Genomic DNA, 72,089 nt, shown 5'->3' on the forward strand with positions numbered 1-72,089 from the left:
TCTTTATCCGAGCTTGAAGATGACATGTATAGCGACCTAGTTGTGGTGAAGAAGGAAAAGATCCCTCCATCTCTTCTTCCTAAGAAGACTCAGCTTGATCTTGTTGTGAAGACCCCAATAGCTCGCAAGAGGAAATCGTCCGATGTCTAACATCTTTAGAATGTTGGAACAAATGTGGAACTGACGAAGTTGATCTACTTCGCCCGATTTATAAGCATTCTCATGTTCTTTTTGTTTACCTTTATTTTTCACTTATAGTTGCCCTTCTTAAGTCACTAAACACGTCTTTCGCTCCCATGAGGCTCTCATGGCTAAGATGGCTCAAACTGAGCAGGCGTTGAGTGAGAAGGAGGGAATTAACATGGAGCTCTTATAAAGGGTGGAGAAGTTGTCCATGGAAAAAGATGAGAAGGAAAAGGAGCATGTGGCTAAAATAGAGGAGGTTATTGCAAAAGTTAGGATGAGCACCGTTGTTGCTGTCTGGGAGGCGAAGATCAAGCTTGCAGAGGATATTGAGAATGCGGGATCCTGGAATGTGGCCGAATGGCGTGAGGACCTGGGCAAATTAACTGGCGAGCCTGTCGTTGCTAGTCAGGATCTTGGATTGCGGCCAAAGGAAGGATGAGATAGGATGGAGGTGGCTTAAGGACGTGTGATCATTCTACAACTTAGATTTAATTTCGTTAAACATAAATTTTAATATTTTAAGTATGTAAGACAATATTTCACTTTTTGTGGGGTTGGTGGGCAAACCCTTTCCACATTATTTGCTTTAGTAGTTGATGTTGGTATCTTTTTTGCTTGTGTGGTTGATTTGTGTGGTTGTAGCGACAAGATTGTTGATGATCCTTACATAATCAAGATCCTAACAAGTTCACACCTTATAGGAACTCTGAACAACCTGATAACAGTTAATAATCAATTTATGATCTTAAAGTAGCAAAGATCTTTTAAGATAATAAATCTTTAGATATTACGTAGGAAAAATATTTTTAAAGGATAAATAGAACCTGATGCTCTCTAAGGATCATATACTTATGAGAAATTTGAAGTTGTGATTCTTTTAGTATGATCTCGAAGGTTACGTATGAAAGGATCCTTGATTTAGGAGTTCATCATAGAAGATCCTTATTAGATTAATACTTAGTAAACCGAGGAGGATCCCTGTTTGTAACATGATAATGCTACAAGCCTTATACATTTCTTTCGGAAAATCCCATATTATGAAAACACGACAAGGTTTCTGTATCTTAGCAAACCACTGAGGAAAATCCCAAATTAATACAACGTGTTAGTGTTGTAAATCTTATGAAATTAATGGGGAATATCCCAACTTAAGATAACACGTTAGTGTTATAAACATTAGGAAATTACTGGGGAATAGATAAAACGTTAGTGTTATAAACCTTAGGAAATTATTGGGGAAAATCCCAACTTAAGATAACACGTCGGTGTTATAAACCTTAGGAAATTACTGGAGAAAATCTCAACTTAAGATAACACATTAGTGTTATAAGCCTTAGGTTTAAACATCCAGATCTTAACATATGTTAAAAAATAATAGGGTTTCCAAGTCACTGAAGCATGAAATGATCCCATTATTCACATCCCAAAGTAAGATTTCGTGCGTCCAAGCGAGGTGTAGAAACCTTAATTTGTATGAAAGAGGTAATTAACTCTTTAAAATTTAAAAGGGATTAAGTACCCTTAATCGTAGGAGAGATGATCAGTCTCTATTAATAGTTACTAGGATACTTGCGTATTAGAATCATTAAGATCATAGAACAATGTATCTATTGGGATCCCTGAGTGTTAGGATCCTCAAATCTCAGGATCCTTGTGTGTTAGGATCCTTGTTCCTGCGCATAACAAACACTAGCTTTGGGTGGGGGTTAGGATGGCTAATGGCCCTCTAATGCTTAAGTTAGTAATGGTTTTTAGAAGAGTAAAAAAAGAATCAGATAAAAGTATAGGGTAGAGAGAATGTACCTTGAGTTTTTTAGAACTTATTTATGCAACTTACATAAAATATGTCTTCAGATGAATGACATTCTAGGATCTTAGAAAAATTCCCTCTTCAAGGGTAGCTAGCCAATACGCCCCGTTTCCTTGTAGCACCGTAAATTTTCAGACAAAATTTTCATTTTTAAATTACAAAAATTCTCATAAGACATTCCACAAAAATCCCAATAATCAATTAACAAAACACAATTCCATAATAGTTAAATTAATAATCCAGGATCCTCGAAATGATAACTCTTTATCTCATGTGTACAATCAAACCATTGCCTTCCAGTGATCCTGAGAAACACCTGAAACACATAACACACAACACGGTAAGCACGAATTTTAGCGAGTTCCCCAAAATACCACAAATACACATTAGCCACTCTAGGCTATAACTCTGTAAGACCCTCCAGTCAATGTGTCTCAGTGGGACCCTCCAGTCCCACAACTCTAATGGACCCTTCGGTCCTAACTCTGTAAGCTCATAATAAATACACAACATAATTCACATAGACATAATGTAGGATATCACAGTACTCTAATAAACACAAGATCAATATATACATATATTACCATAACAACATAAGTCACAAAGACAGTATGCACAATAACATATAACACATAATAAACAAATAAGATCCTCCGGTCGATAGTGTACTAAGACCCTCCGGTATATATGTACTGAAACCCTCTGGTCAATAATATACTAAGACCCTCTGGTCACACACAAATTATAACACATATAAGTATAGTGACAAGACTCACCTCTTGTGGCGAACAGATCCTATAAATGTTGCTGCTACATTCTGGCTTCTATCACTAAGCCAAACCAACAAATAACCGCATTAGGATCTAAGACCATCCTTCACATTATTAGGTCTAAACATGGTCCACCAACCTTGTCCATATATTACTCGAGTCCATTGGACCCACCATGGCCTAATTTTACAAATTGGGCCTAAACCCTTATATGGGCCTTACCCTAAAGCCCATTTAAATATTCTAGTCCACATGACTGCTCTTGTATGGCCCATCAATGGCCCAAATACTAAAACCCAATAGGAAGGCCCAATCACAAGGCCGAAGTAAAAAGTAGGAATTTCACAAAAAATGTCGATTATGGTTAAGTATTTCTCATTTAACCCTTTAAGGTCTTATAACCCATTAAGTCCATTATTCCACTAATAGATCATATAATAAAATTGTCATGGGTTTTATCTTCAGTCCACTAGTCCAAACGCGGGTCCCAATAGGCCCAAATCAACAAACCCAAAATTAGGGTTTTCTAAACCCTAATTAGGGTTTCTAGCCCAATAGCCATCCAACAAGCCCAGATCAAGCATTTGGGCCGGTTAGGGTTCACTGTGCCAAGAACCACCCACTACCACCCCAGGTAGTGGTGGTCATTGGCGGCTCATGGCGGTGGCCACCACCTCGCGGTGGTGGTGGTGGTTTTTCCCTCAATTCCTCCACCAAAAATGCTAACACAAGACTCGTTTCAAAAGGCATACTCATACTCATCACAACAAATACCCATAACCACCACCATATGGTGGTTGGTGGTGGTGACACGACGACAGGAGGCGGCAGTCACCACCTCATGGCGGTGGCAATGGATTTTCAGCCACATAAACATTCATCCCACACCTCAAATACCTAAAGCAACCCCCCACACACTAGCATGCGCCCAAACAGCCAACTCTTAGGCAGCTGGAATCGCCGTAAAATCACAAACAACAACACTTATCGCCACCGATGGCAGCAGTGGTGATTACGGCGTCACACCCACAAAATAACGAGGCAAGAAGGGGTAGGAAGCATTGCGGGTGACTTACAGAGCATCGCCGATGGCTCATGACTCTCCCACGACAGCACAGTGGCGAACACGACTTCTTTTCTTTCTTTTTTTTTTTCTGATCTCGGCGGTTCTCCGACTGCCACGATGTCTCCGGCGTTAAGGTTTTGTTCTCGGCGGCAAAATGGCTGCTGACGGAGGGTGGTGGTTGATCACGACAAGGGCTGCGGCTGGAGGTGCTACAAGTCGATAACTGATGGTGGCGGTCGATCTCATAATCGTTTAGGGTTACATTATCCAACGGATGGGAAGGAAAAGGAGGATACAGGGTTAAACCGTGTCCAATTCAAACTATGCTGCCAAATATACGCTTTTGGTCCCTCCCCATAGCTTCTCTTTCAATTTAAATCCAATAAATACCATACATCCCTCCACTTTGAGATATTTTTGCAAGGCAGATCCGAAAATTACCGTTTAACCCTCATTATCTCAATTTAACACATTCAGTCTTTCCCTCTCACAATTCCCTTCATAATAAGCCCTAATAATTACCAAACACACCTTGAGTTCTAAAATCTTTACGAGATAAATCCTGAAATTACACTTTAGTCCTCGTAGGTCTAAATTATATTATTTGGCTACCCGAAACCAACACCCCGCTAATTATTAGTATTTTAGGTCACTATTTGTATTAACCCTAATTAGGGTTTCTAGCCCTATAGCCATCCAACAAGCCCAAATCAAGCATTTGGGCCGGTTAGGGTTCAGTGTGGCAAGCACCACCCACTACCACCCCAGGTAGTGGTGGTCATTGGCGGCTCATGGCGGTGGCCACCACCTCGCGGTGGTGGTGGTGGTGGTTTTTCCCTCAATTCCTCCACAAAAAATGCTAACACAAGACTCATTTCACAAGGCATACTCATACTCATCACAACAAATACCCACAGCCACCACCATATGGTGGTTGGTGGTGGTGACGTGACGGAAGGAGGCGGCAGTCACCACCTCATGGCGGTGGCAATGGATTTTCAGCCACATAAACATTCATCCCACACCTCAAATACCTAAAGCACCCCCCACACACTAGCATGCGCCCAAACAGCCAACTCTTAGTCAGCAAGAATCACCGTAAAATCACAAACAACAGCCCTTATCGCCACCGATGGCGGCAGTGGCGATTATGGCGTCACACCCACAAAATAACATGGCAAGAAGGGGTAGGAAGCATTACGGGTGACTTACAGAGCATCGCCGATGGCTCATGACTCTCCCACGATAGCACAATGGCGAACACGACTTCTTTTCTTTCTTTTTTATTCCGATCTCGGTGGTTCTCCGACTGCCACGATGTCTCCGGCGTTAAGGTTTTGTTCTCGGCGGCAAAATGGCTGCTGACGGAGGGTGGTGATTGATCACGACAAGGGCTGCGGCTGGAGGTGCTACAAGTCGATAACTGATAGTGGCGGCCGATCTCATAATCGTTTAGGGTTACATTATCCAACGGATGGGAAGGAAAAGGAGGATACAGGGTTAAACCGTGTCCAATTCAAACTATGCTGCCAAATATACGCTTTTGGTCCCTCCCCGTAGCTTCTCTTTCAATTTAAATCCAATAAATACCATACATCCCTCCACTTTGAGATATTTTTGCAAGGCAGATCCGAAAATTACCGTTTAACCCTCATTATCTCAATTTAACACATTCAGTCTTTCCTTCTTGCAATTCCCTTCATAATAAGCCCTAATAATTACCAAACACACCTTGAGTTCTAAAATATTTACGAGATAAATCCTGAAGTTACACTTTAGTCCTCGTAGGTCCAAATTATATTATTTAGCTCCCCGAAACCAACACCCCGCTAATTATTAGTATTTTAGGTCACTATTCGTATTAACTCTTATCTGTTTATTTATTTGTTTAATATTCGGGATGTTACAATTCTCCCCCACTTAAATCGGATTTTGTCCTCGAAATCTTTCCTTTCCATCCCTTACACGCCAGACAACTTGAACGGCATGGCCACAAGCCCGAGTATAATCTAATCCATTCAATCCAACAGAGTTATCTCAACCAACCATATGTACATGCCACTACTAAGTTCTCTTTACTCCAAACTATATTACATCTGATCAGTAGTCGCACATCATTTTCGACCTCTGTCGTCTAACACTCACTAACTTCATGCTTGTTGCGGTCCTTCTCAAGCCAAACGAACTGACCCTCGCAGGTCTAGACCATCATATGGAAACACTAACCTCTCAAAAAGAAATCCATCAGGAATCTGAAATCTCAACTCATCTATTCTTTACATAGATAGGGCCAAACTCAACTCGAGAGTCCGGTTCAACAACAGAGTTGGAATCACTCCTCTCCAATTAGATACTTGACTCATGACCTGTGATCTGTGAATCTAAGTGTACATTACTCTCAAATTCCATCTGAATTATGACAACCTCCTCCCAGTTCAATATATAATGGATCCCAACCATCATGGAGACTCCAGTCTCGCTCCTGGTCCGGCCACCAGGTTCCCAATGACTCAGTCGTTAAGGCTACCTAAGCCTAAAAACTGCTCTGTGTCATACTCTAAACAGGGAATACTACGGATTCCCATAGTCTTACGAGACTCTCACACTAACTCGTGAATTCTACAACTCTCTTTAGGTTGACATCACTTACTCACTTACTCGTGAAAGCTACGGCTCCTCGCAGGCTTACATCACTTACTCATTCACTTGTGAATGCTACGGCTCCCTGCAGGCTTACATCACTTACTCATTCACTTGTGAATGCTATGGCTCCCCGTAGGCTTACATCATGTTGAGAGAAAAACTTGGAGACACACTTGAACAAACGTTAGAACAAGTTAGTTGCGAAATAGTTAATCTCTAAGGATCTAAAAGCTCAACAATAATAAAGTTAGATAGTTAGATAGTTAGTTGCGGAAAGTAAAGAAAGATCAATGACAAAATATATATCAAGAATACACTTAAACTGATTCATAACAAGGAATGCAGTTACTCCAAGTTAGTAAGCGAGATCAAGTTTAGTGATTAAGTATAGAAGACTTGCTCCGAAGAGAGGTTACGTTCCAGTAGCAGTTTGAGTGTAATGAAGATACGAAAGATAACTGATGAAGATGAGAAAGATGATTGAATGATAAATCTTTTGTATTCAGAAGTTAAGAGTTTTCACACTCACATATATCACCAGTACATAATACATAAGAAAGAGTCTCTATTTATAGAGTTTAGAAAAGAACAACTCTATGAGCAGTCATGCAAGACATGCTGGACAATAGAGTGAATTACATAGTAAAGGAAATAACTAAGACTGCGGATAAGTAAGACTTGAATACTCCGGATGCTGATATGGTTGTTGATGGAGAATGGTTGCGGTCTCAGTTGTAGAGATTGACTCCGGTGCTGAATTGGCTGCAGGTACTGAACCATTGCGGTAGATAAGTTCAAAAGGGTCACTTTTATGTTTCAACAATTTCCCCCTAAGTGACCTTTTTAACTTTGGTTCAGTTATCAAGTTTGAGAAACTTGATCAAAATCCACCAAAATTTTCTAACATTTTCCAGCCACAAGATTCTTCTGGAGATCTCGAACTTGACTTCAGCAGTAGTGTGCTTTGATCTTTCTACTGCAGTCTTGCATATGTCAAGTTACTTCTTGGGCAGGCGATGCATGACATTCATCGGAATGAAATATTTAACATTGTCCGTTTTCCGTTTGAATATGATGCCAAGATCTGGGAAGTTGGTTGCGCCGAGAGATCTTTCTTCGAAACCTTCTGTAAGCATTGACACTTGTTCAAGTGGTGGAAGGTCAAATTTCTTGACAATGGTGGGGTAGATGTCCGCATCAATCTTCGCAAAGTCACAGACAATTTCCTTGAGGAAGTATTTGGCTTTGTCGAGAGCTATCTGCATCTTAGGGTGTTTCTCTGGCTTGTTCTGAAAAACTCTGGCAATGAGAAATATTTCTTCAGGGTTCATGCAGGGGAAGTCTGCCTGGGTGCAGATGTAATCATGCTCTCTTCTAGTCAGAGTGAATTGAGCAAAATCTGCTTTCATAAACTTCCGCATCTTGTAGTTCTTCACTGCGGATGGTCTATATATCGTTAGACCAAATGTTTTCAACTAAAGAGCCATGCTTCGCATAGAAGCGAGTCAGTCTTTCGAATTCCATTGGCAGACGCTTGTGATCAGGAAGACTACGGTCGAAGGAGTCAAAGACAACAAAGTACTTGGAATTGGGAGAAATTGGAATATCCCAATAACCATCTGATGGTGGTTCAGCATATGTGAGGTGGGGAGTGTAGTCTTCATCAAGTAGCCTGCAGAGAGGATTGACCCATGGTTGATCAGCAATTCATCAATCATAGTGTCAAAACCGCGTTCTCTCCATATAATTTCAGCTAGCTTGGCTGCTTTCCTGTCATGTTTCCTTTGGGCAGTAGCAGGAGAATCTATAGAGCTTTCTGAGGACATATGTTCCTCAAGATTCTTTAGATGAGGAGGTGTCAGAGGGCGGTTTAGGTTGGTTTTCGGTGATGAGTGGGGAGATGGAATATTTTGAGATGGTGGAGGAGAAGGCTGTGGAGTGGGAATTTTATTTGTGGTGATTGGAGGGCTCTGTCGGATGGATGTATTTGAGAGATCATCTTCTCTATCACTTCCCCCTCTTGAGGAATGCAACCCTGGTGCTTCCTCAAGCGATTGTTTGAGTCCATCAACTTTGGCACAAACCTCAGCAAAGTTTGCTTTCATTGATTCGGCTAGTTGGGAGTTGTTTGGAATGGCAGGGTTGAAGAGCAGCTTGTGAATATCCTTTGTGAGCTGAAGTATCTCTGAGCCATGAAAGTTTGATGTGAGGGAGTTTTGCATGCGGGCGATTGTTGCATTAAGAACATAAATTGTGGACTCATAGGCAGTCTGAGTTTCCTCTATCGCCTTTTGGGACTGGGCAGCTTGATCCGCAATGGTTGTTTGTAAGCCTTGATTGATTGCGGTTACCTTAGTGATGAAAGTTCCGCTGTGGCCATGAAATCTTGATGGTTGGCCCTGCGGTTGGTGTCGAGAGATCGAATCCCCATCTCGACTTTGAGAGAGATGCGCTTAGCGGCCATACGCTCTCTCGTTTCGAGTCGTTCGATGCGCTCAATTAGGGATTGCGGTCCTGGGAGATCTTCTGGTGGAGGTTGGGTAGGCTTAACCGCAGCCAAAATTTGATCAACTTTGGCTTGAAGGTTGAGGAATTCTTTACGAGTGACCGCATCTTTCTTCTTTTTCTTCTTCTTTTCTTTGGGCTTTGAAGTGGAGTGCTGAGAACCACTGGATTCTTCTTCTTCCTCGAACATCATGAGGTCATCATCTGATGGATTCGGTTTGTTCACTATTAGAAAAACAGCCTTTTACGACGCTCATTGCGTGTCGTAAAAGGCTCAGACGACGCGCAAATGCGCGTCAAGGAAGGCCCTGTCATAAAGAGAGACGACGCGCATTTACGACGCGCTATTATGACACGCGTTTACGACACGCAATGCGTATCAAGGAAGGCCCTGTCATAAATGAAGACGACACGCATTCGCGTGTCATAACCTTACGACACGCGTGTTAATGACACGCAATGCGTATCAAGAAAGCCCCTGTCAAGAAAGGCCATGTCATAAATGAGGATGACACACATTTTTGCGTATCATTATTTTAAATGTTTAAAAAAAATATTTTTTATAGATTTACTTATTTTCAAATTAAATTTGTATTTAATGTTTCATAATAGAAATAAAATACCATATACAAAAAAAATACAATCCATTGCATAAAAATTAATGTCATATAATTCTATTTCTTACAATATATAAATTTGCATCTAATCTACTATGTACATCAAATTCCAACTAAGTAAAGTTGCATCTTGTCTTTCATAACTCTTTAAGACTAATGCTCCAAGCAGCTGATTATATGGATAAGCAGTTGTACATTGGTCCATCTCACTCAATAATGACTTAGCCAAATTACCCTTCAAGTCTTTACTGCATCTTGCTGATAATGCACAAAATACACAGAAACAAAAAAACATTGTAGAGGAAGGGGTAATTTGGTAAAATGTAAGGGGTATAATATAATAAGAATGCAAATACTTAATACCACTTTCATGCCATCATAAATCCAACGGTTGTTCCGAATAATATCAGCTTTACTCATCTTACATATAAACAAACCAAAGCATCAAAATCAGAAAAATAGATGAATATATAAACTGGGAATAAATAAAAGATTGAAATCGTGACCTTATCTTTGATGATGTTGTTACGGGCATCCGTATTGAGCATAATCACAAAATATGCAAGAACATATGTTGTGTCAGCACTAGTGAAGGAATTAGGGTTGCTAAAAATCAAAATCTGAAATAGATATAAATATAAATATATAGTTATATAGTTATATACCTCGTATCCTGGTATTGGACCAGAAATGCAAACACTACATTCACTAGGAAAATGCAAACTGAAAAAAAAGATAAGATAAACCTTCTTTTAACTTGAGGTTTACAAGGAATTTTTATAACTTTGTAATGCATATACAAGCTTCATACAAAACTTATAATGATGTTGAATAAGAAATGTCTATTCTTTTCAAAAATTTTAATGAATTGAAATTGTAAATGAGTTGGTTGACAATTCTTGACATTTAACCCTAATTTTGAAATTGTTTAAAATAAATTAACATGTAATAATGTTACCTGACGACCCATTAATCTTGTTCTCAGAAATTCCCTTGCTTCACGGGCATAAGGAGCAGGTTTCTCCTCTCTTCTTGGGTTTCCCAATTTGGGACATCTGATACTTGAGAGATTCAGTCTTCTTTCAGCAGTTGGACTACCAAATGGTAGTGAATCATCAGCAACAACAATGCAATCCCCACTAACAACTTCAATTACCTGTATAAAGTTTTAATTTAGTAAAGTTTATTAAAAAACGGAAGAAATGAAATAGTTTAAAGACAAACCTTTTCCAGTGAAGTTATCTAATATAGCCTTTGAATTGGTAGCTGTGGGAACATATTGTTTTTTTTTTCAATTAGGGATATGCAAAATATGTTGAGTGGAGTGTGAGTATGATGGAAGATGAAGCCAGGAGGAAGTTAAAAGTTGCAGAACTTCAAGCAAAAAAGACTAAGATGAGGCTTTGGACAAACTATGTTCCCCCAGCTACCAATTCAAAGGCTATATTAGATAACTTCACTGGAAAAAGGTTTGTCTTTAAACTCAACAACTGGCTCCTACCAGCACTAGCTAAGATGGCTGGTAGCACTTACTGTATCAGTTAGCACCTAAAATCAATAAAAAAAAACATAAAATTTAGAAATTCAGGAAGCCAACTACATATACGGAGAAACCGACAGCAACACAAACATATATTCATGCTCAAATAACAAAAATACCCATCAACATTAACATCCAATCCAAAACTAATAGAGATATATATTATTTCTTACCTTTACCACCAACAAAATTGCAAAATGGTGATCAAAAGGTAAGCAACAACTCCTTTATATGACTCACCAAATATTTGGTAAACAAGAAACAAGAAGCAAGATCATAAGCCCGATTCCTTTCACGAAATGACTACGCGAATAAAGTCGATAGTTTTCAGCAAATTTTGACTGAAAGACAACAAAACCATGACCTGTTTCCCTGTACTTTGCACCTCCATGAAGCGGTGTTCTACCATAGTAGTGAGTTTTTGTTCCAAGTGAGAAGGTGAAGAAAACAGGGGCAAGTTGTAATTGCATGAGAACTTATTCCAAGTAGTTTTCCATAATCATACATTACAAATTTCATTTATCAATAGAATCAAAAGCATCAGATGTAATAGTAGCAAGTACGACTTCTTTTTATTTTTGTTTTTTGGTAAAAAACTTATAATGGAGAAATAATCTTCTGATGTTGTAAATGATGGCCAAAGATCCATTGGCAACTCATCACTAGACTAGATATGTAGGCCCACATCATTGGTTGTACGGGTCCCATCATCAAGAGGTCCTTGTAAGCTTTGTTGATTGCGCTTATGAACATGAGGATCCAAAGCACACATTAATCCAAGAACCTGATCAGAGATTTTTTTCAGCATAAATCTTTGTACATAACATCATAGAAAGTAGAAAAGGGTAAAAACATACCTTAAGAACTTCCCGCCTTGTAGACCATGCCAGCTCACCATTCAACAATTTTAAAAGTAAGCTCGACAACTGTGGGTACTCATTACATGGAGCTATCACATAACTATAAACAAAAACAACCATTTTTTTTGTAAAAAGTGTTTTCCCTTCTAAATATAGTGTCACTTGTAATATTGATAAAGTTGGATACATACCCTGTGCTCTGTACAAGTTGACCAGGAGTTGCAACAACAACCTCACGTTTAGTAGTAGCAGCTTCATCCAATAAAGCTTCAACAATTCTTGGTATAAGTTTAGGGATATATTCTCTCATAGCAAAACCACCCTACACATATACAAGTAAGACTCAGCAAATCAAACATTTTACACTTAAGAGAACAATAAAAAAGAATGTAAGAATCTCCTACCACTCTGGCAAGGTCTCCCACAGTTACAAGAACACCACTAATAATGCCATTGCTTGCATTCACTCCTGGTGTTCCTTCACATAGTTTAGCCAAAAGCGCCTAAAACACAAAACCAGTTATAGGGTCAGTTTGGTAATTTTAATTGCTACTCTAATTATTCAATGATTAGCACACCTGGGACTATTTGTGGTGATAAAAGTGAAGCAAAAAAGGAGAGTCCAGGTCATTAAGGTAAATGTGCCCTAGAAGATGTATAGATAGAACACATTTTGTGGATATTCCACCTTTTATATCAGAATCAATCTTAAGATCAGGTTCAAAATTCAGATATGTATAGATAGAAAACATGAAAAAGAAAAAAATAGAGACAAATTGTCTTAACTTACAGATCATTAAGGTAAATGTGCCCTGGAAGATGAACAGCATACAACCATTCGTCTTGAAATGCAATGCCTTGTGAAGCAATCTACATGAAAAAAGGAAAAATAAAGTAATAGTAAGATTGAAATCAAGCCAGCAGATATAAAATTAACGTTTCAAATCTTAACCCAACACACAGTCAGTCGTAGTATTTTGCAACGATTAACGCACAACGATCATTACACAAATTCATATGTATGTTATCTGAAGCATAAGTTGATGGCAGATATCAGCGACTTTATTGTACGATCTTGATGCCATTGCGTCTGTGAGTTGAGAGAAATCCGATGAAAAACATATATGAAAGGGGAATTAAGATGAACAGAATTGAATAGCCAACAATTGATCGACACTACAATCGAGAGGAGTTGCAGTTGCCGAACCAGTTAGTGTGAGGATCGATGTGGAAGAAATTGGACTATAGATGTGATTGCTTCACCTTTGCGATTTCATAGATGTGTTTTAGGTTTGTCGTAATTATCGATCGACGCTATAATCGAGGGCTTCCGATTTGTATTTCTGGGTGCAAGCATTGACTTTGTATTGACCTACTATCGGTGGTCCAGGTATTCCTCCGCTTACTAGGATGGTGAGACGGACTGTCGCCGCCACAGGACGACGTCCAGACACATTAGAATTTCCTTCAGGGGCACCATTTGACTAAAATACAAACCTAAAAAAATTGGAACAATAATATGAAAAAACCCTAAGCTCTTAATTACAAGAGTAAGAAATTAAAGGAGAATGATAAGAGAGTGATGTATGTGCTTGTTCTAGAGTGTGAACGAATCAAAAAATCGATGGCATAACTAGTGGAAAGGGAGAAGAGAATGAGCGGGGTTTTTGATTTTTGGGATTTTATTTCCCTCCTTAGGTATACTGAGATGCTATATGGATGGAGATGCGCCTTCCATTAAAATATTATTAAACGACAGGCCTAGACGTCACACTATTTATAAAAGGTGCCCTCCGTGTTTTTTTTTTCTTTTTTTGACACGAATTATAGGGCACACAAAAATACGTGTCCTCTATTCTTGAATTTTAGGAAAAGCTGACATTATTTTTAGGGCACTCATAAATGCGCATCGTAAATCACTGCGTGTCATTGTTTGCGCGTAATTAAAGGACTATTTTCTTGTAGTGGTTGACCTCTTGGATGTCTTCATCGTCAAAACCGTAGGTTGGGGCCGAGCTGAGTTCAATAGCTGGCTCTTCGTCTTGAGATGGGTTGACGGTGGTAGGTGGAACAAGAGGTGAAGAAGGGGGAACATTAGATGTACCTGTGGCTGCGGTTGAGGCTTGGGCTTTCAGCACAGTTTCAGCCATTTGGTCCATCCAGGTCTGAACCTTAATAATTTTTGCAGCAGTGTGGGCGTTGCTGATGGCATTTGCCCAGTATCTGGCAACAGACAAAATTTCTTGCTCCTTCTGCTTTTGTTGTTTGACCTGCTGCTCCTTGCGGGCTTGGAACGCCCTTTTGAAGGCAGCATACTTCTTGATTTCAGCATTAGTGGTTGGTTGATACCGACTCCAAGAGTCATTCGAGTCTTCATTGTCAATTCCTTGTTGACGCACCAAGGTGTCCCTTGGGTTCACGGATCCTTGCACATTAGTGCTCACCGTGCCTAAACCACCTGATACAGATGTAAGCTAAGTAGGATTTCCTGGGCTTCCTTGGTCTCCTTGAACCGTGGTCAAGTTTGGCCTCGGCCCAATTCTGGCATGGGCGAAAGAGATGCCCTGCGGATGGAGTGGTTTTTGTAGTGTTTGGGATACTTGCAAGAGGATGGAGTCTAACTCCTCAGAAAAAAAGATGTGCAGCCTGGAAGCCCTGGAGACCTTAGGGCGATTACCAATTTTATCTACTTGAGATAGAACTGGGGGGCTGTCTCCACATTCAGAAGAAGATGATGAGGAAACAATCTCACAAGATGAGGTTGAGTGGTATTCGATAGTGGCATTGAATGGATGTGCGGCCATCCCAAGGACTACTGGAGCCTGTTGAGAGGCTTCAGTATCAGTCCGGCCACGCATATGGCTAGTAGTTTCGGTTGTCTTTCTTTTCTTGAGGATAGATATGGGTAGTCTATCTTCCTCAGAGTCACTGCTCGATATAGTGGTGGTTTTGGTTTTACGTTTCTTGGAGGGTGCGGTTTATTTTGGGGCTTTCTTTTTGGGTGTTGTAACTTTCTTTTTGGAAGCTACAGTTTTTCTCCGTTGAGAAAGGTTAGAGAGTGTAGTGGCAGAGGGAGTTGGGGATCCCTCAGGAAGAATAGTTGAAGAAGGAAGACGTGGGGTAGAAGGGAATGGGATAATTCCCTCCGTGGCCTCAATATGATCTGAGACATCAGCAGTCTCTAGACCAAGCAGTGAAAGAATGTGTATGGGGAGCCTGCGGATAGGTTCAAAACTAGTTTGATCAGAGGAAGAAGTATACCTTTTGAGATCCTTAGTGACAAAGAAATTGATGTCACTTCCCATGTCGAGACCAGCATCCGAATGCAGATCAGAAATACACAGTGACCAAAAGCGAGCAAAAGTGAGCTCGGTTGGGTTTTCCTTTGGTTGTCCTTCGGGAATGTACTGGAGGAAGTCATCCCAAAGAATTTGACCGTAGTTGACATCACGGCCGGTGAAGATGCTCCATACAGGTTCAAGGAGCTTGAGTCCCATGTTGTCGATGCCTCCGGTTCTCCCAGGCAGACATCGGATGACGAAGTGGCATACAAACTGCCAAACTGCAGGCATCTAATTTTTCTTAAACTCCCCAACCCCTTGGATTGGTTTCTGGTAACCCATTTGGTACAGTGCGGTAGTGATATCGGATAAGGATGGAGTGAAGATTTTGATGGAGGGATGGATTAACAGGTTAATGGAGGTTAAGAATTTTTCTTTGGTCAAGATGACCAAGGAATCGTTGACGAGGTTTAGATGCACTTCTTGGGGATTTTCCATTGGTCTGTATGCAGATAGAGCACATTTAAAAAGTGTAGAAACGGGAACAACATCGGTGAATGCGTCGAATGAGCCAAAAAGGATGTGGTTCTTGAGATGCTTGATCATCAGTTTTGTTGGAGCATTGTAAGAAGGATGAACGTCAAACACAGCCCTGAAGTTGCTTGATGCGATTGTTGGTGATGTGGAACCGGTTTGATTCATCGAACTTGATGCCTTGGATTGCTTCTTAGATGCACCAGATTTCGCCATTGAGAGTTATGAGATGGAAGTTGTTGAGAGCTTTTGTGAGTTTTTGGAGAATTGAGAGAATAATCGATTAACAGAGAGTGTAAACGATTATAGAGAAGAAGAAGGGTTTGTAAAGGGGGTGGGGGTAAAAGGATTTTAACCCTAGGTAAAGGATAAGAGGGGGTAAGAAGTTGAATGGGGTTTTGGGGGGAATCAACGATTCTGGGATTGAATCTCAACCACACGAATATGAAACGGGTTTTGAAGAGATTTGAGAAATCTTAAAAGGAGTTTTTGCATTTAATGGTGGAGTGGACGCATGGTAATACGTCAGGTAATCGTGGGTTGATGAGAGAGAAAGTTAAAATTGATTGGACGTGTTTGGGAGAGGAAAGGACAAGTTGAAAAAGGATTGATTTGGGAATCATTCTTTTTGGCATTATCCCTAAAATAGGTCTGATACGGGGTTTATTAAGAAAGGTAAAGTGACAGTTTCTAAAGGGAATGTTTTGTATTTTATTTAGTGAAGGATCACTAAATAGCACACAAGGATTCAAGAGTTAATGAATTGGTTGGAATTTATTTGAGGTGGTTGCGGATGAATTCATCAAAGCCGTTGAGAAACTCCATTGCGGATGAGAAAGAAAAATTTCAGAGAATCTGTGAGACAAACACTTATACGAAAATTAGAGATAAAGGAACATTAAGATCCATGAGAGGTACGTATGACATATGGTTGCAGTACCTAGATTGCAGTATCAAAACCATCTATCATGTGTAATTCTCAGTTAGAACCGTAATGGGGACCAAGGACGATCTGCGGTAGCTAACACTTCAAAAAGAACTACGGGTCCGGATTCATCATTCCCAACATTTGTAAGAATGTATTGAGTTTTGAAGAGTCAAGAGCGTTTGTAAAAACATCAGCAATCTCTTCATGAGTAGGAACAAAGATGAGTTTAATATTACCTTTCAAAATATGATCTTTGATGAAATGGTACCGTAACTCAATGTGTTTCGTTTTGGAGTGTTGAATAGGATTATGAGAGATAGCTATAGCACTTTCTGAGTCACAGTAAATTGGTATCCGTAACATTCTGTACCCGTAGTCTAGTAATTGTGTCTTCATCCAGAGAACTTGGGAACAGCAGCTGGCTGCGGCCACATATTCTGCTTCTGCGGTAGATAGAGATACACACGTTTGTTTTCTTGAAGACCAGCTTACAATTCTTCCTCCGAGAAATTGACATACACCTGAAGTACTTTTCTATCGAGCTTACAACCTACATGATCCGCATCGGTGAAGGCTTGAAGACTGAAGTCGTTGCCTGCAAGATAACATAAACCCATAGATTTGCTTCCTTTAAGATACCGAAGAATTTGTTTGGCTGCGGTCATGTGAGACACTTTTGGATCAGCCTGGTATCTTGCACATACACCAGTTGCAAAGACAATGTCAGGTCTGCTTGCGGTGAGGTATATTAGCGAACCAATGATGCCTCTATAAGTCTTGTGATCCACAGATTCACCAGAGGGATCAGCAGAGATCTTATATCCGAAGGCCATGGGGACTTTAGCAGAAGAGCAGTTATCCATTGAGTATTTCTTCAGAAGTTCCGTGGTGTATTTTTCTTGATGAATGAAAATTCGTTTCTGAATTTGTTTGACTTGAAGACCTAGAAAGAAGTTGATCTCTCTATTCATGTTCATTTTGAATTTGTTGGTCATGAGCTTTGCAAATTCATCTACCATATCTTGATCAGTAGACCCAAAAATGATATCATCCACATATATTTGTACCATCATAAGGTGGTCACCATTTGCTTTTCTGAATAATGTGGGATCAATCACTCCTCTTTTGTAACCGGATGAGACAAGAAATTCAGAGAGTGTCTCATATCAAGCTCTTGGAGCTTGTTTCAGGCCATAGACTGCTTTTTTCGAGCTTATAGCAGTATTCTGTAAATTCATCACTTTCAAAGCCTGGAGGTTGTTGAAGGTAAACTTCTTCTTTTAGTTCACCATTATGGAAGGCACTCTTAACGTCCATTTGGTGTACCTTGACATTTTTGTGGGCTACGTATGCTAGAAAGATCCGGATGGCTTCCATTCGTGCTACCGGAGCAAACGTTTCATCGTATTCAATGCCTTCTAGTTGACTATAGACCTTGGCAACAAGTCTTGCCTTGTTTTGGATGACTGAGCCAGATTCGTCTAGCTTGTTCTTGAAAACCCATCTTGTACCAACAATAGTATGACCTTGTGGAAGAGGAACAAGTTGTCATACTTTGTTTCTTTCAAATTCCTATAATTCTTCTTGCATTGCAGCTATCCAGTCTGGTTCAAGCATAGCTTCTTTGATCGTTCGAGGTTCAACTAAAGACATAAATGCTGCATAATGACAGTGGTCAGATAAATATTTGGAAGACCGAGTCTAGATACCTGCTGATGGGTTCCCGATAATTTGACCTGGTGGATGGTCTTTTGTCCTTACATGAAGACGTGGCATTAGATGTTCAGCAGCTGCGGTAGAAGGAATGTCTTGGATATCAGAGGAATCTGCGGTTGGGGAAGGCGGTTCCCCCTGGACTTGAGAACATCCTGCTGAATCATCTTGATCTATTAATGTAGGGTTTTCTTAAGGAGTTGGCAAAGATTGAGGTTCCCCCTGGATTGTGGATGGGAGTTCCTCTGGAACTTGAGAAGGTTCCCCCTGGAAGGCAGATGAAAGAGTGACAATTCTAGGATCGGATCTAGTGTCAATATTCTCTATGAGTTCTTCATTTGAGTCGTCCGAAGGTTCGTTTGATGGTGAGACTTCACTTCGGGTAGGAATGTAAGCAGCATCAAGTACCGGAACCTCAACGGTTGTAGCAATATCCGGAGTAGAGCTTTCCCCCTCAACCGGAGAGGTGGAAGTATTGAGTGATACTACTTCAGATAGAGAAGGTCTAGAAACGTCGGCATGTTGTTGTTGAGCTGCGGATGACACTAAGACTTCAGATAGTTTCGCCGTTTCAATGGGATCAAACAGATCATCATAGTTGATTTCAACTAGCTTTAGAGGTCTAGAATTGGCTGGAATGTCACTTTCCATGATTGCAGTTGTTTCGGTGGATGGAGGTGCACTGCGGATGTGAGAGTCATCAAATTTCACATCAAAGCTTTCGATGATCAACCTTGTTCTTCTGATGAGCACTCAATATGAAACCTTCTTAGTGGAATAACCAAGGAAGATACCTTCGTCAGACTTTGGTGCAAACTTATTGAGTTGATCTCTATTGTTGATCACGAAGCATCTACATCCAAAGATATGAAAGAAACAAAGATTGGGTTTGCGATTGTTGAGCCCTTCATATGGCGTTTTATTGAGACGCTTGCACACAATACTTTGATTTTGAACAAAGCATGCGGTTGCTACTGCTTCGGCCCAGAAATAGAGAGGAAGTTGGGCGAAGTTAAGCATGGATCTGGCTGCTTCAACGAGTGTGCGATTTCTTCTCTCTACTGCACCATTTTGTTGCGGTGTATAGGGTGCTGAAAAATTGTGAGAGATGCCTTTGGAAACAAGAAAACTGGTCAGAAGATGATTAGTGAACTCAGTTCCATTATCACTGCGGATGCGTCTGACTGGAAGCTTGATTTGAAGTTTGATTTCTTTGATGAAGTTAATGAAGATCTGTGATGTCTCTGATTTGAGTCTAAGAAAGAAGACCCATGTGAAGCGTGTATAGTCATCAACAGTAACCAGTATATACTTTTTGTGGTGAAGAATGGCTACGGTTGAGGACCGCAGAGATCAATGTGTAGTAGCTCTAGTGGTTCAGAGATAGAAGAATCCATTATCAGAGGGTGACTTGCTTTGGATTGCTTACCGCATTCGCACGCTGGGCAAAGAGTTTCGTTGCTGAATTTAAGAATCGTTAGACCATGGACCAGTTCTCCTGTGACAAGATTGTTGATGTAGCGAAAATTAAGATGAGCAAGTTTACGATGCCATAGCCAGCAAACTTCGGATATAGCTTTGGATAGAAAACACAACTGCGGTTTGCCAATGATGAGAGAAACATCAAGAGGGTACATCGTGCCTTCGCAGCGTGACTTGATTAAGCAGGTGTTGCGATCGCTAGTCATTATGTAACAGAATTGGTTGTCAAATTCAACTCGATGTCGTGTCTTACATAGTTGGCCAACACTGATAAGATTATGTTTAAGACCTTCTACATAAGCAACCTTCTGAATAGAAAAGTTCCCCATAGTGAGAACACCGTAACCTCGGATGACACCGTTTGCATTGTTACCAAACGTGACATTTCCACCATTGCATATAGGCCTGAAATCCCGAAGGTACTCTAACCTTCCGGTTATGTGCAAGGAGCAGGCACTGTCAATTAACCATTCTTCTTCTTGTTCCTCCTTGCACAAAGCCTGAGATCTAAACGGTTAGTTTAGGCATCCAAACACATTTGGAGCCAGGGACAATTGATGTATTCTTAAATGATGCATGGTCCGAGGTTGCATGGACAGGTCTTTTGTCATCTTTCAGACTGAGTCCTGGGTGCTTGTTCAGATTTGGATTGTTATGAGTTTTCTGAAAAGTTTGAGATTTCTGACTTTGATTTGACTTTACATGAGATAAAAACCTTTGACAGCTGCACTGACATTTGCAAAAAGAGGGTTTGTCATTGAATCTGACATTGTGCTTGGTCAGCGGTTTATGGGGTGTGTTGGACTTGAAATTAGTCCGAGGTGGGTAACTTTTGAAAGATTTGACGTTTAAGTTCTAAAAAGTTTGTTTTGAACGAGGTTTCGCACGTGTAAACCTTTGATTTGCTCTAGGTGGATTTGATAAAATTCCTTTCCATTTTTTTGATTTGATCTTAAAAGTGTTGGAGTGGGTAAAACTCCTTTCCATTTTGGGTCAGTTGAAGAGTAGATCTGAAAAACATAGTTTCTAAAAGATTTGACACCTTTTTGGGTTGTGTCAGAAGTAGCAGAAGTGACTTTTGAGACTGAACTTTTCTTTTTGTTTGTTTTCATGAAAGAAGGATTTTTTGAAATGTAATTTGTGAGAACAAATTTTTCAGGACTCCTGGATTTAGGAATTCTTACATGTTTTCTATTTTCTGAAAAACTTTGTCTGCCTTTGTTTTGAAATCTAATTTCCTCTTTGAAAGCTCTTTGTGCCAAAAATTTTGGTGAACCGCAATCATTGTTATTCAACTGTGGTTTCTTGGAACCTTTTGGAATACTTTGAGACCGTGGGCTAGAATCATCAGAACTTGAAGATTCTAGAATTTGAGAGCATTGGCCTACCTCAAAAATTTTTCTAGGCAATTCGTGAAAAATCGGTTAAAGAGTTGTAGTTCCTTGAACTGAAGAGTTGCAATCAATGTTTTTAACTGCGGTGAAGATGACTTAACTATTGTAGAGTAGGTTTTAGATGAGACTGCGGTGGGACATTTCTGGGACAGTTGATTGTAGTCTGAGGACAAAGATGGAAAGTCCTCTGAGACTACGGGGCCTTCAACAACAATTTCTTGATCAACTTCGGATGAAGGTTGAGAAATGGAGTGAGTTGTGCCACTGATGGGAATTTGATCACTTATGTGACTAGAATCCCCAGGCACAATTTCCTCAATGACACAATTATTGCTCAAATTGTGTAATCTACCGAAGTGAGTTTTAATATCTTCGGGAAAAGTCTTGTCATTGACAGGGAAATGAAATTCTCTATAAGAAGGGACATACACACTGTCTTTGTTGAACCGGGGTGAGGAATCCATTGCAGTAGGATATCCATTTGACCAACCCCAATTATATGTGTTGTCTACGGTTCCATTGTTTACTAAATTTTCAATAGCCTCACTTTCATTAAACAATTTTTCAATCAAAAGATTCAAGCGTACAATTTCTTTCTGAGCTAAATCTTTTTTATTCAAGGCTATTTGTAATTGAGTTTCACTTAACATTCTAGCATCTTTCTCTAACTCTAGATCTCTTTCTAGCATTGCCATCTTAAGTCTCTTGTTATCTAGTCTTCCTCTCATGTGGAACATCTCTTGGGACGCTTTGTTATTCTCATCAAAGGCTTTGTTATAGTCTGAAAGGACGGCAGCACAAGTGTCATTAAGATCATCTATGTAGGGTTGACAATCATGCATGCTATAATTTAAAGTTTGGATCATGAGTTTTACCTATTCAACGATGCTTAGAGTCCCATCTTTCTCCATGTAGTAGTAGTTTTTATTCAACATTGCTGACCCATCATCATCCGCAGTGGCCAGCATGCAGATTTTCCCTTTTCTTGTAACACTGCTGATGGTTTCTTCTTCATCTCCTAATGACCAAACTTGATGGTCTCGTTTAACTTGAGCCACATAAGCCCTTACCTTTTCTTTTTCTTCTAACTCTTGAGCCATTCTGAGATAGAATGCTCTGTCCTTGACTACGTTGGCCTTACAGTTTTTTGCGAAGTGATTTCCTTTGTTGCATTTGTGACAAATTACAACATCAGTCTTGTCTTCTGATTGAGTACCGGAGTCATTGTTCTGAGAAGACTGCGGTACCTCCTTGGGTTGATTGTTCTGAGAGACTTTAGAATACCGAGAGTTGTTGTTCTGAGGAACGGAGTTACGGTTGAATGGTGTTTTGTTGAATTGTTGATTCTTGCAAAAAGAGGAAGGTGGTATGCGGTTGAACTGTTGGCTAACTAGAGCAATAGCCTTCTGAAAGCCTTCTTCATCATCATACTCAGAATCTGTTTCTTATGAGTTATAAAAGAACTCTTTGATCGATTAGATCTTTGTAACAGGTAAGTAATGAACGTAAAGATAGTAAAAACAAAACACAAGTATGAATCAGAATGTGTCGAATGATTAGATTACTCGATCCTCAGCAGAGGTCGACTAAGAACTTCCACTGTAGAGGATTCTAGGGTTACAAAATAAGAACGATGAATATGCTAAACAATAATTCTCTTATTGTTTCTAATCCTTGCTAATCATCTTGTTCTAGGATGCATGCAAGCATCTATTTATACTAAACCCTACAAAACTCACGGATGGACAGGCCCATACCGGAGATAAACATTGGACTAGCTAACGAGCCCAATAGACGCAACACAATACTGATCCTAACAATCTCCCCTTTGCGTCAATTTGGAGCGAGACTATCGTTTCTTCTTTCTTGGACCAGCAGCAGGAGCCTTCTTTACTGTATCGAACAGACGTGTGATAAGTGCAAGGATTGTCTGTCTGAAGCGAATGTACCATTGAATGATGTCATCAAAGTACTTGATATCATCCGCTGTGTTCTGCTTGCATCGATGGATGATCCCTAAAACGTGTTCCAAACATGCAGTGGTGTAGAGATGTTTGTCTACCAAGGCGAAAAGACATTTATGTCCTTCGTTCCTGGTAAACATGACGGAGTTTCTCTTTGGGTCAATCTTCCCCATCTGCATCATGTTGAGATCACTGGCAGAGCCAACATGAGATATGGTGGGCTTTTTCTTGAATACGCTCGCTATCTCCTGATCCATCAGAGTAACTTCCATGACATAACATACAAGCATCCTCTTAAAGTGGTCGATGATCGGACCATATTCAGCTTCGTTTGTAAGAAGGATGTTGTGTAAGATAATCCAGTCATGGGGATTAAGGTTGGGAAGATCTGCAAGTGAGATGGCATGTTCGGCTTTGGCAGATCCTCTTAATACCTTGAACCGTACGTTGGTGAAGTTGCCTTCCCTGAACGGCTTTAGGACCCGAACATTGACGATTTTCTGAGCGCTCCAAGTTTGGTATTGTGGTTGAGCTGCCCTCAGATAAAATTCGACTAAGTCCCGATCAACCTGTGGATGAGGATGGGGGAACTCAGCAATGTTGTCAAAGGCATGAAAAACAAACGCCTTTTGGGTCAGTGGCATATCGAACTGAGAGTCGACAGTGTTAGAACAATCTAAAGAGATCACAGGTTCTAGCCACAAGATACTTGGTGTTTCGATGGCTTCTTTAATCAGCTTCTCAATAGTCCAAGGTGGAAAAAGAGTTTTCCTGCTCTCGAGAAGATCGCGGGCTTCTTTCTGTCTTCTTTCGGCTTCTTCAGCCTCTCTAGCCACACGAGCACTGATGTCAGCCTCTTTATCTCGACCCTGTCGCTTCAAAAGGTCGGCAATTGTATCCTTATCATCATTGTCACTCTCCTCAACAATATTCTTGCCTTTGTCTTTCACACCGGAACCTGAGGCTTGGCCTACTGGAGGAGGTTCGGTTGTGTGAGTTGCTGAAGTAGGAGGTGGTTGAGAAACTTGTTCTTTTTCTCCCCCTTGTTTCGGAATGGGCACGAAATCAAGGAGCCCTTCGATTTTGCTCAGTAGAGAGAGGGCAAGAGCAAGCTTCTCTGCAAGGTCACCCCTCATAGAATAATTGAGGATTGGGTCATGAGCTTCAAGGATGCTTGATATAGCTGAGTGGACATCCGAAACACATGATTTAACCACCTCTCTGTCAGATCGAAGAGAGTCAATCTCCTATTGAGAGTGTGAGAGTTGAATGCTCTTTACCTTCAGAGCAGTAGTCTTCCTTGCGAGAGCATCCATGAGAGAGTTCTCAGCAGCTAAGTCTTCTTGAAGCTTGGAGAGACACTCCTCAATGGTTGTTCTGAAAGCGGAGTTGTCGTCAGAAATTGTTTGACGAAGTGAAGCAAACGACTTCAGCTCTGATGCGACTGAGTTAGCCAGCTGGTTGATAATGGGTTCCAGCTTTGTCGTGGTGGCTTTAGCATTTTCCTGTAAAGATTTCAACAAGGAAGAAGCATCAATGAATAGTTTATCGACTTTTTCGGTCGCTGCCTCGGAAGCTTTGGTTGAGGCGTCAATGGCTGCAGTGGCAGAATCAAGAGAAACTTGATGAGCTTTGGAAAAAGCATCAACAATTTTCTGAATGGGAGCTTCAGAGATTGAGGACTGTGATGTGGAAGATGAGACGATGAGCGAATCGATTTTGTCATGTAGCTCCTTGAGATGCCTCTTAGTGACAGGAGCATCGTCATCATCATCACTTTGAACTTGAAACAGACTGTAATAGACCGAATCAAAGGTCATGTCCTCCCCGCCAAGGAGTGGTTCGTCATCCTCTGGTGCATGAGCAGGAGAAGACGGTGGTGGTGAAGTTGGAGGCTCGGTAGTAGTAGTAGTAGTAGTAGTAGTAGTAGTACTAGGTTCGGGTTGGGTGGTGTGTTCGGTTGTTGGTGTGGGTTCGGGTACTGAGGTGGATTTGGGTGCGTCAGTATGAACCACCATATCAGATACGTTGGTTCTTATGTCTGCAGTGGTGGTGGTTGTTGCTTCGGTAAAGATAGGTGGTGGTACTGGGATGGAGGTGGATGGTATTTGAGTGGTGGAGGTTATGGTGGGAATGGAAAAAGGAATTGTAACTGGTGGAGAGGAAATAGGAGAAGTAGAAATATGAATCTCTGGTGTAGGCGAACGTAGTGGAGTGATACCACGTTGAGATCCATCAGAATCAGAACCCGCTTCCTTAGATTCGCTTGAGGATGAAGCAATGATTAGCTTTCGCCTTGGCTGGGTTTTTCGCTTCTTTATTGGAGGGGTTTGGGCGGCTCTGGTGGGTTTCCTCTTCTTGGGAGATGGGCCTTTTGCTCCCTTTGCAACCTGCTTGCCCTTATCAGCCTTCTTTCCTCTGGGGGCAGGCTTTTTAGCATCATGAATTGATTTGAGCATCTCTGGAGTAAGGTCTCTCGGACCAGACCGTCAGAACTCCTTATACGTTTGAATGATCCGGCTGTCGGCAGGAACATCACCGTACATTGTTTCAGGGATAGAACCGTTGAAGGGAAATTTGGTTGCGTCAGAAACAATGATCTTCGTGGTATGGAAAGTACCAATCGAAGACATTTGAGCACCAGCGACAATGGGGACATGATACTTGTCCATCACCCATTTAGTGATAAGTGTCCAGAACTGGGCATATGAAATCTCTGAATGGCGTGAAGTGGAAGAAAGACTCTGAATGAGTTGTTGCCATAGGACCGAACCGTAGTCCATATTGATACCATTGTAGATCCCGTACATGATTGATAGGAACAAACGACTTGCCCTGTCTGATCCAGCACTTCTTTCAGACAAGCCCTTGAAAAGCACAGTAAACATCCCATTCCACTGAGGGGGCATGCACGATTTCTTGAATTTTGTGACCGTTGTGAGCACCTCAGTGTACCCCATGTTGTAGAACATGTTGAACAGATGACCCATCGGAATGGTTTCAAGATTAACCCTTGACGAATCAGGTTCAAACCCTAACAGCGTACAGAATCTCTGCTTGGAAATCGACGCCTTGTGCTCGAAGACATCAAAGAAGATCTGGTCGACGACCTTGTCGTAGTGAGCTGTGGCAAAAATCTGTGAGAGGAACTCCATGGGAACAACTTCAGCCCTGGTAAGAGCAGGAGCGATCGGCGAGTATTTCAGGCATTCGATGATAGGAAACATGAAAGCGTCGTATGCCTGAGGAGTAAGATCAATGATCAAACTCTGCTGGGGACGAATAGGCAAGATGTGAGAAGTTGCGTGAACTGATGAAGAATCCGCCATTATTATGATGAAGATGGGAGAGATGATGAACAGTAGAGGTTGGAGGATTTCTTGCTCTCTGGAAATATGGGTGCAGTAAAGAGGTAAACCGTGGTTTACATTACCTTTTATACTGTGGGTAAAGCAGAGAGAAGAATCTTTCCCAAATCTTCGATTGAAAAACGAAGAGTTTTTCGGAGGCGATTGACGCGTGACAGTGGGTGTTGCCGATGATTACGCAGGAGAGAGCATGTCAGTGCCTAATTATACACCTTCCCATCAGGCACCATTTTCAGATGAAACGGTTCCAATTCGCACGCGTGGCTGTCTTGCGCCATTTGAAATCAAATCGATTGGACTCCCGCCTGAGTCATCATTTTGTCATCTTATCCCTTTAGAGTTTAACGGCATATTTAAAATAAAATCGCCCACGTGGATCAATATCAACCACAACCATTTTATAACAACCAATCCAATTAAAATGTCTTGAAATTAAGGAAACCAGAATTTTGGAAAATAAAAAAAAAACAATTCGTGCTGAGTGTGTAAAAGAAAAAGAAATAAAGCAACACTTTTGAGGGATTAGGTGATGTCAATAAAGACACGAAACAATTGATCCCAGGCACGAATCTCTTCCTTCAAGGTCAAGAGAGACCTTAAAGTGTTTGTGTGGTTTCCCGTTGAATAACGATCAGACACTTATTAAGAAGTGTTGAAAGGCTTCTTTTAATTAGGTTTAATAGGGTGGCTTTCGCTTCGATTCATAATTCCTGATCTTGATATAAGACAGAAATCGAACGAAGTACTTGTGAGACCAATGTAGTCTGTTGAACAAGTAGGTTGGAGATAATTTAAGTGGCAAGGTAAACAAATATATGCGAAATCTCAAAAAAAATAAAATTGGATCCCAAGGGAAGAAATGTTATTGGATTTAACAATTTCATAGGAATCACTCAAAAGAAAAATGGAGATTTCATGTTGTACCCCCATGGATAATTCCGTCAATTCATTAGTGAAAGCTAGAGCATGTTAATTGTTCACCGTCAATGCATAGTAGGTATTGAGTTGAGGGTTTCACTTAGTACATAGTGACACGAAGCTAAGATCATGAACACAGAAATTGTGCAACCATAAACCTCAGTGGTAATGTCTGAGAGTCTCAAGGGTTACGTTTGTGAAGCGAATGAGATTGAGAAAAAGTAATGTAGATGGTGTAAAGAGACCAAGGTACCTCTGCTGTGAAAAATAAGGACTAAGTAGAAAACTCTTATCTCATGTGAGAGGAGAGATAGGTAGCTCTTGATTAGAATAAATATGAGAGCCTAATTGGGAAGACAAGGTTTGTTTGTACCAAGTCAGTAAGGCTTTTATTCAGAATCAGGTGAGGCTTTGGACACATACAACAACATGCTTCTAGGGACACTTAGCTAGTGAAATGATTTACCCACAAAGAGACATACAAAAAGATAAGAGCCAAAATTAAAATAAAATAGAGTAAGAGAAAAATAAATAATAATAATAAATATTTTTGGAGTTTTTGAATTAAAAAAAAATAATAAAAAATATTTTTGGAATTTTTGATAAAAAGGAAAATAAGACATAAAAAAAATACAAAAAAATGTTGGAACCGAACCCGAACGTACGGTCTATTTCGGTTGCCAAAAAAAATTAGTTTGAAAAAGAAAAGAACTTTGACAATAAGATAAATGAAATTGGAAAAATAATACATAATATTTACAACCAAAGAAACTACCTTTGAGTGATAAGCGAGGATCAGATGATACAACCAAACCCGAGTGTTCGGTTCATTTCGGTACACCAGAACAAGACCCGAACCCGAACGTTCGGTCTATTTTGCTTCTTACTTTTAATCTTGAGAGGTAATTTTGGTACTGACTCCGATTCCATCATTCCTAGCCCTTGTAGAATTTTGTTGAAAGAAGTTTCAGGAAGAGCTTTGGTGAAGATGTCAACCAGTTGATCAGTGGTTCGAACAAAATGAATTTCGACGTTCCCATCTTCCACATGATCCTTAATAAAGTGATACCTCAGTGCTATGTGCTTAGTCTTGGAGTGTTGCACTGGGTTATGACAGATCCTAATTGCACTCTCGGAGTCGCAATATAGTGGGATCTTTTTCATATTGAGTCCATAGTCCCGGAGTTGGCATTGGATCCAAATCACTTGAGATGTACTGGAGGCAGCTGCGATGTATTCTGCTTCAGCGGTAGACAGAGATACACAAGTCTGTTTCTTTGATTGCCAGCTAACCAACTTCCCGTCAAGGAATTGGCAGCCTCCAGTGGTGCTTTTCCTGTCTAGTCCACAACCTCTAAGGTCTGCATCTGAGTAGGCTTGAACGAAGAAACCTGAGTTTGATGGATACCATAAGCCGAGAGAGATAGTTCGTTTTAGATACCGGAGTATGTTCTTCACAGCAAGCATATGAGGTTCACGAGGAATCACCTGAAATCTAGCACAATAACAAACAGAAAACATTATATCAGGCCTGCTAGCAGTAAGGTACATTAAAGAACCGATCATCTGGCGATATAGCGTAATATCAACTGTTGGCTTATCCAAGGATGGAGTGAGCTTGGTGCCGAACGCCATTGGAACTTTAACCTTTGAGTCACCTATCATGCCGAATTTAGCAAGGAGAGTCTTGGTGTAGGCTTCCTGGTTAATAAAGATGCCTTCGGGTCCCTGTCTAATATTTAAACCAAGGAAAAAGTTAATCAGACCCATTGAGCTCATTTCAAATTTAGTCTCCATCAACTTTCTGAATTCAGCTGTTAAGCTAGGATTCATTGAGCCAAAGATGATATCATCGACATAGATTTGAACAATCATAAGCTGGTTACCTTCCTTCTTACAAAAGAAGGTTGGGTCAACCGAACCTTGTTTGAATTTGGACATCTTTAAAAACTTGGTTAGTGTTTCATACCAGGCCTTAGGTGCTTGTTTCAGCCCATAAACCGCTTTGTCTAGAATATAGCACTGATTGGGGTACTTTTCATTGACGAATCCCGGAGGTTGCTCCACGTACACCGTTTCTTCAAGTTCTCCATTTAGAAATGCGCACTTTACGTCCATTTGGTAAACCTCAAAGTTCTTGTGTGCAGCATAGGCAAGAAATATTCTAACAGATTCCAACCTAGCTACAGGGGCAAAAGTTTCCTCATTATCGATTCCTTCCTCCTGGAAGTATCCTTTCACCACTAGACGAGCTTTGTTTCTTATCACATTGCCTTCCTTGTCCATTTTATTTCTAAAGACCCATTTGAGACCAACAACCGAGGCATCTTTAGGAGTTGGAATGAGGCGCCAAACCTTATTTCTTTCGAACTCATTAAGTTCGTCTTGCATAGCTTGAACCCAATCAGAGTGATCAAGAGCAGTATTTACTGTCTTCGGTTCAACTTTTGAGACGAAAGAGTTAAACATGCAGAACTCTACTTTTGAGAACAGAGATGCTTGCTTTGCCTTCAGTTGAGATCGGGTCAGGACCTTTTCGGAGACATCACCCACTACCTGTGAAACAGGATGATCTATGGTCTGTTTGACAAGAGGAGGGTAATTTGGATCATAGGATGGATCCAATTCAACGTTTACCATTTCTTCTAATTCAGATTGACTATCATCGTCATAAAACATATCGGCATTCTTCCCCTCGGCTGATGAGCTTTCAGGTGTATCTTGACTTTTGAGTGCTATAGGACTTTCGGGTGCATTTGAGCTTTCGGGAGCTACAGTACCTTCGGGTGCAGTAGAGCTTTCGGGTGTAGCTGGAGAAGAGTTCTCCCCCTCAACTTGTGAACCCAGCTGTTTTGAAGAAGATGGATTCTCCCCCTCAACTGAAGCACCGTGCTGAGGAGGTTCATTTGAAACTGATACTCCTTCATCCATTCGTTTGGTAGCGTCTTCGACAATTTGCTTCAGATGGTCAACTTTGTTGTCTGCTGCATTAGCTTCTGAGAGAGTAGCCTTCTCCGGTTCATCGAATAACTCCACAAACTGCTCAAATAAATTTGCAATCGAGGCCGTGACTTGACCTGTTTGAGAAAAAAATTCTCCAACTGTTTCTTTAGTGGCCTTCAACTTCTTGACGTAGCTGTCATCGAAAGTCACATAATACGTTTCTTCAATCTTCCTCGAACGTTTGTTTAAAACCCTGTATGCTTTCGAAGTAAGAGAGTATCCCAGAAAAATCCCTTCATCGGCTTTAACGTCGAACTTGTTACGATGTTCTTTAGAATTGAAGATAAAGCATCGTGAGCCGAATACATGGAAGAATTTAATGTTTGGCTTCCTGTTGTTGATGATCTCATAAGGAGTGAGAGTGAAACGCTTATTGAGATAGGACCTGTTCTGCGTAAAACATGCTGCAGCAATAGCATCAGCCCAGAAATATAAACGTAGAGAAGCGAAACTTAGCATCGTTCGGGCCGCCTTACACAAAGATTGGTTTCGTCTTTTGACAATCTCGTTTTGTTGAGGGGTGTAGGGGGCTGAGAAGTTGTGACTGATTCCTTTTTCTGCCAAAAAGTCTTCAAATTCTTTATTTTTAAACTCCAGCCCATTGTCGCTTCTGATGTTGCGAACGACTTTCCTCAGTTGCACTTCAACCTGCTTAATAAACATCTTAAGCTTGAGAGTTGCCTCAGATTTGTGCTTCAGAAAGAACACCCATGTATAACATGAAAAGTCATCGACAATAACAAGAATATACTTGCTACCGCCAATTCTTTCGATAGATGATGGACCACACAAGTCAATGTGAATCAACTCAAGTGGTTCAACAACTTTAGTGTTTATGATGGATGGATGACTTTCACGACTCTGCTTCCCCATTTCACACGCAACACACAAATGTTCTCAATCAAACTTGAGCAATGGAAGACCCCGAACATGACCTCCTGTGACAAGCTTGTTGATATCCTTGAAATTGAGATGGGAGAGCCTTCGGTGCCACAGCCAACTTTCGTCAGAATGTGCTTTGGATAACAGACAGATAGCTGGATTTCCTTTGATATGTTTGAGATTGAGAGGAAACATTTCGCCTTTGCGCTCTAATTTGAGAATCACTCTTTTTGTTTTCTTCTCTATTATTTCCGAACCCTCATCGTCGAATGAAACTTTAAGACCGGTACCTCCAACAAGCTGAGATACACTGATGAGGTTATGCTGTAGTCCTTCAACGTATGCAACCTTTCTAATCGTGAAGTCTCCATTTGTTATCATCCCATAGTCTTTTATCGTGCCATATGAGTTGTTCCCGAACTTGACATTCCCGCTGTTTGGAAGAGATCGAAATTCCCTCAGCTCTTCCTTCCTTCCCATCATGTGACGTGAGCAGCCACTGTCAATATACCGTTCTTCGTCGAACTACTCGTCACTAATAACCTGCAAAAATCAAGCAGATTTAGGAACCCAAAGTTTCTTGGGTACACATGAGCCTTTCACAGGAACAGGAATATTAAGAGAAATGTCAACAAGATATGTTCTTTTTATTAGAGTTGTTTCATCTTTCTTCTTAATAGTGAAAACTTTAATTTTGTTAGGATTTGTTACAGTTGGTTTGGATTCAGGTTTAGGCGTTTGGGCCTTGGAATGCTTTTGTTCATTCTTGACTGAGGAAACCTTCGATTTTCCTTTCAAATCTGTTGAAGATTTTGGATTTTGAGTTTGAACAGTATTGGATTTAGAATGGGGTTGAGAAGACTTAGAATGAGAGAATTAAGACTGAGATGTTTTCTTGACTTGAGGTTCTAAGTGACCCTTTAGGTTTTGGTCATTAGTGGGACCGAACCTTGAATATCGATAGCTTTTGTTCTCTGAACCGAACATATGCTTTCGGTAGCTGGTGTTCTCTGAACCGAACCTTTCTCTTCGGTTGTTATTCCTTTCTTGCGGCCTGACAGTACTTTTCTCTGACTTTGAATTTTTGTCATGATAAGAGAAATGGTCGTTTTGAGATCACCAAAACTGTTTTCGCTTTGAGAGATTCTTTTTGTATCTCAGATTCCTTTGCTGCTTTTGATCATTCACTTGCTTCGGCTGTCGGTGGATGTTGGCATTTTGCTTTTGCTTCCTGTCAGCCGGTTCACTTTTAACAGATGATGTTTCGCTTGAAGGAGTGACTTCTTCTACATGAACTTCTTTTGCACCACTGGTACTGGGCACATCGAAGTTGTCAGGCTTGTTTAGTGGCTCTGGCACATACCTGCCTTTGGTTTTCCAGGACGTTCGCTCTGACAGACCAACAGTTTCGTCTGCATTATCTATAGGAGCAGACCAGAAAAACTCATCACATCCACCTGCATTATCTTCGTTTACTATGGCGGTGAGTTCGGCTGTCTGATGTTTAGTTACTCATGTGACCTTATACACCTGATTTGGTGTTGTTCTCACCTTTTGGTACACCACAACCTTTTCTTCAAGAATCGGGGACTTATTTTGGGATAAACGAGCAAACTCCACATAATTTTTAGAAATAAGATTTTTGTGGTTTTCGGGTTCGCTCTTGACAAACTTAGAACAGTCAACTTCATCCTCTATAGAAATTACGCTCATATCATCATCCTCATTAAGCTCAGACACGTTTTCAACATCAATTTTATTTTCTGAGCTCAAGTTGGCATTCAATGAGTCAAATTTTTGTATGGTTTCGGTCCTTAGTTTCAGTTTATCATTTTCATCCAAAAGGTTTTTCAGCATGTCCTTATGGTCCTTGGACTTTATAATAGATTCGATTTTGTCCAGACCATATATATAAGACGGATTCACATCATCAGACGAAACTACACTTTCGCAATTATATGCTTCAGCATCGATTTCATCCTCCTTAAACTCAAGGAAGGGCAAAATCATGCGATGAATTTTCTGCCCTATTTCACAGTTCAGATGAAGTTGAGTGATGTTAGCATAAAGCCGTTTAGCAATTAAACAAAAAACATTTCTCTGTTTCCGAAGTTTTAAATTGTCTCTTTGTAAATAATTGTTTTCGTCCTTAGATTTTATCAGCTCCGACTCCTTCAGCTCTATCCACATCCTTCGTTCCTCACTCTTGGATGACACCCTACTTATTTGGTCAGTTAGGTTAGAATTGGTGACCCGTGTTTGAGTTAACCTGCTATCTAGATTTGAGATTGTTGAATTCAAGCTTTTTAATTCTTTTTCAGATGAATTTTGTGGGACTTTGAATGAAACAAAAATGGATTGTACCTTCTTGATCAATTCATCAAGCTCATTGAACTGCACACTGAGAGGTTTTGCTGTGAAGCATAAGTCCTCTCGTTCCTTGGTGTCCTCTTTCCCACCGTCTATATTGTATCCCCTCATTTGAGATACATTTGTCACCATCAAACACTTCCCATTGCTTTCATCACCTCTTGCAACATACGACTTTCCATGAGATGGCTTCCTTACTTCATCATCCTCTGAGTCGGTTGACCAGAACTGCACGCCATTGAACTCATCATCCGCTGCCGAACCCTGCACAATTAAAACATTCATCGAATGATTAGTAGCAGCTTTCTTTCTCTTGATCTCTTCTAGCTTTTTCATCAACATTGCCTCTTCATCTTTTTCTTCATCCTTCTCTGCCATTTTCTTTAGGACACAGTCTTTGGCATAGTGGTTCTTTCCTCCACAGTAGTAGCAGTTAACGCCAAAATCTCCTTCAACTTTCACCTCTTTCTTTGATTCTTCTGTCTTCGGTTCCTCCTTAACCTTTTCAGAACTCTAGCTTCCCTGCCAATTTCGGTTCTTATTGGTAGGGAACCTTTTCTTAATGAACCTCTTTGGATTCGATACCATCATTGCAAAGTCTTCAGAAGTAAGATCATATTCTTCTAAGTTGAGATCTTCGTCTTCTACCACACTTTTGCTTTTAGACAGGAGTGTCAAGGACCCCAAACTTGAGACCACATTTTTCTCTTGCAAGACAATCTTTTCTTGGGATTTCAGAATCCCCACCAGCTTTGCAAATGAATAAGATTTAAATTGCTCATGAGCTTTAACAGTGGACACAACCGCTCTCCACTCGGATCTAAGGCCATTCAAAAAGGTTACTTTTTGTTCAATCAGCTTCCTTTCTATATCGTGTTTGATCATCTTGCTAAGAAGATGATTGAAGCGATCAAACGTCTGAGTAACAGTTTCATCAGAATTTTGTTTAAATTCACCAAAATCAAACAAAAGCAAGGTCTGAATAGAATGCTCCAAATCTTCATCTGTGGAATATAGCTCTCGCAGCCTATCCCAGATTTCTTTAGTCGTGCTGCATGAACTCACCAGCCTGAATGTATCTTATTGAAGAGCGAATCGAATCAGTCTCAATGCTTTAATATTGCACTGAAACTTTTCCTTTTCGTCTTGAGCAATATCCTTTACGTCCTTTAACAAATCATTATACTCTTTTTGAGTTTTAATGTTTTTTGATGTTCCCGAGTGAGCAAATGGTCCAGATACGATTGATTCCCAAATAAGGTATCCATTGTCTTCAGATCTGATGACATAATCTTCAAAATGATGTGCCCAGACTTCGTAATCCTGGGTGTAAAGAATAGGAATCTTTGTCGTTGATCCAATGTTGTTTGAGATGTTGATGGGATTAGATTGTGACTCATCCATGCTTGATCGCTTAACCTGTTTGAAAGATCAGACTTGTAATATGTAATATTAGGGCAAAGCAAATAAATGCTGAGTTACGTCAATTATGGAATGACGGCTCAATAAATATTAGTTAATGTGGAGTAACCCTAATTGCAAACTCTTTCACAGAAAAGATGTGTATGAATTACATAGCCTCCCGCTCTGATACCAATTGATGAGTTATAAAAGAACTCTTTGATCGATTAGATCTTTGTAACAGGTAAGTAATGAACGTAAAGATAGTAAAAACAAAACACAAGTATGAATCAGAATGTGTCGAATGATTAGATTACTCGATCCTCAGCAGAGCTCGACTAAGAACTTCCACCGTAGAGGATTCTAGGGTTACAAAATAAGAACGATGAATATGCTAAACAATACTTCTCTTATCGTTTCTAATCCTTGCTAATCATCTTGTTCTAGGATGCATGCAAGCATCTATTTGTACTAAACCCTACAAAACTCATGGATGGACAGGCCCATACCGGAGATAAACATTGGACTAGCTAACGAGCCCAATAGACGCAACACAATACTGATCCTAATAGCTTCGTATGACTGAGGTGGGGTGTCATACGATGAAGAATAAGGTGACTGTGGTGGAGCTTGTGCTATGAGAGCAAGCGGTCCTCCGAAGTCAGCATAGTCTTTGAGTACAGTGGATTCTTGTGCTTGATGTTCTCCATAAAGTTTGTAGAGTGATAAAGAGTGAATCTTTCTGTCACCTTGGACTGTCATTTTGGCCGTAGTCCAATGTCTTCCTAGACCATTTTGGAGATTGCTTTCATGGTTGCTGCGGATGGTACCAGCATTTGAAAACTTTGTGACTATTAGGTTGAATCTCTTGAAGGAGACTTCCAAACTTTCACCAGCATGAGCTTTGAAGTTGTTAAAGTCGTTGAGTGCGGTTGTGAGCTTCTTATCTTGTGCTTGTTCTGAGCCTTCGTACAAGTTTTTGAGTACATCCCAGATCTCTTTGGCTGACTTGAAGTTTATGATAATATCAAAGTTGTCAGGAGCAACACCACATAAAATTTCATAAAAAGCAACAACATCATTTTTCATTTTATCGAGATCATCTTTGGTAGGACGGCTCATAGTTGGTTGAACTCCTCCTAGTCTGGTTGCAGCACCGTCAGTTTGGATTGGTGTGAGGACTGGAACATGTAGTCCTTCTTCCACGGATCTCCATACATCTTTACCCAATCTTCTTAAGTACCTCTCCATTCTTTGTGACCAGTGATGATATTCATTTGCTACTAGTATTGGGGCTCGGTTAGAACCACCAACACTATTGGAGACATTCAGAGATAATGATTGTGCCATTTTTGTTGCTGTTGTTTTTTTTTTTTTTTTTGAGAAATGAGCTTTAGTGGTATAGAAAGCTTAATGAGAAAATCAGAGTTCCGATATCCAAAAAGCAACCACTTTGGCTCTGATACCAATTGTTGAGAGAAAAACTTTGAGACACACTTGAACAAACATTAGAACAAGTTAGTTGCGGAATAGTTAATCTCTAAGGATCTAAAAGCTCAACAATAATAAAGTTAGATAGTTAGATAGTTAGATAGTTAGTTGCGGAAAGTAAAGAAAGATAAATGACAAAAGTTATATCAAGAATACACGTAAACTGATTCATAACAAGGAATGCAGTCACTCCAAGTTAGTAAGCGAGATCAAGTTTGGTGATTAAGTCTAGAAGACTTGCTCCGAAGAGAGGTTACGTTCCAGTAGCAGTTTGAGTGTAATGAAGATAAGAAAGATAACTGATGAAGATGAGAAAGATGATTGAATGAGAAATCTTGTGTATTGAGAAGTTAAGAGTTTTCACACTCACATATATCACCAGTACATAATACATAAGAAAGAGTCTCTATTTATAGAGTTTAGAAAAGAACAACTCTATGAGCAGTCATGCAAGACATGCTTGACAATAGAGTGAATTACATAGTAAAGGAAATACTTTGTCGTGTCGTGACCATTCTTTGTGAATCGATCAACGACCACCCAAATCATGTCGTGACCATTCTTTGTTCTGGGCAGTTTAGTGACAAAATCCATAGCAATGTCTTCCCAGTTACCCATAGGCACAGGCAAAGGTTCTAAACTCCCATACGGTTTCTGATATTGTGTCTTTACTCTCGCACAAGTCACACACTCAGCCACATACTTTGCAACATCAAGCTTCATCGTCGGCCACCAGTAGTAGGGTTTCAGGTCCTTATACATTTTAGTGCTACCGGGATGAATCGAGTACATGGTTTTGTGAGCTTCTTCCATCAGAAGACCTCTAATTCCTCCGGACTTAGGTACCCAAATCCGATCTTGGAACACCTTCAGTCCGTGACTGTTTACACTGAACACCAACGTTTTACCCAAATACGATCTTGGAATACCTTCAATTCATGACCGTTTGTACCAAACACCAACGTTTTACCCAAACGTTCCTCCTTTCGGTCATTTTTCTCAGAAGCTTCCTTATGAGCTTTCTTTATACTTTCCACAATGGTCGAGACAACTTCAATTCTCAACGCTCTTGGCCTTTTCCTTTCAAGATTGACTTTCCGACTAAGAGCATCAGCAACAACATTAGCTTTACCGGGGTGGTAAAGTATCTCGCAGTCGTAGTCCTTAAGTAATTCCAGCCAGCGTCGTTGCCTCATATTCAATTCCTTCTGATTAAAGAGATATTGGAGACTCTTATGATCAGTGAAAAGTTTGCACTTCGTGCCATAGAGGTAATGCCTCCATATTTTCAGAGCGAAAACTACCGCTGCCAACTCCAAATCATGAGTCGGGTAATTCTTTTCATGCTCTTTCAGCTATCGAGACGCATATGCTATCACCTTTTCTCTTTGGGTCAAAACACAACCCAATCCAACCCCAGACGCATCACTATAAACGGCAAAGTCTTCAACTCCATCGGGTAGAGAAAGTATCGGTGCCTCGTATAGCTTCTTCTTTAGCTTCTCGAATGCTTCTTTATGCTTATCATTCCAAGCAAAAACAATTCCTTTGTGGGTCAAAGCTGTTAATGGACTAGCGATCGAAGAAAAGCCTTGGATAAACCTTCGGTAATATCCAGCTAATCCCAAAAAGCTTCGGATCTCCGTGGGACTCTTCGGTTGCTCCCACTTTTTCACAGCTTCAATCTTTGCTGGATCAACCATTATCCCTTCTTGGTTGACCACGTGACCCAAGAATTGGACTTCACGAACCCAAAAATCACATTTGGAGAACTTTGCATATAGCTTCTCCTTCTTCAAGACTTCAAACACTTCTCGCAAGTGTCTGCCATGCTCCTCCTGGCTTTTCGAGTAAATCAGAATGTCGTCTATGAACACTATCACAGATTTATCAAGGAACGGATTACAAACCCTATTCATTAAATCCATGAATGCTGCAGAAGCATTGGTTAGTCCAAACGACATAACCAAGAACTCGTAGTGTCCATATCTAGTTCTGAAGGCAGTCTTCTCTATATCCTGCTCTCTTACTTTCAGCTGATGATATCATGACCTTAGATCGATCTTCGAGAAATAGCTCGAACATTGCAATTGATGAAATAGGTCATCAATCCTCGGAAACGGATATCTATTCTTTATTGTTGCCTTATTCAGCTCTCGGTAATCAATGCACATTCTCATACTTCCATCTTTCTTCTTTACGAATAACACCGGAGCTCCCCAGGGTGATGAACTAGGTCTTATGAAACCTTTGTCCAATAACTCCTGAAGTTGCATCATTAGCTCCTTCATCTCCGTCGGTGCTAATCGATAAGGTGCTTTCGCATTTGGCATTGTTCCTGGCAACAAGTCAATATGGAATTCCACTTGTCGATCAGGCGGTAATCCAGGAAGATCTTCGGGAAATACTTTCGGATAATCACACACAACTGAAATATTCTGCATCACCTTCTTTTCCTTCTTAGCATCAATCACGAATGCTAGATATGATGTACACCCCTTGGTCAAACATTTTCTGGCTTTCATCAATGAAATGATTCCAGAATTCACTCTGTGTTTGTCCCCGTACACCATAAACGAATCTTTCCCAGGCGGGTTTACTTTGACTATTTTCTTCATGCATAAAATTTCGGCGTCGTTGGCGCTAAGCCAATCCATTCCCAAAACGATGTCGAAACCATTTAGTTCTATAGGCAATAATTCCTCGTGGAACTTATTCCCATTCAGATCAATTAAGATGTTTTTCATGCGATAGCTAACAGGTACAAACTTGCCACTAGCAACTTCGACTAATAAAGCATTATCTAGTCTAACAACAGGCAAAGCTAGTTTTCTACCAAATTCATGCGATATAAAGGAGTAGTTGGCTCCAGAATCAAATAAAATTTGGGCAGGCAATTTGTTAACGAGAAAGGTACCTGAAGCGACATCAGCTTCATCTTTAGCAGCTTCCAATGTCATCTGGAATGCTCTCGCCTTTGGCTTTGGTTGAATGTTGGGTCTAACTGCCTCTTTCTTCTTCGGGCAGTCCCTCGACATGTGTCCCTCCTCACCACAACCATAGCAAACTTTCTTAGTGAGGGTACATTCATTGGCACAGTGCCCTGGCTTTCCACACTTGTAGCATGTGTTCGCCACCTCACATCTTCCGTGATGCTTCTTCTTACATTTGTCGCACCACTTCGCTTCACCTCCACTTCCCCTCGAACCAGACTTCGAGAACTTGTTTTTCTTGTTGGACCCTGAAGTTCCATCGAACTTCCTCTTTTCACCAACATCTATCCTTTCCAGACCCTTTTCCTTCTGCTGGGCCTCCACATTCTTAGCTGCACGAACAGCCATTTTCAGAGTAGTTGCCATCTTGACTGTCGGACCAAAGTCGGCAGGCAGTCCGTTAGCAAACCTCTCTATCTTGAGAGTTCCGTTGGCACAAGGTACGGAAACAACTTCATATTCTCAGTAAATGCAGTAGCATAGTCGTCTATGCTCATCCTCCCCTTCTTCAAGTTTTGGAACTCATTATTCAGATCAATCAGATCTATCTCTGAACAATACTGCACTCTTAGTTGTTCCAAGAACTCCTCCCATGACATTTTTAGGGCTTCTCCTCGTCGCATAGTATCTGCCAACAACTTCCACCAACTCAAGACTCCAGTCTTCAGTTGTCTAACCGCAAAGACGGTCTTCTGTTTGTTGCTACAGTCGCAACTTTCAAATACCATCTCCATTTCGGAGATCCAATCCATTATCTCAACAGGCTTTGGGCTTCCAGAAAGACTTGGCGGCTTGGCGCCTAAGAAGTTCTTGTACATTCGCCCATCCTTGTTGTTTCTCCTTTCCGAATCGTTCCTTCGTTCTCCTTGAGTCCCAACTTGACTCATAATGCGACTATTTTTCCCTTCCTCCGATTGCTCGGGAATCAATTCGGGTTCCTCAATAGGTATGATAGGTTCATCCCTATTATCACGCAACATCTGTCGCGTCTCCTCCCTAGTTCGCTTAAACTAATGCTCTGATACCAACTGTGACATCCCCAAAATCTCGGCCATAAAAGGCCGATTTTCATTTATGCTTTTAAATAATTTCAGAGTAAATCCTTTTGATTTGAAAGAGTTGCGGAATTTGTTCCCAAAAAAAACATGATAAAATAATATTTATTGAAGCATTTCATCAAGAGATGCATTTTCATTATATAATCAAAACTCATGATGTCATGTTCCGATACAGACCATAAAGCATAAACGATAACATTACAAGTCATTCAACAAATATATACATATACAGACTTGTAAACAAAACAACTTGATGATTCAACCATCTTATGCCCTCGCGCCACTACCTGTAATACAAATAAAACTGAGTGGGTCAGGCTTGGGAGCCTGGTGAGCATATAGGGTTTTCAACCCACAATAATTAAGTTATATTTAATTTCACCAACCAATCACTATCCCGATTACCCATTCCCGTTATCCTCACTTTACGTCCCTAAAATAACATCTATCTCAAGGGACCTAATCTAGGATTTTCATCGGGACGGACATCACTGCGAAGGGGTTTCCTCAACAATAGATATCCTAAAGGCAACCATGAGGGGGATAGAGTACACCGGTGAACACATCGTTCACAACACCTACAGGTTATGAACCTGCTAGCGTTCCACTGGACTGTCTAGAAAGAGTCGGTGGTCGTTATCCATACTCCACTGAATAACTAGATCAACAACAACAACAACATCGAGGCCTCTCATCTGTTTATTACACACCAACTATCTACCCATGTTCTACCCAACATATTAGTAGATAAAATATATACTTTCATACATAGTTTAAAACCTGTATATCATTCTCATTCAATATATATTCCATATAACAGATGAGGCATACCCACGTAACACGTATTTCATGGAAAGCAATTCAGATCTATGAGATGGAATAAAGTGAATATCCATTCACGCATACAATCACACAATATACACATAACAAGTATATCGCATAAAATACTTCATAGTTACTTGTTAGAAGTAAGTAACTACACCCTCACACATATAAACCACAATTTACTTAATACACTCAAACCGCACTTGTATCATTATCGTGTTTATGAAAGGTAGTATACACTCACTTGATCAGAAGACGATCGGACAGCACTACGACTTGCAGAAGTAGTAATCCTTAGCAGATCTGGAAGATCTTCACAAAAATCGAACTTCTCGCGGGCAGAGCTTCGACTCGGGAACCGCACTTCTCAGGATCTTCGGGATCTCGGGACTTGCCTCGGGGCTTGGGAATAAACCGGGGCTTTGGGGTATTTCTGGCATGCAAAACGATGCAAAACGGGAGAGAGAAGAGAAGAAATTGGCAAAAGACTCGGCTGCCTTCGGATTCCTTTTATAGAGGCTGGAGCCTCGGAGTACGCGGGGCGTACTGGCCTCCAAAATCGTCACTGCATGCGTCATCCGAAGTGTCGACACTCTTCGGAGTACGCGGGGCCTACGTCGGATCGGACCGCTGACTCGTCTTCGGATAAGGCCGGAATTTAAGATTAAAAATAAATACAAAATAATTAATAAACTTCGGAAATTCATATCTTTTTCATACGAACTCCGTTTTCAACGTTCTTTATATTCACGCGAAGGTGAGACTACGCTCTACAACTTTCGTTTAGACTCCGTCGGCTAATTTCGAATTTATTTTTATTATTTATTTTTAATAGGCCGCGACAGAAACTTTCGTTATAAATTCATAACTTCTTCGTTTGACGTCCGTTCTCGCCTAACTTTTTATCGCTTCGATACCAACAACGAGACCTTCGATCCTCGTTTAGAATGCTTCGGCTAAAAACCGCTCGATCTCAAATCGAGTATTTCAGGCTGCATACCGCTAAGTTGAAACTTCGATAAATCATAACTTCCTCATACGAAGTCAGATTTGGACGTTCTATATATATTCGGAAACCTCGTTTCAACTACTACAACATCAACCAAAGATATTAAGTTTATTTTACACTTAAATTTTGACGCTTATTTTTATTCTTAATTAATCAGACCACATAATTAAGCAATTAAGCACAAAACACATAATACTCAAATAATACATTCTTATTATTTCAAAATGGGTTACAAAGGTTAACCTAGACTATTACATTGCTAAAAATGGCAAGCCCGGAAACACAGGCATTACATATACCCCACTGAAACTCGTCCGCCATGGCCCTCTGGCCGCACATTCTATCGTACTTGTTGTCGGTCTAACCAATCGCAATGGAATAGCTGGTAAACTCTAAAGCACCAACCGGTACGAATCATTGAATTCAAACTACGTGATCACCTCTCAATCTGGTACAGATCATGGTACTCGAACCATGTGATCACCTCTCATTCTACTACGGATCATGGTACTCGAACCATGTGATCACCTCTCATTCTGCTACAAATCATGGTACTCGAACCATGTTCTATTTTCTCGATGTGCTACTTATCATGGTACTCGAACCATGACATCTCCTCTTGGTCTGCTACTTAGATCCTCACGAATACTCCCTGCATTGAGTATGGGTCCTCTGCTTTTAGTAGTACGAGCCCATACTACCTGCCACATCTACCCGACTCTCTACCTAGACCATCCCTGAGCCCCTAAGTAGCTGTTCAACCTTCTCAATTACCATTCCCCACACGCGTGCTCACTTCCCATCGAAATGCCCTACTCTATCAGCGTACTCATTTGACTAAGGTCACTTCCTATGCTCTTCATAGGCTCTCAGACTTCTTCTCCATCCGCTGCTAAGAAACTCATCATGATGCCAGTTATCTACCTCCTGAATATCGTCACATTCATTTGGTAGCTGACTCCTATCATCGTGAGTTCCACAAAGCACGAAGCAAGCAACATTCGGGCATCGAATAAACACGTAAAACCCACTCTAGGTGACAACTCCACTTGCTCTACTCATACTCAAAAGATATCACCAAACTCTACAACTCTACCCCTCGTGGGTATCTAACTACCCTCTTGATAGGCTCCACAATTGGTCATCTCGGTATCTCTCCTAGATTACTCCTCTACTTAAATCCCTCTCTGAAAGGATTCCTGCTAGATACTCTCACTCAGCACATACTCGAAAGTTCGTCACAGTTAACAGCAACTCCTAGGCTAAGGAATCACAAATCAGGCCACTCTAGTCCTAAAATATGAAATACCTAGCCTATCTCTAGCATGCATAATATCTCATAACATATCTCATACGACAAAGTAAGGGTATTTTGGGAAATCACTGTTCGGGCTCTGGCTAATTGCACTCACTGCTCTTCCTCGTTTTTCTCTTATAATCTCTTACTCATTTTTAGAAAAATTATTGCTTTTGAATTTTTTTTTTCTCAAATCCTCAGTTTGAGTCCAGACATACCCGAAGGCGCATCCGAACCCCTCAAACCAAGGCTCTGATACCAACTAGTAACACCATAAATTTTCATACAAAATTTTCATTTTTAAATTTCAAAATATCATAATACGTTCCTCAAAAATCCCAATAATAAATTAACAAAACACAATTCCATAATAGTTAAATTAATAATCAAGGATCCTCGAAATGATAACTCTTTATCTCATGTGTACAATCGAACCATCGCCTTCCCATAATCCTGAGAAATACCTGAAACACATAACACACAACACGGTAAGCACGAAGCTTAGTGAGTTCCCCAAAATACCACAAATACACATTTGCCACTCGAGGCTATAACTTTGTAAGACCCTCCAGTCAATGTGTCTCAGTGGGACCCTCCAGTCCCACAACTCTAATGGACCCTCCGGTCCTAACTCTTTAAGCTCATAATAAATACACAACATAATTCACATAGATATAATGTAGGATATCGCAGTACTCTAATAAACACAAGATCAATATATACACATATTACCATAATAGCATAAGTCAAAAAGACAGTATGTACAATAACATATAACACATAATAAACAAATAAGACCCTCCGGTCGATAGTGTACTAAGACCCTCCAGTCTATATGTACTGAAACCCTCTGGTCAATAATATACTAAGACCCTCTATTCACACACAAATTATAAAACAGATAAGTATAGTGAGAAGACTCACCTCGAGTGGCGAATAGATCCTATAAATGTTGCCGGCTTTTGTCACTAAGCCAAACCCACAAATAACCCCATTAGGATCTAAGACTAACCTTCACATTACTAGGTCTAAACATGGTCCACCAACCTCATCCATATATGACTCGAGTCCATTGGGCCCACCATGGCCCAATTTTCCAAATTGGGCCCAAACCCTTATATGGGCCTTACCCTAAAGCCCATCTAAATATTCTAGTCCACATGACTGCTCTTGGATGGCCCATCAATGGCCCAAACACTAAAACCCAATAGGAAGGCCCAATCACAAGACCGAAGTAAAAATTAGGGTTTTCACATAAAATTACGATTATGGTTAAGTATTTCTCACTTAACCCTTTAAGGTCTTAACCCATTAAGTCCATTATTCCACTAATATATCATATAATAAAATTGTCATGGGTTTTATCTTCAGTCCACTAGTCCAAACACAGGTCCCAATAGGCCCAAATCAACAAACCCAAAATTAGGGTTTTCTAAACCCTAATTAGGGTTTCTATCCCAATACCCATCCAACAAGACCAGATCAAGCATTTGGGCCAGTTAGGGTTCACTGTGCCAAGCACCACGCACTACCACCCCAGGTAGTGGTGGTCATTGGCGGCTCATGGCGGCGGCCACCACCTCGCAGTGGTGGTGGTGGTTTTTACGTCAATTCCTCCACCAAAAATGCTAACACAAGACTCATTTCACAAGGCATACTCATACTCATCACAACAAATATCCACAGCCACCACCATATGGCGGTTGGTGGTGGTGACGCGACGGCATGAGGCGGCAGTCACCACCTCGTGGTGGTGGCAATGGATTTTCAGCCACATAAACATTCTTCCCACACCTCAAATACCTAAAGCAACCCCCACACACTAGCATACGCCCAAACAGCCAACTCTTAGGCAGCAGGAATCGCCGTAAAATCACAAACAACAGCCCTTATCGCCACCGCTGGCGGCAGTGGCGATTATGGCATCACACCCACAAAATAACGAGACAAGAAGGGGAAGGAAGCATTTTGGGTGACTTACAGAGCGTCGTCGATGGCTCATGACTCTCCCATGATAGCACAGTGGTGAACACGACTTCTTTTTTTTTCCGATCTCGGCGGTTCTCCGACTGCCACGATGTCTCCGGCGTTAAGGTTTTGTTCTCGGCGGCAAAATGGCTGCTGATGGAGGGTGGTGGTTGATCACGACAAGGGCGGCAGCTGGAGGTGCTACAAGTCGATAACTGATGGTGGCGGGCGATCTCATAATAGTTTAGGGTTACATTATCCAACGGAAGGGAAGGAAAAGGAGGATACATGGTTAACCGGTGTCCAATTAAAACTATGCTGCCAAATATACGCTTTTGGTCCCTCCCCATAGCTTTTCTTTCAATTTAAATCCAATAAATACCATACAACCCTCCACTTTGAGACATTTTTGCAAGGCAGCTCCGCAAATTACCATTTAACCCCCATGTTCTGAATTTAACACATTCAGTCCTTCCTTCTCACCATTCCCTTCATAATAAGCCCTAATAATTACCAAATACACCTTGAGTTCTAAAATTATATTATTTGGCTCCCCGAAACTGACACCCCGCTAATTATTATTATTTTAGGTCACTATTCATATTAACTCTTATCTATTTATATATTTATTTAATATTCGGGATGTTACATTCCTACTTTTGAATTGATGAGATATGGTCCTTCCTATTTAGGTGCCAATTTTCCTACACCGGGATCCTTGGGATTTTAGAATGTCTTCCTAAGGACCAAGTCACCTACCTAGGATCTTCTAAATTTGATGTTCTTGTTATACACTTTAGTGATCCTTTGTTTATTAACAGCAATGCGGATCCTGGCAAGATCCCTGAGTTCATCGATAGTGTCAAGATCCTGGGCCAGGGTCTTATCATTGTTTTCTTGATCCTACAATTAGTATCTTTCCGTTGCGATCAATACTTCATTAGGGATCACAACTTCTATTCCAAACACTAAGGAGTATGGATTTTGGTCAGTGGTTGTTTTTAGAGTGGTCCTATATGCCCATAGGACGAAAGGAAGCTCTTTTGCCCATCTTCCTTTCTTCTCATCTGGCATTTTCTTTAGGTTGTTGGAAATGATCTTGTTCTTAGATTCAACTTGACCATTAGTTTCAGGATGAACATGAGTGGACATTATCATCTTAATTCGCCAACTCGTGCAAAAATATCTAGTCCTCTTGCTTATGAACTGGCATCCATTATCGCATGTGATCTCGACGGGGATCCCGAATCTCGTCATGATGTTATGTTTGATAAATGAGACTACTTCCTTAGCTCGTACCTGAACAAAGTCTTTATCCTCCATCCATGTCGAAAAGTAGTCTGTTATCATAGCATCAACGCCTTTCCACCAGGAGCCTTTGGTAGCTTGCCAACTATATCCATTCCCTGTTTCATGAAAGACCAAGGGGAAATGCTAGGGTGCAATGGTTTTGTAGGTTGATGAAGGATGTTGTTATGTCTTTGACAAGCATAACATTTTTAGGCATGCAAGAAAGCATCACATTTATTACCATGGCGTCCGTAAGGGGGATCCTAGTTTTTCTAGGATCTTATGAGGATCCTGGTTCTTTTTCTTTGGATATTTCTTTTCTTCTTCCAAGGATCTCCTCGAGGTATCCCTTGCTAAGAATATAACTGATATCCTTTCTAAGGGCTATGTAATCTTTCGTTATGTGACTAAAGTCCTTATGGTATGCACACCATCTGGACTTATCTTTCCAGGCGGTGGACTTTTCTCCCTTTCTTGGCCATCTTGCCTTCTCGTCATGATCATGCATAGAAAATATTAAACCTAAAACATCCACAGATTAACAATAGTTAGTGATATTAGGAAATTCATCTTCCTCCACTTCATATTCGAGGGCATTGACCCAATTATGATCAGGTTTGGATTTATAGGATCTTTGAACCGAGGAATTGGCCTTCCTATTAGGGTTTTCATATTAGTTTGGTAGTTTGCTCCTCATTTGGATCTCGTTATTTTCTTCGAGCCTTATGAACCTCAGTGCTTTGTTCTTTACTTCATCCATTCTTTTGCACGGAGTCATTACAAGGTCTTCATATAAAGGTGAGTCCTTCTTTAAGCCCATTTTGAAGGCTTCTATGGCAGTCTCCATATCAATGTTGGGGATACTCAGAGCTTCCCTACTAAACTTGTTCACGGAATCCCTGAGGGATTCCTTAGGATCCAAAACCACCTGATAGAGATCACTAGTGATCTTTTCGAATGTTATGCTACAATAAAATTGGTTGTTAAAAATATTAACTAAATGTGAAAATGAAGTAATAGAGTAAGGAAGAACATTTAGTACCCATTTCAAGGTTGATCATGTGAGGGTCCAGCCGAAACCCTTGCATAGACAAGATTCCTTAAAATGTGTGAGAATGAGGATGATCTCCATTCTTTCCCTGTATTGTGCGACATGTTCTTTAGGGTCCGTATTCCCATCATAAGGCTTCATGGTGGGAGTTTGGAAATGCTTTGGGACTTCGGTATCAGCAATATTCGGAGAAAATTTTGAGATCATGTGGCTCATTGGTTAAACTTCTGGTATAGGTTAGACCACACCGGGCAAACATGAGATCATTTGCCTTAACTGCTGAAGTTTCTTGGCCATGACCAAGCTTATTCCTGCATCAACATCCATGGAGTGAACATTAAAAGGATTACTATTTATAGATTTACTATGATCCTTCTTATTGGGAGTAGCAAAGGTTTCGCCGCGATCCTAGATCATATGAGCTTGCTCTTTTGGAGCTGCACCCCAAGTGGGAGCAGGGCCGGTGTTGATGATCCTATCTCGTGACGATTTCTTCAGGATCATGTATTGTCAAAGTTCTAGATCTTGTGCGGCAAGATCAAGGGTGCTGCTTCTTGACGTTTGTGGATCTCTTCACGCATTCTCTCCATTTCCTTGAGTATCGTCCTATTGTCCTCCTACTGCTGAGTGACTTGTCATTCCATTCTCTTCTTCATAGCAAAGAACTCATTATTGGAAATCAATACAGCAAGATCCTAAAATCATTGTGTAGCGACCAAGGATGTGTTCTTCTTTGGTGCCTAAGATGTTTTCTTGGGAGCTCTGCCTAGAGGTGGAGGAAGGTTTTTAAATGAAATAAGAGGAATGGAGGAAGATGATAAGGTTGGTTTAGTAGACATGATTCATGAATGATTGTGAACATCACGACCCTATGGTGGGCGTCAAATTGTTTCGTCACAAAATCGATCAAGTGCAATTCAACCAGATTGTATGAGAGGCTCTGGTGTTAGTGTAATACAATTGTAGAATAGTGATCAAAGTGATACAAGTGAGTTACAAGGAAAGCCCTTGATACTTTACATGATCTATGGCATAAAACCTTGGGTGGTGATAATGATCACAAGCCTTGTTGTGTTTAATAAATTTTAATACAAGATTACATAGATAATGAACATAATATGAGTACAAGTTTAATGGTAGAGCTAATTGTGTGTGTAGTGTGCAATTTACAGGTTTTATTTATAGTCTAAACTAATTAAAAAGAAGTTCGAGATTTACAGGACCCTCCTTGAACAAGTGTTTGCATGTTTTTTGACTTGATATTCCCGGTCTAAAGCTTGGTTGAAGTGATCCTCCTTTGACAATAAGTCTTGTGTTGACTAATTCTGCACATGTGAGTTAAAGAAAGAAGAATATAGTCGTTATAATTATTAGAAAATATTAGTGACAATGATTAGGATCCTGGATATGTTTAAGGATCTGGAGAATTCAAGTCTACTAAGTATCCTGAATATAATTCTGGGATATTGCCCCTAACAATATATATATATATATATATATATATATATATATACATATACATATACATATATATATATGTATGTATGTATGTATGTATGTATGTATGTATGTATGTATGTATATGTGTGTGTGTGTTGGTCAAAAACTGCATAAGTGCTAATCAACCAAATTGAATGAGAGGCTGTGATTTTCTGAATATGTTATTACAAATGATAAAGGAAAGTGACACAATGGTTTACAAGGAAATCCCTTGATCCTTGATACGATCTCCGGCACAAAACCTTTGGAGGTGATATTGATCACCTGTCTTGATGATTTTATTGATATAAAAAAGGTGATTACAAGGAGTTCGTAGCAAAGATAAGTAAGCAATTTCATAGTGTAAGTTTAGGTTTCAGAACCGTGTGTCGTGTGCAGAATACAAGTGTCAATTTATAGTCTAAGCTAGCTAACAAGATGTCTGATATTTCCGAGATCCTCATTGACAAACTTCCCGGACATTATTTGACCAAGTATACCGAGTCTTTAGCATAGTTGAAATGATTGTTCATTGAGAATTGGTCTTCCCTTGACTACTTCTGCACACGTGTAAGTTATAGACAAAATATGAATGTTACAAATATTAATAAAAATAATAACGGTAATTAGCCGGGATCCTGAGGTAGCTAAGGATCCTAGATATTTGAGGATCCAGGATATTGTAAGGATCTTGGCCCTAACAACTGCCCCTAAGTTATTCTTGAAAATATAGGAGCTAGTTTCGTAAATATTAAAGGGACAACTTAAAGTAAATAGATAAAAGGAGAGAGAGAGTAGTAATTTTCAGTTTTAACCCTTAACAACTATGTAATTTGAAATCCAATGGATAGTTTACTAGCCGTTAACAGTCAAATCATATTCATTGGTCCTGTATAAACATGAGCGATGAGTTCCATAATCTTTTATTCGTTCTTCTTTACTTTTCTCATGCTATCTTACGATTAGAAGGCAATTCTTTCTTCCAGGCTTTTATTCTTTTTATCATGGCTCGTAAAATGATTGTCTCTCGTAAAAGCATTTTGGCCCTTCCTGATGATTATTTTGCCGACCAAGGGATCCTGTCTTATGAGGAGACATGTTCTTTTTGCGATGATTACATTGAGTCTCTAAGACTCAATGGAGCCTTTCCTCCCGAATCTGTTTTCAGGCCCTTCGATCCTCTCATTCAGCCTAATTTCATTTCTCCCACTTGGGTGTGCTTTCCTGAGTATCCTTTCTTCTTGGGCTTGAGATACCCTTTCCCTGGGATCATCTCCGAATTTTTCAGGGTGACTGGGATTTCGTATATCTAGGCCATGCCAATTTTCTGGAGGATCCTATATTGGGTCGACCAGATAAATCAATCAAAAGGTCTGTGCATAGGCCTTTCTTAGTTGGCCTGCGTATACGATCTCACAACCTTTGGGAATTATTGTATCCTCCTCATGGTCAAAACCCTCAGATCTGCTCTAGTCTTGAAAACCAAGCACAATGATAGAGCTTTGAAAGAGAGATACTTCTTTGTGAGACGTGACTCTGTTCCCATTAGGGATATCTTACCCTCAGATTGGATTAAGATGGGTACGATTTCAACGCTTTTCCTTGTGATCTTGGAATCTTAATCTTATTTTTTTTGTTTCTTTGGAGCCTTCAAATTTGAGGAACATGTTCCTGCCGTTGAGGACTCTGAATAGAAGATTGAGAGGTTCTCAGCCTTGTATGAAGTAGAGAGATCCTTCCGATTCGATCAAAGTGCCTTGCAGAAGAGCTCTTCCACCACTGACCTCATATCGACAGGTAAGGATCCTTAATTCTTTTTGTTTGTGATAAATATCCTTAATAGTCTTTTTCGATATACAGGATCCAAAGTCACTCGCTCCAGTGCCCGCTTCACTCTTGCTGATCTTTTTACAACCATGTCAGGAGATTAGTTGGTGGTGAAAAAGGAGAAGAGTTCATCTTCTCTTCCTCCTAAAATATCAACCATGGATTTGACATTGAAGACTCCGGGATCCTGGAAAAGGAAAACTGCTGAATCCACAGGTTTATCTTTGGAGAGCCTTGGAGCTGAGGAAGTGCTCCAAAAGTTGGTCTCTTTCTCCCAAGATGTAAGTCTTGATTTTACTCTTGCTTCATTTTTCAGTTTTTTGCTAATCCACTATACCTCTATCATAGGTCTCTGATCATGTTTCCACCGACCTAAGGATTCAGGCGGAGAGGGTTGAACAAGCCCTCTAGGGTTAGGAAAAGTTGTGGAAGGCGACCAACGAGGATCTTCTGAGGAGGGTGGAGCTTCTCAACAAGTAGAAGGCTGAGAGAGAGGAGGAGCACGTACACAAGATAGAGGAGGTGATCTATGATGCGAAGGTCAACGATGCGGTGGCTGTTGGGAGGCCAAGATCCGTCTTGCGAAGGATCTTAAAAATGCAGGTTCCTAGGACATGGACGGTTGACGCGAGGCACTGGCCAAGATGAATGGCAAGCCTGCTATTGCCATGCAGGATCCTGTACTGCAGCTTACTGAGGGAGGGGAGAAGATGGACGATGATGTCCAGGCTATGGTCTAGGCCTTTTTTAGGTGACTATGGTAGTTTTTTGATGTAATCATTCGATTCCTGTAAGGTTGTAAGCCTTTTATTTTGAATATAATGGCTAATGTTTCTTTTGTCTTTCTTCGTTTCCTGCATAATACAATACTAAGATCTTTGCATAGTTAGGATCGTAGAAACAGTGGATAATTTTTAAGACGAAACGGTTTGATAAGGACTGACTTTTTAAGAAGTTTGAAAGTTTCTTTAGAAGTTTGATGATTAACTCATAATCTTTAAAACTTCCTTAAAGATAACAATTTAAAAGATGAAAGTTCATAAATCAGTGATTGATTTAGGATCCTGGAAAGTTTAGGATCCTTTATTTTACTTCAAATTTTAAAATTAAGAACAAGGAAAGATGCAACCTAATTATCAACAATTTTTTTCTTAAGCTTTGAAATTTGCTAAGGATAAATATCGATTTTTGAGAGAACTTTTGCCGATAATGAGGCTTTTACCAATGAAGGTTGATGAGGATCCTTAAGGGCAAGGATCCTTACTGTTATAGATCGTTAAAGATAAGAATCTCAGGTCGCATGTGGAAAATTTCTCCTTAGGATAACCTGTTTAGGTTATGGATTTTAACAAAATTCTTGTGTAGCACCATAGATTCAATAGATAACATGTTAATGTTATATTCTGGGAAGGATCCTAACTTGTGATATAATTAATGGGAGAGATCCTTTATAATAACATGAAAATGTTACAACTCGATTGTATATTCTGGGGAAAATTCCCAACGTGTGATAACATGAAGATGTTATAGGTCTTACGTAATTTCTGGGGAAAGATCCCAATCTTTTATAAAATGAAAATGTTATAAACCTTAAGTAATTACTGGGGTAGGATCCCGATTTTTGATAACATGAAAATGTTATAAACCTTAAGGATCTCAACTTATGTTCAATGATAAGAGGGCTGCCATGCCACTGAATCGTGAAATGTTCCGCTTATCCATTTCCCATAGTTGGATATCGTGTGTCCAAACGAGGTGGATAAGCCTTAGTTCGTGTGAAAGAGGTAATTAGATCTTTAAACCTTAGAGGGGATTAAGTACCCTTAAGCGTAGGAGAGATGATCAATCTCTAGCTTGTGTATATGATAGTCTAAAGATTACACCATTGGTATAATGGGGCTTCTCAAGTGTTATGATACTGAGATCTTCGTATGTCAAGATCCTCATGTTTCGAGATTTTCATCCTCAAGGATCCTGGTATTATGAGATCCGGGGGATCCTTGGATTTCAGGATCTTCGACACCGAGGGTTCTTCATGTTTCAGGATCATAGCCATCATACCCCCAAACCGGAACAACGTAAACGTTCGGGGTCAGAGGACGTCATGTACAATATCATAATAATGAATAGTAGTAATCAAAGCAATAACAACCATTGTATTAATAATAAAGTGTTTACATTGTATTCGAATCACAACTTGATTGACTCCAAAAGTAAATAACAAAACAAAGACTTGAAGCTACTATGCTCCATCTTCTCGGACCCTATGTGTGTACCTGTCTACTATTTTCCTGAGAATAAAAGTATTTTTGCAAAAGTGTCAACATTTAAGTTGGTGAGTTCATAAGTATTTGGTATGTAAAAGTATGTTATTTTTTCCTTGAAAACGTAAGTGAGTTTATCCAGAAAATCCTATATTTTCTATAAAAACTGAACTGTGAGCTGTTTGTTTGTAAACTAATTATGTTTATCCTTGAAAATACTATATTTTCCATAAATCTGAATTGTGAACTGTAAACTATAAACCGAACTGTGAACTATAAACTAAACTGTGAATTGTTTGTTTGTAAACTAATTATGTTTATCCTGGAAAATCTTATATATTCCATAAAACTGAATTGTAAAATGTAAACTGAACTGTGAACTGTAAACTGAATTGTGATCTATAAACTAAACTGTGAACTATTTGCTTGTAAAGTAATTATGTTTATCTCGGAAATCCAATATTTTCCATAAAACGGAACTACAAACTGTAAACTGAACTCTAGTCTTATACATTCCAAGACCGAAAAGTGTAAGTATTTTACCATACTTAAGTTATTGACATATAGTTTTATTCGTTTATAAAACCGATTGAAGAAATGTGTTAGCGTGTAAAAATGAGTGTATTGCCAATTTCACGTAAAATAACGTATTGTCGTTTATGATGTGAGTTCTCATAACTGTGCTAACGAATGATTTGCCTACCACGATGTTCTTCAAGCATCAAAATATTTGATATTTATCACCCATAACCTGCCAGTTTAGCTGTAGCTATTAGCTAGGGTGCGGGATCATCAATCCCGTATAGATCTATACACAAGTATCACGCTCTCCGGGAGGAGACTCTTGTTATAAAACAGGACTTCCATGGATACCTTGGTAGGTACGATGAAGACAATGTCTCACAAATTTCCATCATGTTTACGTATTTTTGCAATGAAATCGTTTGTATATAAAATTGTTACCTATTTTGTAATAGTTATAAAATATAAAAATAATCGTATTTTTGTATAATCGTTTCTTGGTACCAAAAGGGTAAAGTAATGTGAATGTATTCCAAACTATACTTATTATAGTTTAAAATGCATGTTTCATCGAAAATATAACCGTTTCATTTGATCATGTTTTGCATCTAAACGTTTGTAAATTTGGTAATAACTTTGTTTCGTATATTTGATGTTTTCACGTAAAAGATACTTAGACGTAATAAAATATAAACAACAATTTGTTTAATAACACAAGTTTCTTGTGTTTTACTTGTATCCCCCCCTTAAAATAGAGAAAAAGTTATAAAAATGTAGGGGTATGAACTGACTTGATTTGACGAAACCACGAGTTTTTGCTGAAAACCGGGTTTTGCGCGGGTAGAGTTTCAAACCAAAAAACTCTTTTCTCGGGGGCTTCGAGTGTTCCAGGGAGTTCTTCAAATTCTAGGGAGGTTCCCTAAGCTTCCGGGGGGGGGGGGGGGGGTAAATTGGCACGGGAGGGTTTAGAGAGTGAAAGGAGTGGTAAAATAGCAACCATAACCGGGAGGTATCGCATCCATTTTATAGTTGGTCGAGGTCTCGCATTACGCTGGGCGTAATTTCGGTATGATAGGCGTACCTCGGTACGCAGGGCGTATCCCCGTACGCGAGGCGTAAGGAGGAACGTGGTGCCTGATCCGTTTCCGAGCTTCGAACGTGTCACTGCTATGAACACGTGTCCACCGTGCGAAGTAATAAGCTGATGTGGCCGACTCCGGACCAAGCTTCCGAGTACGCGGGGCGTAATCTCACACACTGGGCGTACGCCTTCGGACAGACCTTGAAGTTTGTGCCTCGAACTTCAAAAATTCATAACTTTGGCATACGAGCTCCGTTTTTTGATGTTCTTTTTATCCACGCTTAGGTGAGACTGTGCTCTACAACTTTCGTTTAGACTTCGTTGACTAATTTTGACTTGTTTTAAAATTTATATTTTTAATAGGCCGGGACAGGAAAAAGCCCGTTAAAAATTCATAACTTCTTTATCCGATATTCGTTTTCGTTTGTCTTTTTACTGTTGAACTACTATTGACGAGATATGCGATTTTCCTTTAGGTTGTGTCGACTAAAAATCACTCGACCCATAATTCTAATTTCGGGCATTACACTACTATGCCGAATCTTAGAAAATCATAACTTCCTCATACGAAGTTAGATTTCGACGTTCGTTTTTTGTACACTCTCAGTTTAACGTATACTACAACTTTCATTTAGATCACTAAGGCTAAATTTTTTTTATTGCAAACTCACTTTTTACGTCACACAACGTTCTGCCAGTTCTATCGTGAAACTTTGATAGTATTGGATTAGGTGTCTATGCCCATAACTATAATTTGTATGTACTTGAATTGTTAGCAGCACAGTCCTTTTGGGTTGCCCTCAAACCTAGCAACCGGACAAGGAAATTATGAAAGGAGAGATATTGATTTATTATAAGATTAATAAATTAATATAAATGATTTATTAATATGTTAAAGGATTGATATATTGATTAGAAATCATAATGTTTAATTAATAGTTAGCCAGAAATTAATTAGAATTAATTTTGGGGTTAACTGTATTAATTATAAATTGTAGGGACTAGTTTGCAATTATCAGATAGTTGAGTAGAAGGCTCCAAAACCTCCTTGGAAGGAGGAGGATGAAATCTATAGGGGAAACCCTAAGGATTTCGTCCAAGGGGGGTTAGATAATGCCTTGGATTAACTTAGCCCCAAGCAAAGGAGTATTAGGGTTTTCCCTAAACCCTATATCCCTCAGCTATATAAGGAGCCTCCCAGCTCCTAATTTGGCCACTCCTTCTTTGAAGAAACCCTAGGGCCGAAATTGCATACCCTACTTTCTCTCTCTCTCTCTCTCTCTCTCCTTCTACTTTCCTTCTTGTTGGTTCTTGGGTGTGATTCCGTTAGAGGCATTACATTTGTGGTGCTAAGCTTCCAAGAAGATCAAGATCAAGATCAAGAGGATTATCAATTGTTTGCTATAATAATTGAAAGGTATGTAACTCTTAAACCCTAGTTTGTTAATTTCGAAATTAGCCTCTTTCCTCTAGGGTTCTTGTTTGCAATTCAAAGTTATATGTTCAATAGTTCAAACATAAATCCAAAGTAGGTTGCATGTGAACTTAGGAATTGTTTTTATAGTTTATTTGTTTTACCTAAAAACCCATCAGTGGTATCAGAGCCATTGTTGTTTTAAATGGAATTGCTATAATAGTTGAATTGCAAATTAGGGTTTATAGCCATTAAACCCTAAAGGCCAAAATTTTTGATTTTAGGGTTTTGGTGCAAAGGGTTTTCGAAAACCCTAGCCTCCATGAACCCTAATCGAAATTAGGGTTAGGGTTTTGAAAACCCTAGCCTCCTCCCCTTGAAATTTCAAAATATGCTACCCCTTTTAGGGTTTCTTTGTTTTGGATAATAGTTGCCTTATTGGATAATTGAGAAAAATAAGTAAATTATCCTATCCCCATATTTTGGAAATCTAGAAGGGATATGGATTAGGATTAAATTAATTGTTTAATTTAATTAGATAATCCTTACAAGATTTAATTAATTAATTAAAAGTTAAATAATAGATAAATATTAAATCTAGTTATTTGGTTTATTTTAAATTTAAAATTAATGTCTTAATTTTTGAAATTTATATATAAACCCTAAAGTTTTAAAAGTTTAATATATATATATATATATATATATATATTATAATTAAAAATTAAATATTATATATGTATAAGACTATGGTCAGTCAAATCGCTAGTATGCCTCATTCACGAAGCTAATCTATAAGGGGGTATAAGGAAACTTCCTATAAAATGGTAGTTGAATAGGTATCCACTCTCACCCACCGCTTCCTTGATTAGTGGATGGTTGTTAGCAGAATGAGTTTGATAGGACAACTACATCTCGTTAAAAGTATAATGTTATTAAAGAAAGTACTAGAACATTATTTTACGAAATCTCAACTCTAGTTACTTTAGGAAAAATGTGAAAAGTATGCTAATCCATGAAATTGCACATTATGCTTTATTGGTCGTTAGTGGAGCGTGTGTGGTTAACCAGCACACTAAAAGGCACTAATAAAGAGTAGTAATGGGTATCTCATAATTTTCATTTTGATGGAGCGTGTGTGGTTTACTAGCACATCAATAGTTAATGATAAAGACAATGAGGGTACCAAGCACATTTGCATGGTTATTCACATCTTGTTTGTGATCCTCGGCATCCCAGTCACAAATACAAGAGCATAATCCGAGATTAAAACATGACATTGAATAGTTTCAATGTATCTCAAAAAACCTAGGAGTTTCCAATACATTTAAAACTTATCCTTCTTTTTCGTTTTTCATGGTGGAAATTGGTAAATCGTCATTTACCTACCTTCAAATATTCTGCAAATTGGATTACGGCATCCCTCTTCCAATTTGTGGAATGTTGTGTTGGATCCTAGCCTTAATATCTCTTTTGGGTGTTTTATTAAGGATTCAGTCGACTAACTTGATTTATCCCGACTTGTAGATGTCTGAATCTAACCATGGTCTTCGTGAATCCAAAGGAAAAGGTATACCTGCTCAAAGTGAAAGTCTATTCCACAATGAAGGTGAAAGATCAATCCCTGCCATGTAGACTAGCTTGATTTCACTTCCTCCACCTCCTCCCGTTGTTCTCCCAAACCCACAAGACCAAAGGATTAAAAATTTCAATATCACTAATGCCCTATTGGCAATGAAACATGAAGATGGTAGACCCATGTGTGCTCACGTCTTAGGGATGAAGTCACACATCGATATGTTGGTAATGTTGGGTGCGACCTTTCCCAAGAAGTTGGTTGTGGACTGGGTTCTTCAGTCACTCCCTGAATCATAAAATAAGTTCAAACGAGAGTATTATATGATGGATCTTGACGCAACCCACATTGACCTAACTTACATGCTTATTGCTGCTAAATCAGAAATGATTTGGCAAAGCAATGGAGCATATTTGTTTGGTGAATCAACCAACCATGCTTTCAAGGACATTCTAGGAGATCTCACCTGTTTCTGCTGCCAAGAGAAAGGGCGCTAGATACAAATCTGCCCTGAGAACCTGAAGAGTCCAAGAAATGGGAGAGTCAAGGAATATGGCTTTGCTTCAGGTAAAATCCACTATCTAACTCCATTAAGTTATGATAGATTTGTTAGGAATATTTGATTACATAGTTTTTCAATTGATTTTGCATTGTAAGGACATGTTTTCCGCTGCTTTTATAAATAAAATAAAATTTTTGTGTTGAATAATTTTATATATCCTTGCAATGAAATCGTTATGAAAAATTGATGTTTGTGTATTGTTATCAATAATGGATTTGATTCTTAATTATGTCATTTGTGGAAATGTCGAGAATTTTCCAAATAAAGGAAGATTCTCATCGCCTAAGTTTCAGTTGGACAGAAACTTGGAATCATGCAACTTGGTTGCGTGATGAATGATAAACTTCATATTTGGAAATTAGGCTAATTCTTTGACAAAGTGTCAAGAGAAGGACTAGGAGATCGAGTACATTAGGTTGTACATTGATCAAGTCCACCACGAGAGTGATAAAGATATTCGTCATGATTTACTAAAGTTTAGTGAATATGGTTATACTTATAAGATTAAATATAATTCTGAGTTGATTGAAAGAGTTTCAATCAATAGTAGAACAAATAAGAAGAATCAAGATGGCAGAAAGATAAAAGTTTCTCTATTCTAAGAAGAAGAGAGAGTACCTTTTATTGTATTTTATGATAACTCTTAATGATTAAAAACCATATCTCAAATGATCCTCCAAGTGAGTCTTAGTGCATCTGTATAACCAAGAAGAGGTATCGAGAATTATAGAAATGGTTAAAATCAAGAAGTCAATCATACTTCGTTCCAATATAAAGTCTTAGAGTTATATTCCAAGATTGTGAATTGAGTGACAAGTCTTAAGTAAGTTGTACTATCTTGAATAAAACAAAGACCAACTAGGACCAATTATGTGAAGCGTTTTGTCTTGATAAAAACTACACTAACTCTTGAATATTTGTTTTGTCTAGGAAAGGTTCCTGACGAGAGAATCATATATGTCAAGAGGTCAGTGGGTGTCTCAATTGTCTTGAAAAGTTTCAAGAACAAATCAAGAATAAATCGATAGTTAATCACTAGCACACGACTTGAGGTTTCTAACCTATCGTGTTCACATATTATTGTTTCTGTGCCATTCCAGGTTAGTCAACTATGCATGTGAATTCTATGAGATCTCAATGGGTTGCATAGGGGCAAGGCACCTTGATCAATGGAAAGTACATTAAAAGGTAGGGGTGAGTTGCTAAATAACTTAGAAGCAAAGGTGGGACCCTTGATGGCAAGAAATTAAGAATGGACATGTTCGATCCATAAGAGTGTGGATTTGTCACAATTGTTGTCTTATGATTATGGTTATGACAAATTCACATGGATCGGAACACATACACCAAAAAATCTGAGTGTTATAAGGTTTCTCTCCTTCATGAAAATGATTGTGAGGAAACGCTTTCACCAAGAAAGATTTTGAAGATAGCATTATGTAATTTGTATTTCTCAAATTCGATTATGATTACGGCATCCCTCTTCATAGTTCGAGTTGTGGGAAATGGCAAATGGGTCTGAACATTTTAGACTTATTCTAGAAATGTTTAAACACACATATGGGTTATCTAAGGAAAAGTGTATGAGTTCGAGAAGCTTAAATAAAGGCTTATCAAAGCGTCTCGGTTTCATAAATCTGAACTTTGGAAAAGAAAGTCAATAAGTAATTGGTTTCTAGAAGTCCAGTTAATTTCTGAATACGTGTCAAAGCTACTGGGAGCATAAATGTTATGCTAGGATAAATATAATCATCATGTTAGTGGGAGCATGATTATTTTTATTTGAAGTATTGCAAGTTGGCAATATTAATTATAGAAAAACAAAAGTTTCAATTTGCAAAGTTGCATGAGTTGATAAGTTATTTTTCTATAATTAAGGGAGAGAATATTATACTTCGTTTCAAAATCTAAAGCTTAGATTGAGAAATTTTAATAAATTTAGTCAAAGGATACATAGTGTGTCCCTCTTCATAGTTCGAATTGTGAGAATGTGACACATAAAATATTATGGAAGAAGATTGATAAAGTATCATATCTTTATGTAAGAATATTATGCATCATGTCCCATACGCTTCGAGTATAAGATCGATTGCAAATGCTATAATATTTGACAATTCTTAAATTTTCCAAATGTATAGCACATTAAGAGGGAAAAAGGACTAGAATGGGTTTTGACTAAAATAATTAAACAACTATCAAAGAACGATCCAAAGTTCGCCGAGGATTGGTCGCTTGTGAGTAGTTGGAAGTATGGAAAATATGGAAATGTTTCCATATGGGGAGTTGGATGTTGAGAGTATGTGAGACTTCGCGTCTATGGAATTGTCTTGTAACAATTTTTTGATAAGAGTACTTAATAATTTCATTGGCCAAGTCTTGGTGACTTTTGTGCTATGACTTTGTGAAAGGATCATTGCATAAAATGTTAAAATCTAGCATATTCTAGTAGTAGCAAGAACCTTGTGCTCTAACACTAATAATAGGGATTGGGAATTGTGAAATGAGCATCATTGGAAAAGTTTTTCAATTGACCTATTTCACAAAGTAAGGACCATAGGAAACAAAGTGTGCATGCTTGGAGCATGAGACAATTGTTCTAATTCAAGTAATGAGTTGATTATCCGAAACATTAAATGATAAATAATGAGTAATCAATATGGTGGATAAATAGAAGTGTTTTATTTACTCTCGCCAGTTTGGGGCCTGTTAGGTCCAGTTTAGTGTTGTGTCTTTGGGCTCGTTAGCTAGTCCAAGTTTTGTCTCCGGTATGGGCCTGTCCATCCGTGAGTTTCGTATAGGGTTTATTATATAAAGATGCTTGTATGCATTCTGGAAAGTAATGGTTTTGATAGAGATTTTCTAGCATACACGTTCTTATCATCTGTAACCCTAGAATCCTCGACAGCGGAAGTTCTTTATCGAGCTCTGCTGATGATTGAGTTAATTGAATCATTCAACTCTTTCAGATCCATACTTGTGTTTTTGTTTAACTGTTATTGCTTTGTTCATTCGCCTATTTTAAAGATCTAATCGATCAAAGAGTTTTATAAACTCATCAATTGGTATCAGAGCAGGAGGCTGTGTAATTCATACACATCTCTTCAATGAAAGAAGCGATTAGGGTTATTCTGCATTAACTGATATTTATTGAGCCATCACTCCATAATTGACGTATCTCTTTATTTATTCGTTTGCCCTAATATTACATATTACAAGTCTGATCTTTCAAACAGGTTAAACGATCAAGCATGGACGATTCTCAATCTAATCCTATCAACATCTCAAACACTATTGGATCAACGACGAAGATTCGTATTCTATACACCCAGGATTACGACGTTTGGGCTCATCATTTTGAAGACTATGTCATCGGATCTAAAGATAATGGGTATCTTATTTGGAAAGCCTTTGTGTCTGGACCATTTGCTCACTCAGGAACATCCAAGATCATTAAAACTCAGAAAGAATATAATGATCTGTTAAAAGATGTAAAAGACGTTGCTCAAGACGAAAAGGAGAAGTTTCAGTGCAACATCAAAGCATTGAGACTGATCCGATTCGCTCTTCAATCTGACACGTTTATGTTGGTGAGTTCCTACAGTACTGCTATAGAAATCTGGGATAGGTTGCGAGAGTTGTATTCCACAGATGAAGATTTAAAGCACTCTATTCAGACGTTGCTTTTGTCTGACTTTTGAGAATTCAAGCAAAATTCTGATGAGACCGTCACACAGACGTTTGATCGCTTCAATCATCTTCTTAGCAAGATGATCATACATGATATCGAAAGGAAGTTGATTGAACAGAAGGTAACCTTTTTGAATGGCCTAAGATCTGAATGGAGAGCTGTCGTTTCTACAGTTAAAGCTCATGAGCAGTTCAAGTCATATTCATTGGCTAAACTGGTGGGGATTCTAAAATCCCAAGAAAATATTGTCATGCAAGAGAAGAATGTGGTCTCAAGTTTGGGGTCCTTGGCACTCCTGTCCAAAAGCAAGAATGTAGTAGAAGATGAAGATTTGAACCTGGAGGACTACGATCTTACTTCAGAAGATTATGCTATGATGGTGTCCAATCCAAAAAGGTTCATCAAGAAGAGGTTTCTTTCCGATAAGAACCGAAATTGGCAGGGAAGCTACAGTTCAGAAAAGGTAAGGGAGGAGCCGAAGACTGAGGAACCAAAGAAAGAGGCGAAGGTTGATGGAGATTCTGGTGTGAACTGCTACTATTGTGGAGGAAAGAACCATTATGCCAAAGATTGTGTTCTGAAGAAAATGGCAGAGAAGGATGAGGAGAAAGATGAAGTGGTTGTCTTGATGAAAAAGCTGGAAGAGATCAAGAGGGAGAAAGCTGCTACTAACCCTTCTATGAATTCTCTTATTGTACAGAGTTCGGCAGAGGGTGACGAGTTCGGTGGCGTGCAGGTGTGGTCAACCAACTCAGAAGATAATGAGGTGAGAAAGCCTTCACATGGAAAGGCGTATGTGGCAAGAGGTGGTGAAAGCGGCGGAAAGTGTTTGATGGTGACTGACGTATCTCACATGAGGGGATACAATACAGAAGGTGGAAATGAGGACACCAAGGAGCGAGAGGACTTATGCTTCATAGCAAAACCTCTCAGTGTGCAGATCAATGAGCTTGATGAATTGATCAAGAAGGTACAATCTCTTTTTATCTCGTTCAAAGTCCCACAGAAATCATATGAAAAGGAATTAAATAACCTAAATTCAAGAATCTCATATCTAGATAGTTGTTTAACTCAAACACGGGTCACCAATTCTAACCTAACTGACCAAATAAGCAGGGTGTCATCCAAGAGTGAGGAGCGAAGGATGTGGATTGAGCAGAAGGAATCGGAGCTGATTAATTCTAAGGTTGAAAACATTTATTTACAAAGAGACAATTTCAAACTTTTAAAACAAAGAAATGTTTTCTGTTTGATTGCTAAAAGACTTTATGCTAACATTACTCAACTGCATATGAATTTTGAAATTGGGCAGAAAATACATCGCATGATTTTACCCTTCCTTGAGTTTAAGGAGGATGAAATCGAGGCTGAGGCATACAACTGTGAAAGTGTTGTATCGTCTGATGATGTGAATCCCACGTACATGTATGGTCTGGACAAAATAGAATCTTTCATAAAGTCCAAAGACCATAAGGACATGCTGAAAAATCTTTTGGATGAAAATGATAAGCTAAAACTAAGGACCGAAACCATACAAAAATTCGACTCATTGAGTGCTAATTTAAGTTCAGAAAATAAAATTGATGTTGAAAACGCATCTGAACTTAATGAGGACGATGATATGAGTGAAATTTCTGTAGAGGATGTAGTCGACTGTTCTGAGTTTGTCAAGAGCGAACCCAAAAACCACAAAAATCTTATTTCTGAAAATTATGTGGAGTTCGCTCGTTTGTCCCAAAATAAGTCCCCGATTCTTGAAGAAAACGTTGTTGTGTACCAAAAGGTGAGAACAACACCAAATCAGGTGTATAAGGTCACAGGAGTAACCGAGCATCAAACAGCCGAACTCACTGCCATAGTGAATGAAGATAACGCAGATGGTTGTGATGAGTTCTTCTGGTCTGCTCCTATAGATAATGCCGACGAAACAATTGGTTTGTCATAGCGAACATCCTGGAAAACAAAAGGAAGATATATACCAGAGCCGCTAAACAAGCCTGACAACTTTGACGTGCCAAGCACAAGTGGTACAAAAGAAATACCTATAGAAGAAGTCACTTCCACAAGCGAAACATCATCTGTGAAAAGTGAACTGGCTGACAAAATGCTGAAACAAAACGCCAACATCCACAGACAGCCGAAACAAGTGAAAGATCAAAAGCAGCAAAGAAACCTAAGATACAAAAAGAATCTCTCTGAGCGAAAGCAGTTTTGGCGCTCTCAAAACAATCATTTCTCTTATCATGATAGAAATTCAAAGTCAGAGAAAAAGGCTTTCGGACTACATGAGGAACATAACCGAAAGGACAGGTTCGGTTCAGAGAGTAACAGCAACCGAAAGGACAGGTTCGGTCCCGAAAGCAATAGCTACCGAACGTCCAGGTTCGGTCCCTCCGATGACCAAAAACAAAAGGGTCATATCGAACCGCAAGTTAGAAGAAATTCCCATTCTAATTCTTTTAGTTCTCAATTCTCTTCTAAACCCAATTCTGTTCGTGCACAAATTCTAAATCGTCAACGAACCTGAAAGGAAAATCGAAGATTTCCTCTGTCCAGGAAGACCGAAAGCAATCTAAAGCCCAAAGACCAAAACCTGAAACCAAACCCACTGTTGCTAATCCTAACAAAATCAAAGTGTTTACCATTAAAAGAAAAGTTGAAACAACATTAATAAGAAGAACATATCTTATTGATGTTTCTCTTACTATTCCTGTTCCTATGAAAGGCTCACTTGGACCCAAGAAACTTTGGGTTCCTAAATCTGCTTAATTTTTGCAGGTTATAAGTGACGAGCAGTTCGACGAAGAATGGTACATTGATAGTAGCTGCTCACGTCACATGACAGGGAGGAAGGAGGAGCTAAGGGAGTTTCGATCTCTTCAGAATGGTGGGAATGTCAAGTTCGGCAACAATTCTTATGGAACGATAAAGGGCTATGGGATGATAACCAATGGAGACTTCACAATAAGAAAGGTGGCGTATGTTGAAGGTCTACAGCATAATCTCATCAGTGTGTCTCAACTGATAGGAGGCACCAGTCTCAAAGTTTCATTTGATGATGAAGGTTCAGAAATCATAGAGAAGAAATCAAAAAGGGTAATTCTCAAATCAGAACGCAAAGGTGAAATGTTTCCTCTCAATCTCAAACCAATCAAAGGAAATCCAGCTATCTGCCTATTATCCAAAGCTCATTCTGACGAAAGCTGGTTGTGGCACCAAAGGCTCTCACATCTCAACTTCAAAGACATCAACAAGCTTGTCACAGGAAGTCATGTTCGGGGTCTCCCATTGCTCAAGTTTGATCGAGAACATTTGTGTGATGCGTGTGAAATGGGGAAGCAAAGTCGTCAAAGTCACCCATCCATTATAAACACAAAAGTTGTTGAACCACTTGAGTTGCTTCACATTGACTTGTGTGGTCCATCATCTATCGAAAGCATTGGCGGTAGCAAGTATATTCTTGTTATTGTTGAAGATTTCTCACGTTTTACACGAGTATTCTTTCTGAAGCACAAATCTGAGGCAACTCCTAAGCTAAAGATGTTTATTAAGCAGGTTGAAGTGCAACTGAGAAAAGTCGTTCGCGACATCAGGAGAGATAATCGACTGGAGTTCAAGAACAAAGAATTTGAAGACTTTTTGGCAGAAAAAGGAACCAGTCACAACTTCTCAGCTCCCTATACGCCTCAACATAACGGAATTGTCGAAAGACGAAACCGATCCTTGTGTGAGGCGGCCCGAACGATGCTAAGTTTCGCTTCTCTTCCGTTATATTTCTGAGCTGATGCTATTGCTGCAGCATGTTTCACACAGAACAGGTCTTATCTCAACAACCGTTTCTCTCTTACTCCTTATGAGATCATCAATAACAGGAAGCCGAAAGTCAAATTCTTCCATGTGTTCGACTCACGATGCTTCATCTTCAACTCTAAAGAACATCGTAACAAGTTTGACGTTAAAGCTGATGAAGGAATTTTTCTAGGATATTCTCTTACTTAAAAAGCTTACCGGATCTTAAATAAGTGCTCTAGGAAGATCGAAGAAACATATTATGTGACTTTCGATGATAACTACATCAAAAAGCTAAAAGCTGCTGAAGAAACAATTGGAGAGATTTTCACTCAAACAGGTCAAGTCACGGCCTCAATTGATAATCTATTCAATCAGTTTGTAGAATTATTCGATGAACCTGAGAAAGCTACTCTCTCGGAAGCCAAGGCAGCAGACAACAAAGTCGACCATCTGAAGAAAATTGTTGAAGATGCCGCCAAACGAATGGGTGAAGGAGAACAAGTTCCAAACGAACCTCCTGAGCAAGGTGCTTCAGTTGAGGGGGAGAATCCACCTTCTTCAAAACAACCGAGCTCAGAAATTGAAGGGGAGAATTCTATTCCAGTTCCACCTAAAAGCTCAACTGCACTCGAAAGCTCTTCAGCACCCGAAAGCTCGACAACACCAGAAAGTCCAGCTACACCTGAAAGCTCATCAGTCGACGGGGAGAACTCCGATATGTTCTACGACGACAATAGTCAATCTGAATTGGAAGAAATGGTCAACGCTGAATTGGATCCATCCTATGATCCAAATTACCCTCCTCTTGTTAAATGGACCAGAGATCATCCTATATCTCAGATAGTGGGTAACGTCTCTGAAAAGGTCCTCACCCGATCTCAACTGAAGGCAAAGCAAACATCTTTATTCTCCAAAGTAGAGTTCTGCATGTATAATTCTTTCGTATCAAAAGTTGAACCGAAGATAGTAAATACGGCTCTTGATCATTCTGACTGGGTTCAAGCTATGCAAGATGAACTCAACGAGTTCGAAAGAAACAAAGTATGGCGCCTCATTCCAACTCCTAAAGATGCCTCAGTTGTTGGTCTCAAATGGGTGTTCAGAAATAAAATGGACAAGGAAGGCAATGTGATTCGAAACAAAGCTCGTCTCGTGGTGAAAGGATATTGCCAGGAAGAAGGAATCGATTATGAGGACACTTTTGCTCCGGTAGCGAGGCTGGAATCTGTTCGAATATTTCTGGCATATGCTGCACACAAGAATTTCGAGGTCTACCAAATGGACATGAAATGCGCCTTTCTGAATGGAGAACTTGAAGAAATGGTCTACATGGAGCAACCTCCTGGTTTTGTCAATGAAAGGTACACAAATCACTATTATATTCTGGACATGGCAGTTTACGGTCTGAAACAAGCACCTATGGCATGGTATGAAACGCTAACCAAGTTTTTAAAGATGTCAAAATTCAAACAAGGTTCGGTTGACCCAACCTTCTTTCGTAAGAAGGAAGGTAACCACCTTATGATTGTTCAAATCTATGTCGATGATATCATCTTTGGCTCAACGAATCCTAGCTTAACCGTTGAATTCAGAAAGCTGATGGAGACTAAATTTGAAATGAGCTCAATAGGTCCGGTTAACTTTTTCCTTGGTTTAAATATTAGACAGGGACCCGAAGGCATCTTTATCAACCAGGAAGCATACACCAAGACTCTTCTTGCTAAATTTGGCATGATGGGAGACTCAAAGGTTAAAGTTCCAATGGCATTCGGCACCAAGCTCACACCATCCTTGGAAAAACCTGCAGTCGATATTACGCTATACCGACAAATGATTGGGTCTTTAATGTACCTTACTGCTAGCAGGCCTGATATAATGTTTTCTGTGTGTTACTGTGCTAGGTTTCAGGCGAATCCTCGTGAACCACATATGCTTGCAGTGAAAAACATACTCCGGTATCTGAAACGAACTACCTCTCTCGGTTTATGGTATCCATCAAACTCAGGTTTCTTCGTTCAAGCCTACTCAAATGCAGACCTTGGAGAATGTGGTTTAGACAGGAAAAGCACCACTGGAGGCTGCCAATTCCTAGATGGGAAGTTGGTTAGTTGGCAATCAAAGAAACAGACATGTGTTTCTCTGTCTACAGCCGAAGCAGACTACATCGCAGCAGCTTCCTGTACATCTCAAGTGATTTGGATCCAAAGCCAACTCCGAGACTATGGACTCAATATGAAAAAGATCACACTATATTGCGATTCAGAAAGTGCAATTAGGATCTGTGAGGCTGCGACCGAAAAAGTCAAAAAACTATTTATTGATGCTTCCTCTTTGTTGAAGTCTTTACAGGAGACTGATGATAGCACTAAAACAAAGCTGGAACCAATTGTCCACCAGCTGGCTACCTCAGTTGCCTCTGAACTGAAGTCATTTGCCGCTCTTCATCAAAGTCTCTCAGACGACAATTCAGCATTTAAGGCGACGCTTGAGGAGCGACTGACCAAGCTCCAAGAGGATCTTGCTGCTGAAAATTCTCTTATGGATGCTCTTGCCAGAAAGACCACTGCTCTGAAGGTCAAGAGTCTTCAACTCTCCAATTCTCAAAAGGAGATGGAGTCTCTTCGATCTGAAAGAGAGATTGTGTCTTCATGTGTTTTGGATGCCCACGCAGCCATTTCAAACATCTTGGAAGCACATGACCCGATACTCAACTATTCTGTGAGACGAGATCTTGCAGAAAAACTTGCTCCTGCCCTTTCTCTCCTGAGCAAGATTGAAGGGCTCCTTGCTTTCGTGTCCATTCCTAAACAAGGGGGAGAAAAAGAAAATGTGTCTCAACCGCCTCCTACTTCAACAGCAACCAAAACAACCGAACCTCCTCCTACAGGGCAAGCCTCAGGTTTGGGTGTTAAAGACAAGGGCAAGAAAATTGCTGAAGAGAGCGATGATGACAAAGAGACCATTGCCGATCTTTTGAAGAAACAGGGTTGAGACAAAGATGCTGACATCAGTGCTCGTGTGGCTAGAGAGGCTGAAGAAGCCTAAAGAAAACAGAAAGAAGCTCACGATCTTCTCGAGAGCAGGAAAACTCTTTTTCTTCCTTGGACTCTTGAGAAGTTGCTGAAAGAAGCCATAGAAACTCCAAGCATCTTGTGGCTAGAACCGGTGATCTCACTTGATCGTGATAATTCTGTCGATTCTCAGTTCGACATGCCACTGACCCGAAAGGTGTTTGTCTTTCATGCCTTTGACAACATTGCTGAGTTCCCTCATCCTCATCCAAAGGTTGACAGGGACTTAGTCGAATTCTATCTGAGGGCTGCTCAACCATAGTATCAAACATGGAGCGCTCAGAAGATTGTCAATGTTCGGGTTCTAAAGCCGTATAGGGAAGGAAACTTCACCAACGTTCAGTTTAAGGTGCTGAGAGGATCTGCCAAGACTGAACATGCCATCTCGCTTGCTGATCTTCCCAACTTGAATCCACACGACTGGGTTATTTTGCACAACATCCTTCTTACTAATGAAGCAGAATATGGTCTGATCATCGACCACTTCAAGAGGATGCTTGTTTGTTACATCATGGAAGTAACCAAAATGGATCAGGAGATAGCGAGTGTATTCTAGAAGAAGCCTACTATATCTCCTGTTGGCTCTGCCAGTGATCTCAACATGATGCAGATGGGGAAGATAGACCCGAAGAGAAATTCAGTTATGTTTACCAGAAACGAAGGCCAAAAATGCCTATTCGCTTTGGTTGACAAACATCTCTACACCACTGCATGTCTGGAACACGTCTTAGGGATCATTCATCAGTGCAAGCAGAATTCAGCGGATGACAAGAAGTACTTTGATGATATGATTCAATGGTACATTCGCTTCAGACAGACAATTCTCGCACTTATCTCTCGTCTGTTTGATACAACCAAGAAGGTTCCGGCAGCTGGTCCGAGCAAGAAGAAATGATAGTCTCGCTCCAAATTGACGCAAAGGGGGAGATTGTTAGGTCCAGTTTAGTGTTGCGTCTTTGGGCTCGTTAGCTAGTCCAAGTTTTGTAGATCTAATCGATCAAAGAGTTTTATAAACTCATCCGGGCCATATAGGATTAAGTATTATTGTTGTGTTTTAGTTTGCATGTTTTGACTTCCAGGATAACTGGGTTATTCGAACCTCCACAGTCAGTCGCACTTTTGGAAGTAAGTAGTGAATTAAGACATTCATGAATTGGATTGCAGATTGTCTAAGGATAGACAGAGCAATAGAATTGCTGCAATATTCATGAGTACTCAGAGAGTGAGATTTGAGTATTGGTCAAACCCACGCTCAGAGTATTACTTCATGGAATTCATCACGAGTAATACTGAGACGATAATATCTATGATCTTGAAACAAAGATATATGTGTTGTAATTTGCAAGTCAGCTATACATTGTGGATACGAAAACGCATCAGTAACTTGGTGTTATAAAACGTATTGTCATGTATGGTTTGATGAGTAAAAGATACAAGCATATGAGTCAATGTTTATTCGTTCCTTTTGCCCTAACGGGAAAAGCGATATCTATGGGCCCCTCGATGATTTGGTGTTGACTTTTGTGTTGGGCCAAGCCAAGACTAAATTGATGTGTTCGATTAGAAGTCTTATATCATCACAAATCAGAAATCGGGAAACATAGATTCTGGACAAAGAGATTGACTGTATTCCATGTCTTATGTCTAGAGATATCTAGTAGAACGAAGGGTCATGTGATCACTTATCTTAGGACACGTAACTGACTGGGTCAGAGTTCGGCAGCAGCTTTTGGAAGCTACAATTTGCTGGTCAAATTTAGAAGTCATACTAGCAATTATAGTTACAGACTTATCCAAGTGGGAGACTATTGGATTAGGTGTCTAAGCCCATAACTATAATTGGTATGTACTTGAATTGATAGCAACACAATCCTTTTGGGTTGCCCTCAAACCTAGCAACCGGACAAGGAAATTATGAAAGGAGAGATATTGATTTATTATAAGATTAGTAAATTAATATAAATGATTTATTAATATGTTAAAGGATTAATATATTGATTAGAAATCATAATGTTTAATTAATAGTTAGCCAGAAATTAATTAGAATTAATTTTAGGGTTAACTGTATTAACTATAAAGTGCAGGGACTAGTTTGCAATTATCAAATAGTTGAGTGGAAGGCTCCAGAACCTCCTTGGAAGGAGGAGGACGAAATCTATAGGGGAAACCCTAAGGATTTCGTCCAAGGGGGATTGCATAAGGCCTTGGATTAACTTAGTCCCTAAGCAAAGGAGTATTAGGGTTTTCCCTAAACCCTATATCCCTCAGCTATATAAGGAGCCTCCCAGCACCTAATTTGGCCACTCCTTCTTTGAAGAAACCCTAGGGCCAAAATTGCTTACCCTACTCTCTCTCTCTCTCTCTCTCCATCTAGTTTCCTTCTTGCTGGTTCTTGGGTATGATTCCATTAGAGGCATTACATTTGTGGTGCTAAGCTTCCAACAAGACCAAGATCAAGATCAAGAGGATTATCAACTCTTTGCTATAACAATTGAAAGGTATGTAACTCTTAAACCCTAGTTTGTTAATTTCGAAATTAGCCTCTCTCCTCTAGGGTTCTTGTTTGCAATTCAAAGTTATATGTTCAATAGTTAAAACA

This window comes from Lactuca serriola, chromosome 8 (assembly GCF_051521515.1).
Source record: "Lactuca serriola cultivar US96UC23 chromosome 8, Lser_US96UC23_V15, whole genome shotgun sequence".
NCBI lineage: Eukaryota > Viridiplantae > Streptophyta > Magnoliopsida > Asterales > Asteraceae > Lactuca > Lactuca serriola.